Here is a 60,948-nt window from a genome sequence, read left to right as displayed (position 1 = left end):
CAGATTATTCCATGTATAAGGTGCACTGTAAGAGAGTGACATTCTTCCTACTTCAGTTCTGATTAAGGAAATGTGAAGCAACAACCTGTTCTGTGAGTGTGCACAAGGGTTATGTGAAGTCAGATTTAAAAGGGTTGACATATAGGGTGGAAGCATCTGCATCAAAGCTTTATAAATGAACAGATACCAATGCTGTTCCTGCTGCACAGCCAAATGTGGCCAGCCAACCTTTCAGTAAAGGTGGCAGTGATAGGTGCTGTACGAGTGGTAGACAACATCCAGAGATTTCAGTATAGAGGCAGCAGCTTTTCCATGTAGAACATCGCCATAATCCACAACAGACAAAATTCTACAATTATTTATACAAAAGGAAAACAGTTATTTCTGTACAGAAAGCCAAGTATTGTTCTCAATTTGGCAGTCAGAATGTCAACGCGGTACTTACAACTAAGATTGTCGTCCAGCCAGATACCAAGATGAACATGTGTTGTTGGACTCTATGGATGTGCCATTTGCAGAATAAATATTGAAAGATACAGTATGAGTAGCCTTGGTGAACAGCATACAGTTGTTCTTTTATGAGTTTAGTACTAACTTATAGTTATGTAATTGAAATTGAATTTGGAGTTTAAGTTTAGTGTAGGAGGAAAATAAATCCTAAAAACAACAATGAAGCACATTTTTAGCCCACAGTGCAATGGTAGTTTTTAAATGGTAAAACAGCGCCTCTCAGTGGAAATATACAGAGTTGCAGCTTCAGTAAGTTTTGGGACGCCATTTCTGATAAAGTGGAAAACACGTGGGCTCTTTATCAGTTTCTTCAGCACTGTATTTATATTTGCATGGTTTGTGTATTTAGTAATGTAGGCCTACACGTGCATAGTGGTTACAACACAGAGATTTGAACAAAGCATGTGCCTTAATTAAGCCTTAACTCATAATGTTAGGGATTATAATAAAAATATGAATATTATTATATTCATTTTTTTCTGTCAAATATTAATATGTCAAGTTAACTGTTACTAAGAGAGAGATATATGTTGGTGATGTGTTTGTAGTGGCTCATCAGTGACAGTGACAGCATATCAAAAGTCATCGGATATCCTCTGATGCTGCTCATATGGTCCAATAACACACCGGCCTCTCTCAGCAGACATCTTCCGGGTCGACACAGAGTTCGCCTGTGCCGCACAGAGCACAGAGGACTATTTGCAAAGGTCAGTCGACTTGTGTGCTGATAACCTTCCCACTCTCACTTTTCACCGTGCATTTGTTTCGGTTTGCATGTCTTTGCGTGTGTGGGGAGTTTTTTGACTCATACATCGCCCCGGTGCACGAGACAGATGTGTATTAGCTACCAGCTAAAGCGCGAGCTAGCTCATGTTAGCTTTCATCCCCGGCTAGATTTGCAGACAAAAAAGAGAAGTGGCAGGATGCAGCTGGCTGCAAAATAATTATGTGAAATCCATTAGTTTGTACCCAGTAAATTGTCTGGATAAGACAATTGTGAGCGCGTGTTGTGATGTGGCAGCCGGTGATTTCAACGGTTTTATTGGTGCCTTTATGGGTCATAAACGTTAAAAGATGCCGTTAGCCAGAGGTTTATGAGAGCCGCTCCACTCCTGACCCGGGTTTAATCCGGTACATACAGGACAAAGATGCAAACGTTTGCTATATGATGCCGTGTCCATCTCCGTTCAATGAAATAACGTTATGTTGTTTACAGAATGTCAACTGAAACTGTATGAGTCATATCTTATAACCGCGATGTTTTTTTGCTGACGTGGTGGTTTCAGTTTTTCTGACATTAAACAAGAGTCCTGAACTCATCACACCCAGCCTGCACTGTGTGAGGAATCAATGATGTCTGCTCTGCTCCACGCTTGTTTTGGGGTTTAAATAGTCTCTCTTTCATATCGTATATGCTCATATCAGTTATCAAAATAATCTATTCTCAGATCAGATTATCAAGTGGAAAGATTTGCTGCTTTTCTTTGATGGTAACTTTAAAATATTTTGGTTTTGGATTGTTAGTAGGACAAAACGTAAAACGTAATTTTACCATGTCAACCCCACAGACTAAATGACTGATAGACAAAGCAGAATAGTAATTGACAATCTGCTTTCAAACAACAGAACAGACCCACTGCATGGTTTGATGTGCGTATGCTTTGCACTTGAATTATAAAACATTGATTAGATGATGATATATTGATCCTTTGACTCAGCTGCATTTAAGTCTACCATTAAGGTCAGTTCTCCTGCCAAGGCTTCACAGGCTGCATAAGGGACACAGTTGATTCACATAGATTTTTATAGTGAACCTAAGATTTTATTACAACTTGGTGCTAATTTGCAAAGTCGTAAATGCCTTCTGGGACTGCAGCTGACAGTTATTATTATTTGTTTCAATCATCAATGGATTAGACTGTTTGGGCAACTACTCGATTGAATATTTAGTTATTAAAGTGTCAGAAAATAGTGCAAAATGGTAAAGTTTCTAACAGACTAGCTATATAACCCAGATATTATAAATTTCCAACTGTAAAGAAAAGCAGCAAATTTTTATATTACAGAAGCTGTAACTAGTAAATGACACAAATATTTCCTTGATAAATGACTGAAATGAGTAATTGATTAGAAAAAGTTGTTACACTACATTTTCAGTTAATTGACAAATCATTCCCACTCCACTTTCAGCACTAATGTGTCGTGGTGTTGATTGGTTTCACTTCTAGTTTGGGTTTCCCTCTCAAATCAATAGTCTGTTTTTGACCTTTTAACTAAATCGGTCTCTTTACTTTGTGCACTCTGTGGAATTTATTGCCAGTCTATTCTAGTTTAAACCCTTCTACACCAGACTAGCTCTCCCAGTCTATCCCAGTTCCATTATCTCCCTTTAAAGTAAACATGCTGTCCCTCATGCTGTTTCCTGCCCCAGAGTCATTTGGAAGGCTGCAGCTTAAAGAAGTGTTTGTGGTGGTCTGTGATTTTATTTACGTACACATGTGTAAATGACATGACAAAATGTGCATATGCCTGTGGGAGAGCAAATAGATTCATAATGTGGCTCCAACAGGCAATTGGATTTGAGTACACAGACATGTAGGAAAGTGTGTGACCTGTTGCATAAACATAGTGTGTGTTTGATCTACACAGGAACAGGGTAGGACGTGTTTCTGTGGAACGTGTGTGCACAACTTACAGTACATACTTTCTCAAATGTGACAGTATGTGCAATTGAATTAAAGCTAATAGTAGTGGAGTCATTGAGACTCACAGATCTTTGACCTCTCTTGTTCACATACTTTCATCCTCCTGTTATTCCTCTTCACCCCCCTCCCCTCTCTTCCTGCTCTTATCTCTCACTTGTCTCTTCCACAGGAGGGGTGCCGTCTGTCCTTTTGAGCTCCTCCTGGTGTGTGAGTGTCGGGTGTGTGTGCACCATGGCGAGCCTCCTGCGTGTCGTGGCAGCCAGCTGCTCAGCCCCTGTGTTCAGTGGTGTATCTTGCGTGAAGCTGCAGAGCAGCAGTGGTATCAAATCAACATGCCTTCGCTTTTTCAGGACCCATCAAGCTCTGGGAAGATGTGCCAGCCCAGGTAAGACACCGGCACACACACACACACACACACACACACACAGTGATTTGGCATTAGAACACATAATACTTCACAAAAAGCATTTAACGTTTTTATCAACAAATGGTCAAGAAATAGGTTCTTTAAATGTCTACATTAATGAAATAATCGTTAGTGTTTTGGTGCAGACTAGCAAGAGCAGCAAGCAGCAAGAAGGCAACACAATATTGTTGCACAGATCTCCACTGAGGTTGCATGATCTTGCAAACTACGCTGTGACAAAAGGTCATCCTTAAGAAGCAAAGAGGTTGTGATGGTACATTTAAATCTTTACCAGTCAGCCTTGAGCAAATGAAGCATCTACAAACAAAAATATTAGATTAGATAGATAGATTAGCATCAGCGACTAGCTCGTACAGCTGCTGTGTATGTACGTGGTTAGTGTGATACTGTAGATTGGAAATTTTCCTGCTTGATTGTTCATATGGCTGAAAATTAAAACTATTGTTGAGTTTGCACACATTAGATGACTGATGCAAGCAAAGATTGCCCTGAGAGCTGAAATGATTAGTCAAATAATTGATTAGTTTTGACAACAAATTAACCATTCATCTTTTTTAAAAAAAATCCAAAATGCCAAACATTCTTTGGTTCCAGCTTTTTAGTTATGATGATTTGCACCTCTTGTCCATTTCATATCATTGTGCCGTTAATCTCCTTGAGGATCTGGCTGTTGATCGAACAAAGCAAGCAATTTGATCACCTTGGGCTTTGAGAAAAAGCAAATGGCATTTTCACAATTTTCTAGACCAAACAATTATTAATCAACAAAGAAAATCTGTAGTTTAATCAGTCATTAAAAGAAGCATTAGCTGCAGCCCTAATCACCTCTCTGGTTAATTGGTTAATGGGATTTTCCATAGTGGCTTAAAGGGGATGATGGTGGCACCAGTAGGTCTAAAAGCAGCCATGTTGAGCAGATTTTTCTAACTTTGGAGAGAAAATGCTCAGGTACAAAGTCATGTATGTTTGAGCAGTTACATAATCACATTTCTCATGACATAGCTCCTTTTTTATCGGTACACGTCACACCAGCGGAGGTGAATGGTACAGACTTGTCTGTATTCACAGTCGTGTGTATCTGAAAAGGAAGCAAGATAATAAAGGGATGGGTTAATTCATGGATATCTGGCTGGTTTTCTTCTTGTGGACTCTAAATTTAAAACACCTGTTACGCAGCAGTTGAGGTTACACGTGGTACTACTGATAGCAACATGAAAACACCAGCTGTGTGCATTCTCATGTGCTTGTCTATCAGGTGCAACATTGCAGGTGGCAGCATACTCATAGTGTAGTAGCTACTGCTCAGCATTAGAGTGGACAGACAAGTATGCTTATTCATGCCATTGTCCTTTGTTGGCCCTGGCAACTGGTGAAACAAATCTGTCATTAAGAGTAGAGCACTACCCATTCATATCTGGATTTACATGCTTATTCCTTTTTAACTCCTCTGTCATCTTATTTGTTATGAAGAATGTAATCGCCTGTGTAGGTGAAGTAGATAAATATAAAACTAAACAGAGGACATCTTTCCTGTTCATCTTGTTAAAAGTTGATTGTAGAGGTCATTGCTGCTACCTGCATTTTCTTTCAGTCCTAAGGTCCCATTTAGGACGCTGCAGTCCTCAGGCATTAATTATCCATTCCCCATGCCCACACTCTGTACTGCGTAACCTAGAACATGTGCGTGTGTGTGCTTTGAAAGCTAGCACCAGCTGGTTGCAGGTGCTTCATGTCTGTGTGTGCCAGTGTTTCTCTGTATGTGTAGGTGGGTGTTTAAGGGGAACTTGTGACCTGGTTCATGCTGGCATTCCTGCAGTTCAGCAAGCACCAGTAACAACTGGCAGCGTCTATTCTGGACACACATGTATCAGCTTACAGGCTCGTAGAGGAAGGAAAACACACCACACACTCCGTATAGATGTGGTCATGGTCTGACCTCTGGGTAGTCTATAGGCGCACAGTATAGACTCTCAGGCAGTGTGTCGATATGAGGCCAGGGCTGTCCCGAACATCATTTTACGGGCGTTGAAGACTCAGTGAGAGATATCTGCAGTTAATCAAAGCTTTGATTGGGGGCGACATAAGTTAATGAGTCAGTGCAATAAAATAAATAAAAAGAATATATAGCCAGACTGCTGTTACGTGCAGTTTCCAGGTGATTTGCCAAGCTTGTTGTAGATTTGTGATATACCAGTTACCTTTGGCATGTCTGGCACTCGACTTTTCAGGGGTCAACTTTTGAAACTATTCCAGATGCTTGACTTTTTCTTGCTAATGTATGTGTAAGCCTGCCAAGTGTGTTTAAATTGTCCCAGTTTTAGCAGACTGTTGCAGGCACTCCCAACTTAGATGTACTGGAGATGTTTGTATGTGGAACTAGTGTTGTGACATGATTACAGTAATTATGCTCTTGGTCAGCAGTTGCTACTTAAGTAGGTCTGTCTGTTTTCACTGTTGAAATTGTGACGCGGCACCCTTACAGGGCGTTTAAACTGAAAACAGGGTGCCACCAGTGTACTTACGGGAGAGTGCATGGTGAGAATCATGTGTACCTGTCTGTGTACAGAATCCTCATTGAAATAAACAAGGGGAGGTGTTTAATGGTCTAATAGTCACACAGTGGATTTTACTTTAGGTGTTTCCTACCTAAACACATCCCGTGTATCATTGGGTTAACAAAAGCGTTGAATGCATTTCCTTATGTAGCATCAGGTGACTCTTGCTGTATAGAAATGTAAATGCTGTCTTGTGCTGTGGAGCTTTTTCTATAACAAGTTGTCTGAGGACGGGTCTTCACAGCAGGGTGAGAGGAAAGGCAGCATGTCATAGGCTCATGTGTTTATGTATAGACAAGGAGACTGAGGGGGAAAAGCTGTGGTGGAATTTTCCATAGGAGCTGACACAACATGTCACCTGCTCAGACACTAAAAAAAGAATAGTAATAGTTTGGTGTCTTTGTATCTCTACTGTCCCACCTTCTTGACTCTGTTTCAGTCTTTTTGTAGTCCCATTAACAATTTCATGCTCATCATTAAATTCCCCTTTATTCTCAGACATGTTGAGTTAGGTCTGTTTTTAAATGGCTAAAGTCCAAAACAACATATGAAAGCTTTCTACCCATATATTGCAAACAACAATGCAGTTTGTTGTTTTGTGTCTGTACCTTACACTCTAACTTTAAGGATCCCCTCCACAAAAAATGCGTTTTCCTTCTGTGCATGTCCCCTTAAATGTCTGACCTTTACTCCACTGACTTGAGTCTGTGCAAAGTTGGTCACTAGAGAGGTGTTTTAACATTCCTGTACTGAAGGGGGCAATGTCTGAGTGCTTCCCTAAAATCTGAGATTCAGATATAGGCTGGGTAGCCAGATAGGTACATCACTAATACATGTAATGCGTATCAACAGGAAACAGATTCAACACAACTCCAGTAAATAAAAAACAAATACAATGACACAGTGAGAGTTAATTTTCCAAATAATTTAAGTATTTTCAGGACGAAGGGCTCACAGTGTTACATAACAATTCCATCGTGTGAAGACACAGGTTTTTAGATACATTCAGTCAGACATCCTAAATACACTCACACAAGTGCAAGATAATACAAAAATATACCAAATAAAAAGGACATTTGATACAACACGATATACAGTGGTTAAATATGGCTGAAATATTATAGGGTTCAAAGAAAAAGACAGTGATATTATTTCAAAGTAAAGTGAAGAAGTTTTCACAACAAACATAGAATGTGCTGTTTTTGGATGTAAACTGGACCCTGGAGCTTCTTTCCACTAACTACCATAACCCCCATCATATCAAGTATTCTCATATGTTTCACAACCATTAAGACTGTGAACCACGGCCAGTTAGCCAACAAGCTAACAAACAACTTAAACAAAAAAAGATGCTAACTACACTTACCATACTGATTTGTCTACCAGTTGCCAATTGTGGTTCACAACATACTCCTCATCTGAGTCAGTGTCTGGCTGAATTTCAAACATGTTTGACTGAAACTCTCTGAGGTTTCCTGTAATGCTAACATTGGCCATCTTGATGCAAACTGCTCTTTCACAGGTCAAACTTGCATGAGCAGTAGGGATATCACAATTATAGATTTTCTTGGTACGATTATTGTCAGAGAAATAATCACGGTTTTACAATTATCACGATTATTATGCATTAATTAATTTCACACTATAAATGTGTAAAATCACATGAACACTCCTTATAGATCTTTAAGTTTCATTTATTTCCATGTGCTCCTGCTTTTTCTTTTATCTCTCAACACAACAATGATGGTTAAAAGTATCTGTGGCGACTATTTTGTTCATGTATGAAAATATAGTAGCCGTACAACCAGGCTTGGTAAAATGTTTTTAAGTTGATGTAAAAAATAAACGACGAGCATTTGTGAAATCCTGCACTTGTGTGGATGTGAGTTTCTGCCTGTTGTCTCACTCCAAAGAGCTACACGGACCCAAAACCATTCCAACCTCACGCTGTGTGCACACAAACTGCAAAACTATCCATCAGAAAAAGTTTTTGAGACGTGCCTCAGCTTGTCAAGTTGCACTGTAAGCCCAAATCGTATCATACCACTATGCCATTAATTGCAAATGACACGCTAACATGTAATTTTTAATTCAATGTTACATTAGATAAATTGAGATTGACGTATTTTAATCCAGTTATTGTGCATTTACCTTTACTTGTGCATGTAAAGCCAGGCGGTTGTCCCGCAGGTGTTGTATCATGTTGCTCGAGTTTGATCCTTTGGCTGCGACTTTTTTTGCGGCATGTTTTACAAACTGAAAAGCCATCGTCAACAATGACCCCTTGGTCATTTTTGCGATAGTCATTTTGCCATAGCCAGTATGTTCGCACACAGCTCACTTTATCCGTTTTTTGGGGGGGGGATAAGTCTTCTTCATCCATACTTCATCACTCGGCGATGCCGCTTGTGTAACTTTGTTTTCGTTCCGTGCGAGTTGCGCTGACCTACTGTATATGGTTCCGCGTCCCGGCATAATCTTTGGAGAGTGACGGTGTTGAGGAATCTTTACGAATAATTAACCGTGCCGTTTAAAATCGCGGTTAATAGTGAAATCAAGTAATCATGACATCCCTAATGAGCAGTACTGGAGAAAGAGGAAAGCGAGAGTAGAGGCCAGATCCAGAATTTCTTAAAGAGTAGATCTGCTTTTGGCCCCAGTTTGGAGGGCTTTTTTATAACTATTATGTGGGTAAATAATGTAAAACAAAATATTTGGATAAGTACATACATTAAATCTGAAAGGGAGGCTTTAAATATAGACAGGCTGGCTGTTACGGATTTTTTTTGTTGTTGTTCTTATACGCCATGTAATATCTTAAATTGCTGTAGGATGGATTGGCATGTGATTTTGTACAGACGTTCACGTTCCCCAAGGAAAAAACTTAATTTATCTCTCTTTGGTTTATCACTAAATACCTGCAAAACTCTTGGCATTCCCATCTGCCTCAGCTGCACTGTGTGTGCAGTGCTAAACAGCAAATGTTTGCATGCTAACACATTAAATTAAGTGCAGCCTCACAGAGCCACTAACATGGCTGTAGTCTCTTACTGTTGTTGCTGGACACTGACCTTGTCTGCCTACCAAGGCCATTGCATATAGAGCACAGTATGTATGGTAAACACAGTTTTTACTTTGCTCATGGCTGTTTCGTGAAGAGATTCTCCTTAAAGCTGCAGAGGTATCTGCCTGAAAGAGTATTTTCCTCTGTGCTGTTGTGATATTTATCATGAAACATTTTTTTTTAAATAATCTCCCATGTCTTAAATCATGAGTTCTGACTTGTGAAAGAGAAAAGCTGCATTAACTGCTATGATTAACTAAATTAATAGTTAGTTATATAGTTATATTAATAGTATCCTGTGTATTGTTAGTGCTGTTTTGAATAATGAATTAACAGCTATCACTTATCTCACATGCTGCTCTATTGTTTCTCTTTGCCTGCAGGTATTCCATACAAACAAATCACAGTCGGTGTTCCCAAAGAAATCTTCCAGAACGAACGTCGTGTAGCACTTTCTCCTGCTGGTGTCCAGGCGCTCATTAAACAGGGCTTCAATGTCATCGTCGAGTCTGGAGCAGGAGAGCCTTCCAAGTTTGCTGATGAACATTACACCCAGGCTGGAGCAGCAATTAAAGACGTTAAGGATGTCTTGGCGTCTGATGTGCTGGTTAAGGTAGGATTTAAGTGGGGGGTGGAGTATTAGATAATTCACCAAGTCATAAGGGTGGGAGGAAAAGGTTAATGAGGTCAGGGTTAGTGGATTTGTTGCAGCCATCCTATCACACACTCTTCTGTCCTGACCTTTGTTAACCAGTATCTCTGCTCCCAGGTTCGTGCTCCTGTTTTCAACCCTGACCTGGGTGTCCATGAGGTGGAGCTGATGAAGGACGCAGCCACTTTAATCAGCTTTATCTACCCGGCTCAGAACCCAGAGCTGATGGACATGCTATCCCAGAAGAAGGCCACCGTCCTGGCCATGGATCAGGTGCCTCGAGTCACCATAGCCCAGGGTTACGATGCACTGAGCTCCATGGCAAACATTGCAGGGTATGTACATGGTGCCTTCAAGGGAGGTCATGTTTACTGTGTTTGAGAGGTGTTTGCTTGAATGACTCACTGATGTGATTTTACTGTCTGTCTAAGAGAGACATTGCACTTTCATGTGTTCAGATATTAAAAAATATATCTGTTCAAGTAGTTTCTACTGTCATAATTTAACTTGTTTAAACACAGTACAGTTCATACCTGTATCCATATTGCATTATGTTTCATTACCTGTGTTGTCATTTCAGGTACAAGGCAGTTGTTCTGGCAGCAAACAACTTTGGTCGCTTTTTCACTGGACAAATCACAGCTGCAGGGAAAGTGCCTCCTGCAAAGGTGAGTGATACAATTATGTGATTCTGTAGTTAGTGATTCTTTTATTGGCAGACAACACAAGTATTATCATACATGTGAATGTGTCAGTTTTAACATGCCAAATCACTGTACTGACCATCCCAAACTATTTCATGTATGTGAATAGGTTCTGATCATTGGAGGTGGTGTTGCTGGATTGGCAGCAGCTGGTTCTGCCCGAGCCATGGGAGCCATTGTCAGAGGATTTGATACCAGGTTGGTTTTTGATGTTATACTGTGTGTCTGAATGCAGATGAAATGAACACTGTCTTTAACAGTCTGTATTTGAGCACAAGTGCAGAATTAGATGAAATTATTATCTGCTAATATGATCAGATTAGGGGTGTAACAGTACATATATTTGTTCCATACCATTCGTTTCGGGATGTGACATCTATTCGGTACCTCTCATGACCCAAACAGTCAAAATAGTCTATTAGTGTGTACTACTGGAAAGTTTTGGCAGCACACAACAATTTTTCAGCTGTAGTTGGGTATATCTGTAGAAACGCTCAAAACATTTCATTTATGACGGCGTCACCTGAACAAGACAAAAACAAGCTGCAAGGCAAAGTCTTTCTCTCCTCAGTGTTCAGGCAGTGTCACACTGCAGATTCAGACTGTGCCGAAGTAATAGTTCATGCCAAGAGTGTAAATTGCTTCCTGTATGCACCCAAATTTGCATATGTTGTATGTTGTGCAGTGCCAAATTTAAAGCATACGGTAAATGTGCTACAGTGTGCCTTCATGTGTATTTTAGGCTCAACATTTTAGTCAGTTGTGCCTGCCCTGTATAAATGTGTGCAAGCTGTAGGTCAGGAATAATCAAGTAAAAGTCTTACGATGGAGCATTACATTTCTAACATATATGTTATTTATTTTTATTTATGTTTTCTTATTGTATTTAAGTCCCTTAACTCTTCAGGAAATAACTCCAGCCAATGAGCCACCATTGAATGTTCACGTTTTCTCAAAAAATAAAATTTTCTGTATTAAAAATGCACAGGACCATGGCCCCAAAACTGAGATACATACAGGAACTTGAATTTTGTGTACCATTACACCCCTGGATCAGATTTGTTTATCTGGATAGGACTGACAACTGCAATGGCAGCATCTGATTTACTGTACATGTAATCATAGTGTATTAGAAGCCTTTGTAGAAAAAAATAGGACACAAATATGGTTTGAAAGAGTGACAACAATATTGCATAATTTCCACATGATTTGATCGCAATAGATTATAATCCTTAAGATTTCATTCCTAGGGGCAACAACACTCCTTGAATGCCAAACAGACTTAGGTTGTTTTTAAAGAAAAGAAGTCCGTCAATTTTTCCGTCATGCCATGAGCATCCAAAGTCTGTGTGTCTGTGCATGAAGGCAAGCAATGCTGTCTGCATTACCAGTCTAGCAGAGATATTTTTCCTTCTGCCTGACTAAAAATCACCTCTTCCCCTCATTTCCCAGAGCTGCAGCTTTGGAGCAGTTTAAATCTCTGGGCGCGGAGCCGCTGGAGGTGGACATTAAGGAGTCAGGAGAGGGTCAGGGAGGCTACGCCAAGGAAATGTCAAAGGAGTTCATCGAGGCAGAGATGAAGCTGTTTGCCAAACAGTGTCTGGATGTGGACATCATCATCACCACTGCTCTCATCCCTGGTATGCACAGAAGCATGAACTCATACACAGTTAACACCAACTGCAAATGTCAAAATTGCAGAGGGAAGCAAACAAAGGTTTTGGTATGAGACGTGTATTCTGGGCTGGTAGTCAGAGAATTTAGAAATAAAAAGGACCAATAACAAAATGTGAAACAATAAAAATAACTTTAACGGGAACATATTTTACAACAGTTTCTCATTTGTTCCATTACATTGTGTGGCCATGTATCCACAGCAGCTGTTGTGAATATGTTTCATTTCTTGGGAATGTGTGTGTAAAGCCTTGATGTCCGTCTCCATTGTAACATTATAGGCAGGCGTGCACCCATCCTCATCACCAAACCAATGATAGAGAGCATGAAAGATGGCTCAGTGGTGGTAGACTTGGCTGCTGAGGCTGGAGGAAACATTGAGACCACGGTACCTGGAGAACTGTCAATACACAAGGTCAGTGTACATCACACCCATACGAAAAAGACAAAGGTGTTTGGGTTTATCTTAATTGTCATTGTGTTAAAAGGGGTATTTTTTATTTTATTTATTTTTTAGGGAGTGACCCATATCGGCTACACAGACTTGCCCAGCCGTTTGCCGACACAGTCCAGCACTCTGTACTCCAACAACATTACCAAGTTAATTCGGGCCATCAGCCCGGACAAGGACAACTTCTACCTCGACGTCAAGGAAGTGTTCGACTACGGGACCATGGATCACGTTGTGAGGGGATCCATTGTCATGCAGGTAGGAGGTCTAATGTGGTCAGCAGTCAAACAAACATGTACGTATGTGTACAGCTGGGATGTCAGACAAATTTCTCAGCTGATAAACAGGTTGCAGCACAGAAGAAAACAGAGTCCATGCAGTCATATGGAAAGTCATTCAAAATGCCCTGCAGGTCCCTCTCATGGTCACTAGATGTCACCCTAACAACACTTTCTACTGAGAGCATTTCCACAGTTGTTAATGTAGTGGTGTCCCCTTGAGCATTTACAGTGAAAAAATGGGTTCTCTGACCTGTTTCTTACTCACTCCTTACTTAAGCAGCTAAAGTATGGAGTGCCAAAGTTGAGCTTGATTGGTGCAACTATTTAGTCAATTAGAAATGAAAATATTCAGGTAATTATACCCAAATGTCCCTACATTGTAACAATACAATTTAATTTCTTTTTTTTTCTTTTCTTTTTCTTTAGATATTTTTTGGGGCATTTTTAGCCTTTATTTGATAGGATAGACAAGTGTGAGAGGGAGAGAGAGAGAGAGAGAGGGAGTGACATGCAGCAATTGGCCACAGGCTGGAGTCGAACCCGGGCCGCTGCGGCAACAGCCTTGTACATGGGGCGCCTGCTCTACCACTAAGCCACCGACGCCCCGCAACAATACAATTTCATACTAAATGACTATTCTTCAATACTGCTCTGCCCATTAATAGCATTTGCATGATTTTGTTATCACTGTTGATAAAGCTTTGATATTTTTAATGACTTAATTGTAAGTTCATCAGTCCCACACGTTACCCAAAAAAAGGTCTCTAAAAAGTACTTGTTAGTTCATTACAATTAAAATTTTACTTTTGATATGGCATCAAATAAACCTCAAGCTTTTGTATGTTATATACAGCTCTATATTAAGATCTGCCTTCTAAAATGAGTGTTCATGCTGTTGTAATATTACAGTCTAAAATGCTCAAATTTAAGATAATTAAATTTTAGTAAGAGTCTGCTGATAATTTGCCCCCATTGGCTTGTTAAAAATAGAGTGGTGTATCAGTGCATATGTCGTCCAATTAGTAATAACACGACATCTGATGGTGCCTGAGGAAGAACAAGCTTAAAAGACATTGCAATCCAGAGCAGCTGCCTGTCCCGTTCCCTTTTTGTGTTCTGTGTGCTTTTAAGTACCTGCAGTTGAGCACATGCTGAGCAAATTAAATTTCCTCACTTTTTTATATTTAAAGGCTTCCTTTGTTCCTCTGTTTCCTCTTTTCCACCAAATTAGCTCTGGTTCTTGAACTGGTTACGTTCAGGATTCTTTGAACTCTGATGCTATCGAGCACACGAGCCTGCGTTTCCACTAGTCTTGAACGAAACAATTGTCATCAAGGATGCGTCATCAGCGGAAGGAGTTGCGCAATGCACAACAGGAGTAATTAGTAGCAGCAAGATGGCGGATCGCATGATTATCTTTGAGCTTTTTTCTGTTATTACAGATGTTTGTTTTTAATCAAAATTTAAAAATCAAGCATTGACCAACTATCAGTGATGAGATGATTATTTTTTGCTTAACTTCTCAAATGTTGCCTTTTACATCCTTTCTTTCCAACCTGTAGAATATGACACGTCCACTGATGTCTTCGTGGTTCACATTAGGTCAAGAAAAACCTGCTATTTTTTGGTTCCAGCAGGGAACCAACTTTTTGGGTTCTGAACCAATTTATATTTGGTCAAATGCTCTGAACGGTTCAAAATTAGGAGCATGAATGGGAACAGAATCCATACATACTGGTGGAAAATGAAACAGTAAATGCCCTGATAACTATCTGGGTCACAGTTCTGCAAATGTGAGGGACCCTTATAAAAATGTTTGCTTTTATAGTATGTGTTAATGTTAAAAAAAAGTATTTTGTTATTCACTGTTTTTCATTTATTAACTCTCTAATGTGGATATCAGTGCTGGCCTTTCTTTAATATCAGTGTTCTCTTAGTAAGGTGGACCCAAATCATTTAAATCAGTTTGAAGTCATAGATTTTGGGCCATTATTTTTGCTTTAATCAATCTAAGTCAAGCTTTGTTCATTTTTTTTGGAGTAAACAAATAGACTTTCCATACCTAATCGCAATAACAGCCACACATCTTATAAATGATGTTGAAATGCAGATATCACTTACTGTGCTTACTGATCATTAGTTTGCTCACTTTGATCTTGACAGCACAGTCTAATGTTTCACAGATTTACTAATGCACCAGAGGTCATTGTACACCACCAGGTGATGAGATCAGGGAATAAAGTGCAGATAACTACAAGCCGAGCCATTAATATGGTGGTTAGGAAAGACTGATTGAACTTTCTGTTTGTTCTTTTTTCCCCCGTCTTTCTCCTTTTTCACATCATACCACTCTCTGTCTAATTATCGTCCCCTCCAGAATGGAAAGAACCTGTTCCCCGCTCCCCAGCCCAACAATGTGCCCGTTGCAGCTCCTCCTAAACCTAAGTCCGTCCAGGAAATGGAGAAAGAGAAGGCTGCACAAATCTCCCCCTTCAGGGCTACACTCACCACTGCTGGCGTGTACACTGGAGGTGAGTGGGATGTGCCATTAAATTAAGATTTTCTGGTGAGGCAGAAAAATCAGGACGATGTTATCTCAGAGCTTTTCTCATTTACAGGGTTTGTTTTTGTTAATTGTCTACATTGGGTCTTAAAGGGACAAGTTTATCTTGAGTGACCGGGTCATGGATTGGGGAAAGCAACATTACTGTTAGGTTTTTCAAATTTTTTGGCGTTTTGAGCAACACAAGCCGAGTGCCAACTAGTTCCATTACATTTGAGACAAAGCAATGGCCAATATCACTCAGCAACTCACAACAAAACAATCTAGATTGATAAACAGCACTACAGGTAAGAGGACAAATATGCATTCTTGATTTTGGGGTGAACTGTCCCTTTAAGGTCTGTCAGAAGGTGAAACATAGGTTAATAATCAGCTTTCTAGGTCACTGCTGGAATGTGCACAGGAGGCGAGAAATGACACACACACACAGACGCCCTGTCAGTGTCAGGAAGTGTTCATTGTAAAAAATAGTGTCATGCTGAGTGTGTGTTTGAAGTAGTGCTGCAGTGAGTGGTTCCCATGGTGCCACACAGCAGCGCCCTGTGTAAGTGCGCCACATGCAGTTAATGTGGTTCACACATTGTTCAGGCACTCAAGTAGTTTCCTACTTCACACCACCACACAGCTTCTGGTGTTAGCTGCTCTTTTTTTTTTAAAGAGTGAGAACTTGCTTTGTTCTGGTTATGTGCTTATTAGTGTGGCATGTAATGAAGTAGTTTTGATCATTTTAGATTGATTGTTGTGGACGTTGAGTGTTTGTTATATGCGAGATACCAACAGTCTTGCAAATATAGCGAGACAAATTGCTCTTTCCCTGTCTTGAAGTCAAAAAGAAATAAGGACATCATGGGTGGTCAGGTGCCCACCACATCTACCACAGTCAGAGAAAATATGCTTATGATTAGGGACATGTACTACATCCAAAACTCATTTATACTAATTAAACTGCTACTATAAGCCCAGAGGAGTTGAGCGATAGCAGGATAGGAAAGAGAAAAAGCATTTCTGCAACACAGAATTAAGTTGGTCTGAGACACTCTGTGCTAACCAGGACCATCCATCATGTGAAGCCCTGTGGCCCACAATTTTTTCCCATCAACGTGCATGGTGAAAAAGACGTCTGTAAAATCAGTAGATACATTTTTTTGATCGCCACAACCCCTGCAAAAAGACTCATTTCACTATCAGAAATGGATCCATTTGAAACTTCTAAAAGAGCTGCATGATTTAATCATTCTATTCCTATTTAAGTTAGCGAAGTGCTAAACAGTAAGCTGTCGGCTTGGCTTTTAGAAGTCTCTCGTGGGGTTGCCACACACTACGGGCCACACAGTGCAGAAGCAGTGCTGATCATCTGAGTAGCTTTATGCCCGTCAGCTGAACTTTTTTGGCTCCATGTGCCACCGAGCAGCTTTCAAAGGAATGATGGGAGGTCCTGCTTCCAGTGTGGTATCCAGTTCGCTTTATACATCTCTCAAAGCCCCCCTCTACCGAAAATCCATCTTGGCATCTCTCCACCGTCACTGCAGCTGGAGGAATGATGGTAATGGAGTATAGTGGCACTGTTTCCAGTAAAAGCTTCTAAACCAAAATCTTCACAATTGGACATGTTCCAGCAGGAATATGATCCAAAATCATGCAGAAATTTACAACATCTGCAACCAAGATTACACATTTCCCAGATGTTTGCATTGTGCTACATGTAGCAGTGCAGGCTACACAATGTAAACACTTGTAGTATGTGCCTGGACATATAAAGAAATCTGTCTCGTGCTGACATCATCTTGTCTCGAAAGTAGAAAAAAACAAACAGAATATTCAGAACAGTCTGAAGCTGGAAGATTTTGGCCACATTTAAAATTAACATCCATCATTGTAACACACAGAAAATAAGGAAAAGCATCATAAGTCTCCTTTAACTTTGTCTTTCTTTGTTCCAGGTGCTGCCACTTTGCTGGGTCTGGGTTTGTCGGCTCCTAACGCTGCCTTCACTCAGATCGTCACCACCTTTGGTCTGGCTGGCATCGTGGGATACCACACAGTGTGGGGGGTCACTCCTGCTCTGCACTCTCCACTCATGTCTGTCACCAACGCTATCTCAGGTTAGTTAAGTGTGTCTTTTGCAAAACACCTCTCAGTCCAAAACACCACCACATGGAACATGCAGGAGAAATATAGTAATAAATCACCTTTGAATTCTAACACATTAATAGAAAAATCCGAATACAATATGTAAAACAAAGCACAAAACATTCAAACACAAAGTAAAGACCTAGCTAGAGGATCAAACGTGTCAGTGCAGCAGTCCCCGTCGCCTTGCTGTTGCTTTTCAGAGCCCAAATAAAAACTTTAAAGATTGTGTCCTTATTGTTGGCTGCCGCTTAACACAGAGGGGTTAAGAGGTTACAGAGGTAAGTGCATGTGTGTGTTCTCGTGGCTTTGATCACCCTTGAGACCCACTCTGGGGTAGGAAGTAACACACCGTCGGTGATCTTTGAGGGTCAGGGAAGTCCTTTGCTCGTTTAACTGTGCACACAGTCGGACATGAGAGCTTGGCTGTGGAGCCCAGCAGTGCAACAACCAAGAGACAGTTTTCACTTCCTTTTAAAACTTTATTGCTTACACCTACACCCTAATTTAACATTCCCATCTTCACACCATCTTACTTGTTTATCTAAGTCTGTGCCCTTTTTATTTTCTGCCCTGATATCTCTTCTTCAAGTTCACAAAATGTTACTTTCTCAAATTCGTCAAATTCCATCAAAATCCCTTTTTAAAATTTTATTTTTGTTCGAAACAAAATGCACAAGTTCATGAGATCGTCATGAATATCAGTAGAATACAAGACCGCAAATAAAAGAAATTATTAGATGTTATAGTTCATTTGAAGGTTTTCCTTTCTCCTCTCCAAGTTGACTGTCCTTCTTTTCTCCCTTTCCTCCCTGTTCAGGTATTTTCCCTTCATATTTGGCGTTACTTTATTGCCTTTTTTTCTTTATTTCTGTCACTGACTGACTGTGGTTATGGAAACAGTGAGACCAACAGAATTCTGTTGTTGTGCCAGGCATCGTAAAGACACACACACACACACGCACAATCACTCAGACATGAGGGAATCATATTGGAATTTAGGGTTTGAGTGAGGGACAGTTATATTCTTCATGGGGAGATTATTGTGTTACAACCAATGTTGACTGTGACTGGTGGGTCATCTTAAATCCTTCAGACACTGGTGTCGTATCCAGTGGCTCATTGAGGTGCATCTTTATATCGGGTGTCTGATAGAAATGCTTTTATCTATTTGAGAGCACTGATTCACTGTGACACTCTGCCTGTAGCCTGGTAGCTGATGCTTGTCACAGTGCCACAACTACAGGACAGTAGCCCACCCAGTATATACGTGTGTGTGTGTCTGTGTGTGTCCACTGATGCCTATTGGCTTTCTTTCTGGCCTATCTGTTAGCTGTGGTGACCAAACTTGCCTTTGATCTCCACCAAAATGGTGTAACTGTACCATTTTGTTTTTTAAGATCAAGTAGCCCACAAAAAAATATGGTGTGCCAAATTTAGAAGGCCACAGCTGTTATTTCAGTATGTCAGTTACATATTTAATCAACATTTAGGTAAATATACTGTCTAAGTATCTCATTATCAGACACCCAATTTTAAAGGACTTGGATCAGAGCCCCCCCACCCCCACCCTCACCCCCAAAAAAACCTTGATCAGGACATCCCTATTAATGTAGCTTTTCAATCAGATCGCATTTTGATCTGAACTTCTTAAGTAAACATAAGCTACATATAATGTAGCAAGAGGAGGTTTAAGTAAATATTTTTTTGGCTGTGTACACACATAGGTCTTAACAGTGTACACCTAAATTCTTAAAGGAATATCTCACCCCCCAAATGACCATCTGTGTATCATTTACTCACCTCGTGTTATGTTAATTCATGAAGAAAACTTTGTGTTTCTCACATGCTCTTGGTGAACGAAGAATCCAAAAAATCTGTAAAGTCTTGATGAAGTCATAGGCAACTGCGTTTAACAGCAAAACTATATCAAAACATTTGTTTACAAACTCAAACACAACTCATGCAGTGTAATCCAAGTCTCATTTATCCAGTTGTATGCTCAGCACTTCCCAAACAGACAGTGCCTTCAGATTAGGGCTGTCAAAAGCACCATGAAATTGAGTTTGAATATTTACGAATTAAATTAGTAGAATTCAAATAATATTCAAATTTATTATCATTATTTTACTTTTTTTTTTTTTTTTTTTTTTTACAAAAAAACACACAAAAAAAAAGATGCTTATTGCTGGTGCAATATGAACATGACACTCGGATGAAAACACCCATTCTGACCTCACTGAAGTGCCAGGTATGACCAACTTCTGCCTCGCTATCTGAGCAATGTTTGGATACTTCAGTGCGTAGTTTTCCACCACAAGAGTGGATCCTGGTCGGCTCGTAGTGGTGTCTCATTCTGGTAACGTTTCATCTCTTCTTCAAAGAGGGTAGGCAGGGAGGCAGCAGCTGCAACACTCTCCCTGTATGTCTTCCCGAACAGGTCACGCATCGCTGTTGCTGCGTCCCTCTCTGGCCCGGCTTGTGCGCGAGCCATCTCCGCCCAAACGGGATTTGCCGTGATATACAACATTTTTAATAGTATTAATTAATTATTAACAATATTCGAATTATCAAATTTAGGTTCGAACTTATTAAAAATATATATATATTCGAAATATTTCGAACTTTAAATTTTTTTTGACAGTCCTACTTCAGATGGGGAACTGAACTAAAAGTAAAACCTATCTACTGTTTTACCTTACTGAAGACTGGAGCTGCTGGTCTACCACTGCCTCGATCAGTGAGTGTATCTATATTATCATGTGACTTTGGTGTTTTAAAGAGTTAGTTCAGATTCACCAAAGTCACACAGTAACACAAACAAACTCATCATGGCAGTCGTTTTCAGTGAGGTCAAATTACTGATTTGGGCAGTGGAGACTGGCTTTGAAGGGAGCATAGATGAGTTTCACTTTTAGTTCAGTGTCTGGTTTGGGAAGTACTGAGCATACAGCTGTATTAATGAGAGTTGAAATATACTGCACGAGTTGTGTGAGAGTTTTCCTAAGGGATGTTTAGATAAAATTTTGTTGCTCTTGAACAGGAACCCCATAGCACCAATTTTTTCAATTTTTTTGTTTAGATTTTTCCTTCATCTGAGGCATGTAAAAAAAGAAAAGTTTTGTTCATTAATTAAACGCAGCACAGGGTGAGTAAGTGACATACAAATGATCATTTGAGTGGGGAAGTTTTGCTTTTAAGCAAGCATCATATTCGCCTTGACTGCACACAAAAGCTAAATGCAGAAAAAAAACATGAAAATCCAAATGCATAAGCCCCTAATACTGTGTTTTATGAGGTAATTCAATCGGTTGAGATAAATATCTGATGTATCCAACAGATTTCATGGCTGCATCATCAACATAGGGACTGAGTTACAGACATTAGTTGCATTGAAATCTAAAATCAGCCAAAAAAGGAAGCAATCCAGATAAAAATGTAGGGAGCCTGGTGGCCAACAAATAGTAACAACCCTGGTTGGTGTCCAGCTGGGGAGTGGGGACCTTTGTTGTATGTCATTAGCCATCTAATAAGAGATGAGAAGAGGAGCAACACATCTTTTGAAGATTTAAAGAAGACATGCATTTGAAAACACAGAACTAGATTGCATATGGGATTTGAGCTGTGTGAGTATGCAAGTATGAGTTTACCTCACTGACATTGGCTAGCGTCTGTGCCAAGAGCAAAACATGCTTATCATTCGCCTCTGGAGAAAATTGATGGTGACATCCTGACATACTTTCAGGTGTTTCTGTGCTACAAACCAAATAAACCAAATCCTGTCAATTCTGTCATTTTTAAATACTCATCACAACAACTTTTCATGTTTCCAGCTGTAGTTGTCTCTTTTATAACAGTGGAAATTTTAAATTAGCCTGTATTTACCTAGTAGAAGTTGTGAAATGATGTTTGGCACCATTTGAAACTTGCTTTGTTTACGAGCTGATACACACATGATTAGAAAGTTGACTTTGCTGGAGAGAAAAAAGGAGACTAGTGAGAGAGGGTCAAACGTGCTTTATTTGTGAAATTTATAAACTGTTGACCTCAAGCACCAACATACATACATATACACTCTTTACCTGCTAGTCAAGCTAAATCTCACTCAACCACAATTCCGTGTGAATGCAGGCTCCCGGGGTGCTGTGTGTTGCATCTTACTGCCTGTAAGTCATTACAGGGCTGATGTTATCAAGGTTTCCTGAGCCTCTTTTGGTAAATACTCTCTTTCTCTCTCTCTCTCTCTCTCTGTCTCTCTCTCTCTCTCTCTCTCTCTCTCTCTCTCTCTCTCTCTCTCTCTCTCTCTCTCTCTCTCTCTCTCTCTCTCTCTCTCTCTCTCTCTCTCTCTCTCTCTCTCTCTCTCTCTCTCTCTCTCTCTCTCTCTCTCTCTCTCTCCTTCTTTTTTTATCTCTTAATCTTCCTATTTCTGTCTTTTTCCAATGTGGGAAGCAGACAGAGTATTCTGGACTTAAAGGAATACTTCACCCCCCAGATGGCCATTTGTATATTAGTTACTCTCCCGGGGCATGCTGAAGTCGTGAAGAAAACTTTGTTTTTCTTGCCTGCCTCTGGCGAAAAAAGAATTCAAAAACAGAGAAATTGGAGTCAATGGGGAGCTGTGTTTGCCATCAGCAAAACTACATCAAAACATCCGTTTGCAAACTGTCACAGAACTCATCTGTGCTCTCTTCAAAGCCAGACTCCATTGACGAAAACAGTAGTTTTACCTTGCATAACACAAGGGCTGCTGGTCTGCTGCTGCCTTGATGGGTAGTTTGTGTTATTGTGTAACTTTGGTGACTCAAAACTAACCCTTTAAAACACCAAAGTCACACAATAACACAGACAAACTAACTGATCGAGGCAGTGGTAGACCAGCAGCTCTGGTGTTCGGCAAGGTAAAATTACTGTTTTCATCAATGGAATCTGGCTGTGAAGAGATCAAACCTAAGTTTCACTGGATAAATGTGACTTGGATAACGCTGGTCGAGTTGTGTGAGAGTTTGTAAACAGATGTTTTGATAAAATTTTTCAGTTTTTGGATTGTTCGTTCACCATAAAGGCATGCGAGAAAAACTTTTTTCTTCAGGCATTCAAAGTAACACAGGATGAGTAATTGTTACACAAAAAGTCATTTGAGGGGTGAAGTGTTCTTTTAAGAGGACAACTTTATAGCATCTGCAGATGTTAAACAGTGATACTAGGGATGAACTTTTTTATGCCTGAATTGATGTTCAATTGTTTTTGTAACATCTTCACCAAAGGGTTTGGTGTCCTAGATAATGAACTCTGAAACTGGAGGTTCATGACTCCAAAGTATCCTTGTTCTGCAGGTCTGACGGCTGTGGGTGGTCTGTCCCTGATGGGAGGCAGCTACACCCCAACATCTACTGCTGAGACACTGGCCGTGCTGGCTGCCTTCATCTCCTCGGTCAACATTGCTGGTGAGTCACCCACACATAGACACCTCACAGCGATCCCTGCCAGTTACAGCAACCTTTAGCCAATAAAATATCAACTTAGGCTGAAGATTGAAGTGTTTTATATTGATTGTACAATAACATGCTTTCGAACCAAGTTCTGCAGCTGCCCTCTAACCACCTGCTCAGACCATAGTCGGCAGTGGCTCTGTCTTGGACCACACACATTCATCCCTGCTATTACGCTTAATAATTCCCATTATAATGACAAAGTGTTCCCGGAGTCATTATAATACTCATCACTCTCTAATAGTCCTGGGAAACACAGTGTTCCTCCAGGGCTGAGCCATGAATTTGTTCTAAATCCTCCCGTTAGCTCATAGCTAGACACCAGGGGAGAATTTGACGCAGTGAAAAGTTAACTTGCACAATGGTTTGGTTCAGCCTGTTTGTTAAAATGCACCAAAGCTTCCTTGAGTTTTTATGTGTGAGAGATGCAGGGTACCACAATGTTTTTTAAGTTCAAGGCCAGGCTGTGAATCCTGCCACAAATCTCGGGCCCTCTAGGCTCTGTGGCATTACTGTTCAAACCACCTATTAGTCTTTTAGATTTCCCTCACCGAAAGCATGCTGAAATACCACAGCCTTTATAGACATACCTAGTTTCATTTTTGATCTTCTACATGGGTTTGTTTCCACACGCACATTTCTAAGCGGTTTACCACATTACCCATAAACCCTTGGGAACAGAAAAAAACATTCCATGGAAAGGGACGAAACACAATAGTGAAATTTAGCTCCAATAAAACAGACCCTGAGATTTTTCAGTCTGCGCGTCTGTTTTGAGGAACAGGTCCCTGGCGATAGCTTCTTGTTCCCTTTGTGTCTCCGCAGCAGTATGATGTGGGAATGCATGGAAAACACCTGGGTCTGCTGAATATCTTGAGCTAAATATGTTCAGTTTTTCACAATCTAAATGTCAGTATGTGTTACCAGGTCCCCTCAGATTCCATATTTTCTTTTTATTGCACCAGGCTCAGTCACTGAGCTAAATCTTATCTGGAACTCTGATTTTTTTAAGTGGCTCAAAATATAATTGCATCCATGCTAGAAACAAACCAGCTGAAAGTCTTGTCTTGAAAGTTTTGATACGTAGTGGAATACTAGTTATTTCAGAGGCGCTATAAGTTTTTAGTCACACTAAAAACTAAAGTAAGATGCTTAACATTTGGTGCCTTTTCATGGACCCTAATATTCCACTAATAATCAGAATAAAAATGACCCATGTAGCCATCTCAATCACAAGAGACTGGTTTTAATCCAGCCCAAAAGGATGGAATTTTTTATTTGGATAGAGAGGGGTGGTGTAAACCTTCAATAATCCATTCAATAGGAAAAAATTAGCACCGAATATCCATGTAATAGTGGTGCAGTGCTTAGCATTGTCGCCTCACAGCAAGAGGATTTGCCCTTCTGTGAGAGGTTTGTACTGTATGTTTTCCTCATGTCATTGTGGGTTTTCTCCAGGTACTCTGGCTTCCTCCTACAAACCATGCAACAAAGACATGCATGTTAATTGGTGACTCTAAATTGCCCATAGGTGTGAATGTGAGTATGAATGGTTGTCTATCTTTATGCGTTAGCCCTTGGATAGTCTGGCGATCTGTCCAAGGTGTACCCCGCCTCTCACCCACTGTCAGCTGGGATAGGCTCCAGCACCCCCCTGACCCCCAACAGGTTAAGTGTTTACAGAAAATGAATGAATGAATGAACCATGTAAATGCTTAATCTGATTGTTTCCCTCTGGTTGGAATAAATACATTCTTTGCACATGTTTGCCCCATATGAGGATAACATTTGGTGACACAGGTGGTGTGTGTGTGCAGCGCATGACAGCTGCAATAGCTGTTTCTACGCACCTCCCTGATTGTTCATAAATTCAAAAACTATTTAGCGCTCTGCTGGTGCCACAGTCTTATGTGAGTGCTGTGATTCATTAACATACTCTTAGTAGCCTTATTTAAGGTGGTTGTTACAAGCTAAATTGTGGAGTCTCTGGACATAACAATCATCTATTGCTACCAGTAGCAGTGGCCTGCATATGAGACATTTATGGCACATCGGTAAGATATGACTTCTACCCTTAGTCTCCATGTAAGCTGTTTACATCTGTCATTTGTAGCTATAGACAATTATCTGGATTACACTTAAATTTTTTACTACTAAATTGGATAGGTTACTAAACAGGGGGAACCACTTCTTCTCCTTTTGTATTTTATGTATTGAATTAATTGAATTTTCTCTGTAAAGTTGAAAAAAAACTTCTCTCACTGTTAGATTCCCAGTAGATAGATGCTTTACAGTGCTTCAAGCGAAAAAAGTAATATTCTGATTAAATGTTTTGGAGCCTGTAAATGCACATCATATCGAATCCATTTTTTTCGTGTTTGTGTTATCAGTCCAGTTGTTCTCTCATCATAATGACTTAATTCTGGTTGAAGACATGCCGTCCCTGTCATGGCACACAGTAGCTCAGTGTGTAGACCTCAGTGCACAAAGGCAGTGTCCTTGCCACAGCGGCCACGGGTTCAATTATTGCTCATCCCCCATCTCTCCCCCTTTCGGAATTCGTGCTGTCCTCTCATTAAAGGCATCCATCTAACTGCAGCTTCTGAAATCATTAACCTGCTTGACATCAGTGTATTAGCAGGTCTGTGTACACATGTTAGCACGCCGACGTTAGCATTTAGCGCCAAAGCACTGCTACATCCAGTACAGCCTCACAAAGCTGCATGGCTGCAGATTCTGAGGCCTCATGACCTGGCCAGTGTTGCTGATTTGCTTCTATTCTCATTTTCTTAATATAGTGTCAGCAGATCCCTTCTGGGTATAACTAAATATAGTGGACACTGGCTTTACGTTGTTTTAATACATGAACATTCCTCCATATTTAATATACTGACTTAGATTGGTCAGCAATAATATTAGTCAGATTATGTTACATGTTTTAAGTCGGACAGTCTACGACTGAAAGTACACGAACTGGTAGGAAACAGGTGTTAGCCTCTAATTCACCTTTGTACATATGGGTGTATGTGTGTGCGCGCTGCTACAGTCATGCTAGGGGGAAAAAAGGGAGACATACACACGGTAATGTGATCTCGTCCTGTAAAGCAGTGAGACACCGTCTGGTCCCGCTCTGACACTTTTGAGGTTTTCTACTTGAAATATTTACACTGACATAAAGTAGACTCATTAAATTCCTAACATTGGTTATTGGACTTGGCAACAGTTTTTAGGTATTGGCTTTAAAACACCTGTTGTCTAAAAATAGATATATTTCATGTATTTCAGGTACCTCGACTCCCTGCCTTTATGCCCCCTTTTGCACATTTCTGCTTCTTCTTGTTCTGTAAAGCAGCTTTTAAACTGGATTTTGTGTCACTGTAACTTCAAATGTTGTATTCATTTTCTTTGTCTCTCCCCCCAGGTGGTTTCCTGGTGACGCAGAAGATGTTGGACATGTTCAAACGCCCCACTGATCCTCCAGAGCACAACTACCTGTATCTGCTTCCTGCTGGTGTCTTCGTCGGTGGCTACGCTGCTGCGCTGCAGTCTGGATACAACATTGAACAGGTGCAAGAGGATATTTATGCCATGTCCCCCATGTTTTCCCAGATGTAGTACAGAACCCTCCAAGAAAATCATTTGGCCTTATTTCTCATTCTGTGGTCCTTCAATCCTTGTCTATAACCCGTCTTTTTCCATTCTCTATCTGCTTCTCTCACCAGATGATGTACTTGGGCTCAGGTCTGTGCTGTGTCGGTGCCCTGGCCGGCCTTTCCAATCAGAAAACAGCCCGTCTGGGTAATGCTTTGGGCATGATTGGAGTCGCAGGGGGGGTTGCTGCCACTTTAGGTGCCCTCAAACCAAGTCCTGAGCTCCTAGCACAGATGAGCGCAGCCATGGCTGTAGGCGGCACTACTGGTGAGTCAGTGTGAATTTATGTCAAATGAAGGAGAAGACAGACTTACAGGCAGACTCTAATTCTTGCAGAGTGTTGCAGCAGATGTAAATTAGTGGACACTGGTTTGTATGTGTGCATTTATTCCAAGCTTGGCCAGATTAAGCAGCAGGTGTGCAGAGTGCAGAGAGGTTACATCAAACACAACATGACTAACTCCCCGCCAGACTCAGGATGTCTGTCGAAATGGTCAGCAGCATGTATTACTCACTCTTTCACTCGTTCGGGACAGTTTGATCATTTAAATGCTAATTGTTCCAGTAACAAAGCAGAAACCTAGACTAAACTATCCACACAGACAGTAATGCTCGTTTCCAGATACAGCAATGGTGGAAAGCTTCCTGGAGGACACACAAACACAATGCAAACACACACACATAAAGTGTAGACCCACTCACAAACAAGGAATTTCCCAGAACAGGCCTCATCAGCAACACCTGGTTCCTCAGATGGACCCACTTCCCAGCAGTCCTCTGAGTGTGTGTGCACGTGCTTGTGATTTGCATGTTATTAGCGTGTGGGTCTTTCAGGGCCACTGCTCATTTGTTATCTCTCGCTTTCTTTCTTTCTCCCGCTCTTCCTTTAGGCCTCGCCATTGCTAAGAGGATCCAGATCACTGACCTGCCCCAGCTGGTGGCTGCCTTCCACAGCTTGGTGGGGCTGGCGGCTGTGTTCACCTGTGTGGCAGAATACATGATCGAGTACCCCCACTTCGCCACAGACCCTGCAGCCAACCTCACCAAGATAGTCGCCTACATTGGCACCTACATTGGTGGAATCACTTTCAGTGGCTCCTTGGTGGCATACGGGAAACTGCAAGGTGAGAGAAGCACAATCATATGTATAACCTAAGAGTGTGGGAGGGAGTGTGCCGGTGGATGAGCTCAGACAGGTTTTGGAGAGCTTTGTAAGTGATGATGAGGAGTTTGAAGTGGATACGCTGGGAGATTGGGAGCCAGCGGAGGTTATGAAGGACAGGGATAATGTGGTCACGGGTGTGGGAGTGTGTGAGAAGACAAGTAGCTGAGATCTGGATATACTGTAGTTTCTTGAGTGTTTGCTAGAGACTAGTCATGGATGAATGGAAATAAAATTAATAAAGAATATATACATATAAATTAGTCAAGGACAACATCATTATAAATCCAATTAATACCTAAAATAAGTGGGAAGACTCTATTGATATAATGTTCCCACGGAAAGATGTATTTAATATTATCTATAACACTACCCAAGATATCTCTACATGTATAATACAACTACAGATATCACATACATTTTTACCCACTAACAAGATGCTATCTATTTGGGGTCAAGAACAAACTTGTTTGTGAAGGTTTTGCAGTGATGAAGAGGAATCAACCTTGCATCTAATGTAGTGTTGTCCTGTTGTTGCCTGATTTTGGGATAATGATTTACAATAATTAATATACAATTAACTTACAACCAGAGATGAGTAACATTGTCATATTGTTTTGGTAAAGCTTTTATAATAAAATGATAAATAACCACACAGCTTAATATCTCAGAATTTAAAACGTATCTTAAAACACACTGGATGATAGATGGACTAACATCTAAAACAAACTACAGACCTTGCAGTTCCTAAAGGAATGGTAACAACTAAGCCTCAGGGAAGGATGGGAATACAAAGGGTTGTGGGATGTGGTGTCACCGCTGGCCTTGTGCCCAGTGGATCAGATTCGGCCTAGGCGGGACCACATTATGCTGATGAAGAATATTAATATTACTATTGCTATCATTATAACTACTTATGATGTGATTTATTTACCTAAACTTTATGCTGTTACTTGTTTTTGCACAGTCACCTACCTCTGTACATTATTCTGTTTAATGCACATCTGTGTGTTTGTGTATGCTTGTGAGTTTGTGTGTCAGCATGTGTTGCATGACTACATGACATCCAGATATGTATGTATGTGTATGTGTCCCATGCAGTGTGTTGCTACATGTTGTGTATAATATTCGCCTTGACAAACTTAGAAGAAAAAATTACACTTGCAGTATGCTGATGCACAGGCAGAACTTAATGCTGATATGGTATTCATCAGCACATTCATCACACAGCTGATGACATGGGGAGACAAAGAGAAGGTCTTAACTGCATATTAAATGTGGCCAATTATGTGTTCTGTATTTGCCTTTTTATAGTCGTCACTTCGCATGACACACATCGGAAAACCTTGGATTGGCCCAAGGGTTGTAAAAGGAACATTGCGTTTATTGATGTAAATGAACCTCGCTCAGAACTTAATTTTCGGATTACTGGGGTTTATTTCATGTCAGCTTGGCCATGCTGCAGTTATCAACAAGAGCAGGTCTGATGCTTCAAACCAACTGCTGCCTGCTGTGAGGGGAAAAGAGAGCAGAGAAAAAAAAGTTCATCGGGTTCATGCGCTGGCACCGGTCCTAGCAGCCACACTGTAATTTCCATGTTGACTGCAAGTGTTTCATGAGGGCAAATTATGCATGAACATGACATTCAGTTAATGACAAGTCTCAAGTGGTGGCTGCTGAAGGATTAATCTAACGATATACAAGCCTTTTCCGCTGTAATGAGTTATTCCGTTTTTAAGACAAGTTCGCAGCTGATTGATAATTAATATAAGTGTTTATGTGCAGTCAGTTATTAGTGGTTCTATTAAGTCCCTTTTCTTCCTCTTTTCTCCATGCAGGTATTTTGAACAGCGCTCCCCTGATACTCCCTGCTCGTCACGCTCTGAACGGCACTCTGATGGCAGCCAGCATTGGTGGGATGATTCCCTACATGATGGATCCCAGTTACACCACAGGCATCACCTGTCTCGGATCTGTCTCTGCTCTCTCCGCTGTCATGGTATTGTGTGTGTGTGTGTGTGCGTGCGCGCGTGCGTGTATTTCTGTGTTCTGTGTTTTTGCACTCAGTGAGGCCCATCAATAGAAAAATCTGCATTAAATATTGCAAGTTGGACTTTTCTTACATGCTGACAGACAGAACATTTTAGAGTGTTGTTAAAAGACTTCAGAAAACTCTGGGAATGGGAAAAGCATAAAAGAGTAAAAAATGATGCCAGAAGAGGATGTCGTATGTGAGGAAAAAGACAGCAAAGGGGATTTACTAAAACAACATAGTCAAATAAAAAGCTTCTTACCCAGGTAAGAGAAGCTATGCAGACATTTAGTCAGAGTTGAGCTGTTAGTAGTCTGGCAGCCATTATGGCAAACAGGTTTGACTTTGTAAAACTGCCAGGGACCTGCTTGTATTTTTAAGTAATGCTTAACTTTTATTGTGCTACAGAGTTTGTCAGAGACAAGGATGTCCATGGTCAGCAGTAGGGTTGGGCAATAAGGCCAAACTACTATATCACAGTATATGTATATCTATGTCACAATAATGGTTGTATATCGGAAATAGGGAAATGGCTTAAATGAGATGCATCGTACTTCATCACGTTTGACTATTTCCTTCTTTTATTTGGAACTTGCATACAAATAAAAACAACAGCCTCTCATGAGATGACAGCTGACTTAAAACAAAAACACTCAAAACAAGAAAACTTGAATTCTTAAAAAATGGAAACTTTAAGGTTCCTGGGAACAATAATTTCATGTGTTAAAGGTTTCTGGATTTACAACTTCTCTCATCTCCTCCATGTCTGCCCGAATCACATTGCATTGCAAAGCAGCTGGATTTACAAGATCATGCCAAAATCAAGAATCTCTTGCATGAATGGCAAAACATTTAAGAATAAACAGCAATTAAGATGAGATAAGATAAGACAGACTTTATTGTCCCGGAGGAAATTTGTCTTGGATACATGCCTTACCTGCCGTTAACAGATACAAAAAGTGTACACCGTACACAGAGCACAGAGCTGTGGCTATTCACAATCCCACACACTCAGTACCTACAGTGCATGTACAGATTGCCACTAGCCAACAAATTGCACTCTGCCCATTCTGTTTTACATATATGTATATACATATACAAATGTACACAAATACGTACACAGACATACATATTTACAACTAACTACTAACTACACATTCACATTATGAGGTTAAGCTAGTTAGCTCTCATCTAAAGCTTTAATGGACAAAGGGACAAAAGAAATTTTACTTTTACGTTTTGTAATATTTGCACAGGAGGTAATCATAATTGACACCTGTGGGAAAACATTTTAAGAAGCTTATTTTTTAAAGGACTTCGAGAAAAAAAGAACATTTCACCCATCTGTTTTTAATGTGTAATCAGAAGAAAAACAAACAAGAATTATATATAATCAAATATTCTTTAGTGCTGCTGTAGTCTTGGTAGGCTGTGGTAGTTTATCTCCGCTGATTCTTATTGCACTTTGAGTTTTACAGCATCTGAAAATCAATTCTAATCATGTTAATCCAGGCGGAGCAGACAGAGACGGAGAGCACACACTAATGCAACTACTGTTAAAAGGAAAAACAAGTATACACAGTGACATGTTACAGTTAGAGTATTTTTGCGTGCTTTGCATATTTATGTGTTGCTCGGGAAAAACAGCACCTGGAGTCAGTCCCAGATAAAAATGATCAGTGCTTCCCGGGAGAATATAGATGGATATTATTTCAGTTTCAGTTTTACGTGAACAGCTGATGTCTAATCAGCCTTTAAAGTGCAGTGTAATGTATCATCTTATGTGCGTGCATGTGTTCCTTCACTCCTTGATCTCGCCGCTGCTCTGATAACTATAGTTGGCCCTTGTTAAAGAAAACCTGCACAGATGATAGAGGGACGGAGAACAAGTGAATTTGATTGTGAAAAATGTGAGTGAAGCTGGAAAGGCTGTTTCCTCCGTGTGGAAGAGAAATGGTTGTGTGTTTTCAAGGAGATCCTAGCGGGGTTCAGGCAGTGCATCACTGAGGTAGCAGTGGATAAAGCTCCTCTCCTGTTTTCTTTTTCTTATGTTCTTCAGGGTGTCACATTGACAGCTGCTATCGGAGGCGCTGACATGCCAGTGGTGATCACTGTACTGAACAGTTACTCAGGCTGGGCCCTGTGTGCCGAGGGCTTCCTGCTCAATAACAACCTGCTGACCATCGTCGGAGCTCTCATCGGGTCGTCTGGAGCCATTCTGTCATATATTATGTGTGTGGTGAGTGAAACACAGTCTCAGCATGGTTGTTCCTTTCCTGTCCACCAGGAGGGACTCTAACTTTACCATAGCAGAGTTTCTGATGTGAATATGAGTCTCAGGTCACAAATGTGTGTTTTTGAGGAAGTTTTCTTTTTAAATTTTCTCTGATTGCTGTATTTAGTTGTACTCATTCAATAAAGTAAAAGCAAAAACTAATGTAATCATAAAAAAGTAACAGAAACACAAAATATCTTCCTCCCCTCACAGGCCATGAATCGTTCACTGGCTAACGTGATCCTGGGAGGTTACGGCACATCCTCCACCGGCACAGGAAAGCCCATGGAGATCGTAGGGACACACACAGAGGTCAACGTGGATCAGACCGTCGACATGATTAAAGAAGCCCAGAGCATAATCATCACTCCAGGTAAGGCGCACACACAAACACAAGCACACATACACACACTTCAGAGGTCTCGTACTTGAGTGGAAAAACATGGTACTTTGACTTTGCCAGCCACTTTTTTTTTTTCAGCATTAGTAAAGTGTGTTCTGTTTATTTAACCTTTTCTTGACCCGTGTTACATCACCATCTTGCTAGGCTAATTGACAAGTCATGGTGGAGTGGCCACACACACACACACACACACACACACACACACACACACACACGGGTTTCTGTGTGGTCGTCAGTCCCGCGTAAATAGACATTCTACAGTGCAGCATATATATATATGCAAGGTCAAGGGAAAATTGGATGGAAATGAGGGTATGCTGGGTTTATGTTGACAATTCAAATGCTACATTCAAAATTGGCTTCTTGTTCCTTTTTCGGGGTGAGAGCTCGGGGTCCAACCTTTGTTCCAGCTGCATTCTTTTTGTTGTTTTTCCGTTTCACGTTTTCAATATTTGACACCTGAATACGTATTTGAACCTCCCACTCGCACTATTTTGATCGTCCTTGGTGCTGCTGTCCTTAAGCCATCATTGTGTGGCCTGATGACATCTCAGCCATCTCGCCAGACTGTTCCAAAGAGTTGTTTTGCTCACGTGGGTACACATAAACACAGACTAAAGGCATCCAGCCTGCAAATTGGTGATTCCAGTCACAGTGCTGAGTGCCTATATACAAAAACTAACTCTTCAGAGGAAACCTCTACAATTTACAAGAATTAAAGTGGTCGAACAGAATACAAGTAGAGAAGAAGTGATCCTCGTAGCTGCGTCCAATGTAGATGAAACCAATTTCTTTTTTAGTTTTTGAGACGACAAAGAGGGACACGTCTGACAGCTGAAACCAAAAACAGGCCCAAGACATTTTTGTTGGAAGCAGTGGGAGAAATAAGCGGAAATGAAATTTTTTATTTTTTTAAGCCTTTTCTTTAAAATGGTCTGCAAACAATACCACACCAAGACGAGACGAATAATAAAATGCCAGACGTGTCTCAGGAGGATTATAGACGAGCATAAACCAGCGAAATGTGAGGAATAGAACAAGTAGAAACAAAACATAATAAACGAGTTAAAGTAATTTTATGAATTGAGTCATTTGAAAGATATCCATCAGTCACCCAGTGAGTATGGTGATATTTCTCTCTGTAGTTGCAACGTTTTTATGAGTCGTCAGTGCAAAGTTTATATATAAGATGACGAAGTTAATACATCACATCAGTCGATCTGCGCAGGTAATCAAATGACTTCAGCTGCAGAACATGCACAGTCCTAATGCATAACTCTCCTCTTTGCCCTAATAGTGAGCACTCAGACTAGTATTGTTACTCAGCGCCGCCTTTCAGTCAGTCCCCTTGTTTCCATTTTGACCAGTCTCCCTAATTGGAGCCGTCACAGTCACTTTCCCTGATTGACATCTGTGGAAACGGTTAAGACTCTGCCTGATAAACATAAGTGTTTTCCTGGCTTTGTCTGGCCCATCTCTCTGTGGCCTGGGTCCACTTGTTTTTCTTGTAGGAGAAACTCCAGGGAGAATATTAGAAGCACAAGGAACGAACCAACTGCGATGGAGAGGAAAAAACCCCCAGTAAAAACCATTATATTGTTGAGCTAGAATGCAGACAGTCAACCATGCTTCTTTTAGTTTTTTTACCTTTCTCTAGTCTATGCTGAATTTGAAACCTTGTCATTTTGATGGGTGTGATGTACCCAGACAGATTCTAACTGTTTGTTGTGACAAGGCTAGTAAACACCACTAGACCGTTTGACGTGTGTTTGTGTGTGTGACGGTGTGATAAAAATCAAGTCCCACACACCAGCAATATTGAACATGAAAGGAGTCTGAAGCTTGGGGGAGAAAAACATATACTGTGTATAGAGCTCAGTGCCAGCTCTGTACAAACAGGCAGGTAACATGGTGTTATATATACGCTGTATAATCTGAATGTTTAATGTTGGGCTGCACAGTGTATCTTTTTTTATCCTCATTGAGACTGCGATATTGCACTCTGGGATTTTATATGCAAGGTCATTGCATGTTGTCCTCATATCATGCAGCTCTAGTTTATTAATAAATACAGCAAATCATTTAAACTTTTGCACATTTCTGCACAAAACTACTGTTCAGCTCTTTCACTTTAAAATTGATAAATTAGTTAGTTGTTTTTTCTTATTTTATTGTGATTTTTTTTTTCAGTTCTATATTTTTGTTTCTTGACTTTTATTTTATGTTTGTTGATCTGCACCAAGGCAAGATCCTTGTTTGTGATTATAATAAACATAATTATGATTGTGTTTCTAAAGTTTCACAGTTACAGACAATGCCCAAATAAAATGTATATACGAGAGGTACTTTTTTGCTTTATTTAACTCATCATCTGTACCTGGAATCCTCATAGCAGCGACAGTATCATCCTTAAACCATATTAAAGTTTCAGGGAGTGAGTCCACAGTGCAGTGTGTGTGTGTAAGGTTTTATTCGAGAGCACCTCAGCTGGGAAAATCTTTACTAAAATCTAAAATTATCACATAGAGTGCACTTTTTTCCAGGTTGGGATGTTAACTTTTCCCTAAAGCAACTTGTAATTATGCTTATTTTATGTGCTCGCTCTGTGTGGACTTACTGGAGACCAATTAGTCTCCATATTATTTTTCTTAATCGGTTATTTGTTTTGTCGGCGAATTGCTGGAGTAGCAAAAATGCCCATCAAAATTTCCCAGAGCTGAAGATGACAGATTTAAGAGGAAACAAAATCAGAAAATGTACATCAACCGGTAAGCGAAGCTTTCGATTTACTGGTCCATCTATGTCCCAACCCTCACCTGTGGTCATGAGCTCTGGGTAGTGACCAAAAGAATGAGATTGCATATATAATTGGCAGAAAGAAAGGAGAGGCTTTTGTCCCAGATCTTAAAAATTTGTTTTGGACCAGTACATTATGGCACAAGATGTGTTGTCCACATCAGCTTGTTCTTATCTGTTGTTGTTTTGAACTCCTCAGGTTATGGACTCTGTGCTGCAAAGGCTCAGTACCCCATTGCTGAGTTGGTGAAGATGCTTAAAGAGGCTGGCAAGGATGTCAGGTAAAGGCTGATAAAACTAACTCTTTAACATTAAGTGTGCAGCAACTAGTGTGGTAGGTCAGATAAATAGCTGTGGGGAAAAAGTAGTATGAAATTAACAAAAATTATTACAGGTTGGTGGATCAATAGATGTAGGCAGTATGGATGGATTTATGAAGATGTAGACATGTAGTTTAAGGAGGGAACAAAATTGGAAACAAAAGATGAGTACTGAACCACTGAGGACAGAAAAAAAGAGTTGGGGTTTTGGGCTTGATGACGAGAAGATGGGACAGGGCATATAGGAAGAGATCTGTGTGTGTGAAGAAAGAATGAGAAAAAGGAAATACGAAAGAGAAGAGAGGAAGGACAAGGTACAGCGGAAGCGTGTGTAATTGTCCTGCCTCAGTCGTTTGATCCTGGCTGTTGCAGCTGCTGCTACTTAGAGCATTTGTACTTGATTAGAGGAAAGTGGGTGGTCAGAAAAAAAAAAAACCTTCACCCTGATCTCTTACTCTTTCTCTCCTATTTTGCTCTCCTCTATATTCTTATGCATTCTCTTGTCTTCTTACTCTTCATATGGGCCTGCCTCTTTCTACACCTCTTCCTCAGTGTGAATGAAAGAACCATGTGCTGTTTTACTCCTCTTCATCATGCACACTACAGCACATTGACAGTATGGAGTTTGGAAGCACAGCACACTTTCGTTTCCCCCTCCAACACGAAAGGTTTTGCATCATACCACCTTCCTCTAATGCATGTAGACTGTATGGAAGGAAACTGACTTGTCCAATCGGCAGCCAGATCCCAGAAACCGACGGGCCATCTGCACCGTGAATCCGCCTAAACTCACCCAACAAACAGAAAATAAATCTCTAAACGGTGGTTGGTCCGAGAGAGCCAGCCACCAGAATTCAGTGGCTGGTGTTAATTTCCGACCCTGATGACATGACATGGCTAATTGAGTTTGAGAGCTCTGTATACCCAGTCACACACAGGCGTACCCACTCAACAAATAATAACGTAGTGGAGGAGTGCAGTGGGAAGTGTGTGTGTAACCAGACTATAATCACAAACGCCTCTCAACTCCACTTGTCCAAAATCTCCATCTTATTGTCTCTGACTCAGCCCGAGTCCATTCATTTTGATCCTGTCTGTCCTCTCCTTGACTTAAGAAAGTCAAGAAAGACATTACTTAATCTATAGAGGAGAGACTATATTTAAGTGCTCATTAAAGTCTTTGTTCACAGGTTCGGTATTCACCCTGTGGCCGGCCGTATGCCTGGTCAGCTCAACGTGCTGTTGGCTGAAGCTGGTGTCCCATATGATATTGTCCTGGAAATGGAAGAGATTAATGAAGACTTCCCTGGTAAGATCCAGTCCTGTCTGTCTTTTACATATCGTACCTGCCATGACTTTCTTAAAACTATTTATTGTGTCCCAACATGTTTGATTTTGCTGCAGCTTCTTTCTGAGAATTAACAGGGAACGCTGTTGATCTTTGAAAATATTAAGTTAAAGGAGAAGTTTGACATTTTAGGACTCTGACTAGGCTCGGGCGATAACTTTTTTTTCATACCTACCTGACATTTCACAGGGGTGTATGGTAAAAAAGAAAAAGGAAAGGTCGAGCAGCTGGTAATAGAAGTCATTGTAGCATAGAGGTGGCCGTAGGGGTGGCCGATGTATCAGTTATACTCAGTGTATCACAGCTAGCTTTTTCCATGTGGAAAGTATAAAATGACTTGCAAATATCAAGTATAATTTTTCACTTTTTGTTTGTTAAAGCCACTGGCATATGACTTGCTTTGGTGTTTCAACTCTCTTGCTCTCTCCCTCCTAAGGACACAAAAAATTAAAAAAGACTCAAAAACATGTAGGTCTGTACTTAGCCCAGATGTTCTATATGAATATTTGACTATTGGTTCCTTTTTTCCAAATAGAATTCGAGAGTTTGAAGGGGGGTCAGCGGGACGTTCAGTGTGAGAGTGACATTTACATAATATACTAAACAAGCTAACTACGTTAACGACGGATTCAAAAATGTGCAACATCATTTTTTGCCGATACTAGACATCAGGCAAACCCCAGAGACTGTATTGTATTAACGACTACTTGACTTAAAGGAATCTCAGTCAACTGAGGCGTCTCCAGTGGATGATTTGAATCTCCAACTTTCAGGGGCAGCCCTACAAACATGATTTGCTACATGCACTCCTCTGCCCATCCAGACCACTCTCCTGGGAGATGGTGTGTGAGCAGCCGAGGCGTGTTTTGTTTTCGCAGAGCTCCAGACCATGACTATTCAGTCACATTTTGTGACCATGGAGCACCAGTGTGACTTGTAAATATTATTAATGTATGAACTAGAGAGCTGTAAGTTTGTTTCCCGCTCACAGTGAATAAATCTGGTTTCTAACAGTTTAACTCTGTAGTAACTGCTAACAGCTAACTGTTGACCTGAAGCTTTAAGTTCACACCAAAAACAAAAACACTTCCAGCCCAAGATGAGGCGGATGCTTCAGAATAGTCAGTGGTTTCTTTGATTTATTTCATTATAACAATACTTTGATCATTTTTATTGTAACAGTAGTTAATTTTGTAATTTAGGTTTTAGTAGTAGTCTCCTTAGTTTAGGGGAGATTCTGAAATATTGAGATGAATATATCTTGTATAGCAATATAGTCTAAAAATATTGCGGTATCATTTGCAGGCCATATCTCCCAGCCCTAGTTGGGCAATGTATTAAAATTTTCCAACTGGCCACCGTGAGCCTAGTCTGTAACGTTATCCCCACCATTTGCAATCACCATCTTTCTCAGCTCAGCTGCCTGTTCAGCTGAGCTGTCCACCAGAGGTCAGTAGACACTGTGCACTACAGCACATTGCCTCAATACAGCATCTTCGTATCAGTTTGTAATAATAAGAGGAGCATCTGTGTTTTTGACGGTATTGAAAATCATAATATTGAGATTTCAAAATAGCCTGGGGAACAGTAATACTGTGATACCATCCAAGCTTAATATAGAAGAATAAGTTTGCTTTTTTACGAAGAGTTGGATGAGAAGATCAACGCCATTCTCCTGTTTGTATGCTACATAGGAAGCGAAAGCCAAGAGACGGTTAGTTTGATGTAAGTCCAAATAAATAAATCTGCTCACAGCACCTCTAAAGCTCAAAAGTTAATATGTAAAATCTTGTTTGTTCAATCTCTACACAAATGTGTTAAATAGACACTTGGCCAGGACTTGCTGTTCTCTCTGCTGGTTGCCTGGCAACCTCACAGTGACAACAAGCCAACACTGATACAATTTAATAACTTGAGTTATTGAGCAAAAGACTGGATGGGATATATAATGTCATGGAGTCAAAGGCTGAAACAAATAAATCCAGTAAACATGAGGTCGAAGGATTAAGAGCTGTTCTCTAATTTTAATTTGTTGGATGTCCAATCAGAAACGGACCTGGTCCTGGTGATCGGTGCCAATGACACAGTAAACTCAGCAGCCCAGGAAGATCCCAACTCCATCATTGCTGGCATGCCTGTGCTGGAGGTCTGGAAGTCTAAGCAGGTGAGACATCTGGTACATGCATGTGCGATAATGAGGTTGTCCTGAAGCCTAAAAAGATAAAGAGAAATGGAAGATTTTACAGCAACTGGGCTGCTTTTTATCGCCACAACTGAATGTTGCAGTCCACACCCGTAGAGGGGCCTCCAACTTGGAGACACGTGCACACACACACACAAACCCAAAGAAATGCATACTCACATTCACACACACACACACACACACACACACACACACACACACACACATGCGCTGAGGCTCACATACATAGCCACAGATTGTTACAGTTCCAGGTGCAGTCCCATCCTGATCCCATTAGTGGTGACTGTGTCGCTGTGGAATGACGACATTCGGAGCATCCCGCTGGCACTGCTCCGAGATCTGGGATTTATACTGCGCTCCCACTTGTTTCCACACACACACACACACACACACACACACTGTCCCCTGGGGAAATCATAGAGGACATTCTACCTAACCACACGCGCTCATGTGGATGCACACAAAGACACATGTACAGGTGCACAGATTAAATACATAGACAAAAATATGGGTGTACAAAAACCACACTTTAAAAAGTCAGTCATAAGTGCCCAATTGTGCATGCATGAGTCATGTGAGAACACACACGGACAAACTACTTACATACGTTACTCTTGGACTGTTTTTGAAGTCAAAGTCAAGTCTTCACTGAATTCATGTTTTCCAGAACACGCTACACAGCATTTTTTTAAAAATGAAATTAATATTAAGTGTGTTAAAGGAACAGTTCAACCAAAAATCAAAAACACATTCCTGTTACCTGTTGTGCTATGTAACAGTCTAGTCTGTTTTGGTGAGATATTGGGTGTAGATCACGACCCAGTTACTCAAGATAATCCATAGACCTTGAAGAAAGAGACAGTAGTGTGCAAGAGGACCGTCTTTGTCATATGATACTCAAGAAAAAACGCAGGTGCTCTTGAAGAAAAAAGGTTTAGCACATGGAAAGAAAAAATGAACTTCAGTCACTTGTGCGTGGAGCAGGAACAGATGCATTTGAATTAACTGAAAAAGCCTTTAATTCAAAACATGGCTGCTTACATTAAAACACCGACTAGTTTCGACCCTAAGGTCAGGACAGGAGTAAAGCAAACATAAAGGCTTTTTACCTTAATTCCAATGCATCTGTTCCTGCTCCACGCATGAGTGCCTGAAGTTAATTTTTTCTTCCCATATGCTGATCCTTAGACCTTGTTGTGAGCAGTTTAATGCAGGAACTATTTTCTTCCTACCCAACTTGCCAGCTGTATTACAGCGCAGAAGGAAGTGTGCATCTACTCATAGACGATAGGCTTGTGACAGCACGAGATATAATCATTAATGACATCCTCTTCAGGTAAGCTGTAACATCAGCTAGCTCAGTGGTGCTAGGTGAGCTAGCAGTAGAGGCATGCTTCCTTCTGCACAATGATACAGTTGATGGGTGTAGTTTGGTAGAAAGGAAACAGTTCCTACATGAAACTGCTCTCAACAAGGTCTGTGGATTATCTAGGGTAACTGGCTCATGAGCTCTGGAAAAAGACTTTTGAGATTTTTGAGTTTTTCAAATGTTTTTTGTTTGGTGCTTTGAGCAACACAAGCCGAGTGCCATCTAGTTCCATTATATTGGAGAGAAGGCAGACATCTCTGTGGTCCATAAATAGTCTAGATTTATTAATAGCACTACCGATAAAAGGAAAAATTCTGATTTTTGATCTTTGGGTTAACTATCCCCAGCAGCTGTTGCTGACTTTGGACTTTAAAAAAATTCCAGCTGTATTTTTTAACCCAAAGTCAGTGAAAAGAGGTTGTTGAGGAGAGAAGGCAGGGACCAGGGGAAATTTCTGGTTTTACTTTAGAAAAGTTGGCATGGTCTGCACAGAATTTTCATCCCCCCAAAATTCTTTTTAAAATCTTCCTCTCCAGTATTGTCACAGCTAATCGTCCAATTACAACCTAACGAGTATGTGTGTGTGTGTGTGTGTGTGTGTGTGTGTGTCTGTCTGTCTGTCTGTCTGTCTGTCTGTCTGTCTGTCTGTCTGTCTGTCTGTGTGTGTGTGTGTGTGTGTGTGCACATGTTTGTGACTGGATCTCCTCCCTCTCTAGGTGGTTGTGATGAAACGTTCCCTGGGTGTGGGATACGCAGCTGTCGACAACCCCATCTTCTACAAGCCCAACACTGCGATGTTGCTAGGCGACGCCAAGAAGACTTGCGATGCCCTGCAAGCCAAGGTCCGCGAGTCCCAGAGCCAGTAAGGCGGACACCCTCACTCAGAGCACTCATGAAGCGAGGAAGTTTGAAGACAACAAGTCAAAGTTTTTTTCCAAAACGATCTCCACATTAAGATGATCTTTGTCCGATTGTGACTCGGCCAATTGAGCAAAGATGGTTTAAAAGTTTTTGACACACCCTTCCTGTCATCTAGAAGTTGCAAATTTTGTTGTGATAGATACAGATAGTTTTTCTATTAGTGCTCGCACTGCGGTGATGAACTTAGACACAGATTTACAGGCACATCTTTTATTTCTAGACGCAAAAGGAAGGGTGTGGCAAAAATTAGCATGTGGTCTGGGGAGCAGCCGGCAGTGTCATCTTCATTTTAGACACCTGTATTAATGTAAAACAATCAGAAAAGTAGATACGTTAAGAAGTTAGTAGGTCAAATTTCACTGTTAAGATATTTTAGGAAATAGTTGAAGGAAAATTTTAGATGAATCGGATTTAAAAAGGAACAAAAGCAGCAGAGATATAAAGATGAAACCCCAAGAGAAAGAAGTATAAGAGCATTTAGCACTAATTTTCCACACTGTTAAGAGTTTTCTCCTGCTTCCTTTTATTAGGTAATTTACTGTCCCTGTTAATAGATCTATTTATTTCTAACCTCCTTTTTCTGTACAAGCAAAAAGAAAAAAAGCAGAATAGTGCAACATTTTTGTAAAGTTCCTTCAGTTCCAGTTTTATACAGTATTGAGAGATTTTTCTATTTGGTCTAATAATTATCATAAAGCTAGAACATCACATTTTAGAAATCTAGTCATGCTGTTTGCTTTTTTTCTTTTTCACTTCCACGTGTCTTGTGATCTCCACCTATGCCTCTAGTGCAGCAATCACACATGGATCCAAAAACACTTAAGAACCGTTCAAGCCTCGGCTGTCAAGCATTTAACGCAATAAACCAAACCGATCTGAGCCCACAGCTGTCGTGTAACGCTAGTAAAGACTGGACTACTCAGACAAACAAACACTCTTGTAGCTCTCATGGCTGGATGGATTTTATGGTGTTTTTGAGCCAGGTGCGTCCCATCACCCTGTGTGGTACTGATGTTCATGTGATGCTAGCCTTTTCTCTTTACGGTAAAGAAGGGTGTGTCTTTTTTTAAGTGAATGTCCACTCCAGTATGTGTGTCCTCATTTTTTTGTCTAGAGTGAAATGAAGGATCACTGTTTGTAAACTAGGACCAGATGTTAACTTGACTGTTGTGTAAAGAGACTAAAAGCAACATAACACTTATTTCATTCAATTCGTCGCCACATTTCAGAAGACATGAATTGTTCAATGGTATTTTTATGAATTCCTAAAATGAATTTCCCTTTTTTTTTTTCTTAGCCATAAACGTGTCCCGCTTTTACAGTAAATCTGGATTATGTGGCCCAAATATAGATGGATAGCTGTGTAACCAGTTGAGTAATTTGCAAATGATCATTAACGCTACACCAGGACTTATTCCCTCAAGTTTTAATTTTTGACTAAGGTTTGGGTGCTGCCATTCTTATTACTTTTCAGTTTTGATGGTCATGATAGAGTAGATGAATTTGTAAGAAGTTTTCCTGGAACAAGGTTTGAGGAACAATGAGCTAACAGTTCAGCAGTCTTTGTTGTCTTTAAAATACGAGTACTGTACGAAGTTTCATCCTGGGACCTGATACATCGACCATGACAACTCTCCTACCTCTCCATAAAACGACCAATAACTTTCCAGAAAACCCTCGTCTGACCAGTTACCTTGGACTGACTCGACCACGATCAGTCACTCTCCATCCTTATACCTTAACTCAGCCAGTCACTTCTCATTTATCTTAAACCTGACCAATTTGCCTTCTGTTTTGTGTTACATTCTTTAACCATCAGACCTCAGTTTGCCGCTGGCTAGTTTACTGTATGTTCTGCAAGTGTAAAGCTGCCAATGTCATTAGTGCTGATGAGGGGTTATTGTTCTTACATGTCCATTTACACAAACACAGTCTTTAGGGACGATTAGATTGAGATGTTTGCTTGATGTTTGTAGCTTGTTGCCATGTTTGGATCAAATTTTGGGAGATGGAGGATATGAATAGTTTTGCCGATAATGCCCCCTTATTATCTCGTCGTCGTAAGGAGAGTATTTTTGTAAAGAGGCACCGTATTTGTGCAGAGCAACAATGGGGTTTTTGAAGTTGTACAATGTTTCGATGCACCATGCAAATGGAGATGAAATGTACTGTGAATGTTTTGACCCTTTTGTTTATCATGGAACATTTTCATCCCTAATAAACCTGTATTTACACTAGATGTTGCCTTAGGGTGGTGTTTCTTCCTTGACATACTCTTGTAGATGTAACTGAATTCCCTAATAATAAACAAGCTGATCCACAAGGTTTTCCTTGAGGTCTAGCACAGCTTTGACGGTAATGCTACCTGCCCAATTTCGTACAGCGGGTTTGAAAACTCAAATATTTGCAGCAATTAACTGGATGAAGGATCATGAGGGGACGGAGTTGTAACCACATTTGCACACATGCTTCATACGCGAGGACGTCTACAGGTCCTTAAAATGTCTTGAATTCAATTCTATAAATAGTTGGCCTTAAAAGTCATTCATTCATTTTCAGTAACCCCTTATCCTGTTAGAGGTTGCGGGGGGCTGGAGCCTATCCCAGCTGACACAGGGTGATAGGCAGGGTACACCCTGGACAGGTCACCAGACTATCACAGGGCTGACACATAGAGACAGACAACCATTCACACTCACATTCACACCTACAGCAACCTGCATGTCTTTGGACTGTGGGAAGAAGCTGGAGTACCCAGAGAAAACCCACGCTGACACGAGGAGCACATGCAAACTCCCCCAAGGCTCCCCCACCCGGGGTTCGAACCTTCAACCCCTGGTTCAAACCAGGAACCCTCTTTGCTGTGAGGCAACGATGCTGACCACTGCATCACCGCGCAGCACGCCTTGAAAGTCATTAGATACAAATGTGTATTCGTGAGGTCAAATTGCCCTAAACATTTTATCTGACTTCATTCATCCATCTTTTAATTCCTTTCTGTCAAAATGAGTCAAGCTCTAATGTAATAAAGTCATAGACAAACACAAGTATGACGCTGAATGTGTTAAACCGTGTGGACCTTGAACTAATAACTAAGGAGAAATCTGGACTAGTTAGGAACCACTGCTGTGAATGTTTCAGTGAGAGTTTTTCTGTAGGCATTTCAGCAGCGTGCCATGTTGCTGTTTCCAAATTGTTATCACATTGAAATGGAAATTGAATACAGCTGCAGTGCCCACGATAACAGTGTAACTACAACACTTTTTTTCCAAACCTTTTACTTAAAAGCAGTCACGATAAGCCACTGAAACGCAGCTGGGAAGTGGCTTCTTTGAGCCCTCGTGCCACCAGTGTCATGCAATGACCATCCCTCCTATTGTGAAAATGAAGTTATGAAATAAACACAATAGCTGTGCCTTGATGAGAGGATAGTGGGAAGAAGATACACACGCTGGTAAGGAGAGCCACCTCTGCAACCTCAAAGTATCCTCGTGCAACAGGAGGGGATCGCATGAGTCCGTCATGAGGGCTGGGATAATGACTGAAATGTAAATATCAGTTTGTGTGACATTTTCACCTACAAGCGGCACTTGATTGCTATTCATCAGTGGAGAGCGAACTGACGGTACTTAGAAGAGGGAGTGGTGCCTGCAGAGATGGAGCAGATTAGACCATAGATAGATTTATGAGGATGGGGATTGCATGTGTGCGCAATGAGGGTGGCTTCATCCTGTAACAAGTAGCACTCAGACAGGCTGTTATCTGCTCTCAGGGTGGAGGGGATCTGAGGAGAACTGTCAGTCCCATAGCACAGGTGAGATGTAGTGATAAAAGAAAATGTCTTGCACTTATTTTGTGAGCATCATCTGTCCGAATTGTTACCTCCATAAATGTGAGTAAAAGTTATTCCTTTATCTATATAAAATGTACTTTTTGCAGATATTTATTTCTAATGATGGGTGCATGCGGAGGTTGTCAGGTGCTGACTAAGGTCGTGTGTCTTGTGGTGTGTGTGACAGAGAAAGAGTGATAAGTGGGAGAGACAGCATGAAGATCCACGGCCTGATAAGCGCTGAGGTGACAGCCTCCTCAGCTCAAGCTGGTCTTTTGTCACACCGCCAGTATTTACCCCGAGCGCTAAAGGATAGCCAGCATGTTTCAGCCACAATGAGCCTCCATCTCTTCTACCTACAGGGATACTCTGTCCTCCCTGAAAAAAACCAAACACGGTTTGTTTTGCCTGGCCTTGCATGCAATTTGATGTAGAGGGTATTTAATTATTTACGATGATAGGGAATGCTTTTGAATCTATTTGATGATGAGACACACTGTGTAGATTCCATGTGTGATAAGGTCAGTGAACATCTACATGCGTGAGAAGACATTTGCAGCTGTGGATGAGGTGTTCAGATTATGTTATTTAAAAAGTAGAAATATAAATCAGAATGTGAGTTCAGTATAAGCACAGAAGAAGTTTAATCAGTTACATGATACTGTAAGAAAAGTAGTCAGGATGCAGAAACTGTACACACTGATGAGTATGTTACCTCTCAATCACAGCTTACCGGCTCTGAACCATAGTTGGGAACATGCTAGCTTGTTGACATTAATTTTAGCTTGGCTCATTATTAGCTGGTAACTAGCTTCTAGCAGTCTGGACCACTCTGCAGAAGGAAGGGTGGCAAGGCATTCGGGTGCCGTTCACAATCAATGGCTTTATTGCAGTCTTCACCACATAACAACCAACATTACCTTCTCATGAGGTTTAGCAGTAGCCCTGAGCTTATCTAGACACTTAATTCTGCTGACTATCATCACTGTTTGTCGCCTGGTGTCTTCACCATGACACCAAGACAGCTGCTTCCCCTCACATACACTGTGAAGTACACGTCACACCCTCAAAGGTTACCAACAAGGTTATCGCCCTGAAAAGAGAAAAACAGTAAGCCAGTAACAAGTAGATGGATCTATCACAATAAATCCTGTTTTATAAACTGATCACACAGTTTGTACAGAGCATCTTAACCTGGAGTCGAAGTATAGACCATGGTGCTGCTATACGTATGTCTAGCACTGGGGGAGCACTGAATTTTATGGATTTACTGTTTATTAGACAAGAAATAAGATTGAGAGTTAACTAGATAGCACAGCCTGATCACCCTTCACCTCACTCCCTGCCATCAAGACACTACTTCCTTGCAGGAGAGTGACGGCAGCTTGGACCTTAGCTGCTGCAGCACCTCCAATTCAGCAAGTGCAAACCCCAGCCCCAGGGTTTACAGCAGGGTCTCATCTGTGTAACTGCAGCAACAGAGGCTTGCTGATCTGAAGGGGACTCAGGACAGTCAAGAGGGCAGTCAGGGATCAGACCAACTTGACGATGCACATAACATCATGTCCTTTGGATTTTAAAGGAAAATCAAGCCTGAGTCATGTATAGAGGTCAGCCCAAATGCGTTTATAGGCAACATAAATACATACACTGTAGTTCAGGTACCTAAAGCACATGAGTAAATATGTGTCCACCACTTAAAATACATATAGATATGTGCATATGGCAGCCTTCATTTTAAATAGCCTATCAGATTAACTGTGGCCCATGTTGTAACACTCGTCTAATATTGTTAAGACAGCAAAGCATTAGATTTTTTTCCCTTGTAGCTATGGCATGTGGTTTTCTACTAAAGGACAAAACGAGAAACAAACACAATTGTTACGTTGATAAAAAGGAGCCTATAATGAGCTGTAGAGGCAGTATTGTATCTGCTGCAGAGTAAATACCAAACACATCCTGGGCTCTGTCTTAAACCTGGCGCGAGGCCACGCACATCGCTAGTTTCATACCGACATTTTCAAGGCCTGCGCCCGTGGGCGTGTCTTAAAATTAGGTGTGGTCAGCATAGACTGTATAAAATAAGGTGGTCAGGAACATTGGTTGTCTATTGCCACTTTCAGCTGAAACCACATATGCAATGACGACTATCAAAAACCTAGTCCAAAGTCAGACATGCGCAGTCCTTTCCTGCTATATATAGGGTCCATTCTTGTGCTTTTCAAAAGGTTGCAGGCTGGTAAAATACTACATCTGTAATGAGGAAAATATTAAAAGGGATAGTTAGACATTTTGGCAAATTCGCTTATTGCCGTAATCATTATAGTCGTATGGGTAGGTACATTACCTTTAATTATCAGTGCCTGTTGTTCTGAGATCGGTGGGGCCGAGCTGCCTGCTGCTCAGCACACAAAATGGAGGTGAATGGTACAGGTCCCTCTAACTAATCAAATACACCATCAAATGACTCCAAAACGCTCTTGTGGACAACTTGTAGCGTATACATTCACCACGCTATGAAATAATAATGTAATATTACGAGACAAAGTTGTTTTGAAGCCAAATGCACAGCCGGAACTACATTCCAGACATACAGTACTTGCTGGGCGGAGTGATTTCAAACAGCATATTTAGTATTTGCTTCATGTGTCCTAATGTTACTTAATTATGCATTATTAATTCATAGCGTAGGGAATGCGCAAGTCATGTGTTGTCCACTAGAGCGTTTTGGAGTCATTTGATGGTGTATTTAATTAGTTTTGAGGGAGAGAGGGGGCCGTACCATTTACCTCCATTTTGTGCCCCACTGATCTCAGAACAGCAGGCACTGACAATTAAAGGTAATGTACCTACTCATATGACTATAGGGATTAAGGCAATAGGCGAATTTGGCAAAATGTCCAACTACGCCTTTAATTAGATCTACATTCTCTGGAATGTGAGCACAGCTGCAGAATTCAGGCTGTGCGCATTTATCCACAAAAAGAGTAACTTCATTAAATATTACAGACCAGGTAGGTTGTGTTTCTTCTTTCAAGTTTACAACCACACTTTTTAGTTTTGCTGCTTGAATATCCCGCTATATTTGCTCAGAAAACCACAGAGTCCTCCAATCTGCCGAGTCCACCATGTAAACAGCAGCTGGCCAGGTGGAGGCGCACCTGGCTTTTATAGGGGAAATGACACTGATTAGCTGAAGTCTTGTTAGGCACAAACACACCCATGAATAAATGCAACCTATTTGCTCCTTATGCCTTACTTTGCGCACAGATTATGCAGGGCAGATTATTATGTAGACCATTTAAGACTTTTTGTAAAATGGCAGTTAGTTTTAGGTTTTAACATCCGTCATAGCTCCGCCCACTCCCCAGGCGACCAGGTGTTTCCAAACTGGTAATTAAGTCAGCCAGCTAATTACAGTACATGCGTGAAAGTGCAATGTTGCATTTTGTAAAGACTCTAACTCGGTTTTAATCGCTTTATGGCGGCTTTATGGATGCATAATGTGGGTGTCAGGTGTGGGCCTCAAACACCACTTCAAGTCCAAAAGGAGTTTACTACTTTTTATGTCTTGACTGATGCCGAGGACCCTGCTTCAGTCCAACCACCCGAGTGTCTTCTTCTTGTAAGTCATGCTTTAAAATTCTAACATTGTTTTTTGCTCCCTGTCAATGCTGCTATTGTGAATCCATTTGTAGAGGATTGAGTTTTCTTTTGGTTGCTGTTTGATGTGTGATCAGGCCTTGCTCATCATGTTGGAGTATTGTAACAGTTATGGGGTTAAACTGGTTTTAGCATTGAGATTACTGCTGTTGTTTTGGGCGGTTTTTGGCTCAGTGTTATGGAGATTATGGTGACAATAGCATGTTGGCATGTTTGGTGATGTGGTTAAACAAGAGTGTTGTTTTTCCACATAATGCTTCACTGGCACTCTGCATGGCTTTTTTTCCACATTCATATTTTTGTCCACACACTTAATATTCTGCTGAGCATTGGTGAAACCATTAATGTGTGTAACCTATCTGTCAGCTTGCTTTAAGTTACTGATGTTCATATGATGCTGACTTCTAGTTGTGGGGTTTATGGTGCTGCACTCCACTGCTCACAATCCCAACCTTTGACTCACACAGTGTAAGAGCAGTGTTGATAATCTGTTGTGTGTAAAATAATGTTTAAAAGGTTGTCAGTTTTGAGCCAATGTGCCATGCACCTGATTGGTTTTAACCTGTTGCTGTATGTCAGGTGGATTCTTGGATTTAAAATGTTTCCATCTGCATTCGCACAGTTTATTTATATTATATTAATACTGTGATATGAGACGAGATGCCATCTTAGATTTGGGGTATCATACTGTTGTCTTTACCTAGTTTTAGGGGCTGCAAGTGATGTAATTTCCCAAACTCACCAGACTGTTCTAGCTTTATCATTTATTCAGGATCCCCACTAGTTGTTTCCACAGTAACGACCACTCGTCCTGAGGCAAGACAAACATCACATCATCACATTGTAGATAATTTACGACATTGACACATTTGAATAAAACCAAAACACCAGACAGCAGTCATTATCACACATTCACAGTGTCATCACATCAGTAGATCATAAAACCAAACCAATAGAAGCCATGACCCAGTCTCATAGAATTATGTAGAACTGCATGAATTATATGTGACAGCACAAAACATGGTTATACACTAAAGTGAGCACTACTAATCAAAATACCATTCACAAATGTTACATCATATACCAGTAAAACAGGTTTAGTTTTTAATGATTGCTGTTCATAGTTCCTTTTTAAAAGTAATCCTACTAGTAACCTGGGTTAAGTATAGTGGTAGTTTATTCCAGTGTGAATAAAGTACTGGTCTTCAGTACGAGTAGTGTAAAGCTTCCCATGCAGACATGACTGCTTTCAAGATGGTGCTTATCAACTAGGTGACATACTGTATATGCATGCAACCTCCTCCATTTTACGTAGCCTTGATTTAGTGTATGCATCTCTATTTAATTACAAATGCAAAGTCACTTACTCATCACTGCATTTCTTTATGATTTGGTGGGCTGGACATCATTGACCACTCCCACACAACAGCACTGGTATATTTTATCTATAAAGCAATATTTGGGCAAACTTTTGGCCTACCTCTGCACCCTGCTGTGTGTCAGCTCTGGTAGTTACCAGCTACACTCCTCCAGGTGGTTGCTTTTTAATGTACCCGAGGTTTTACCATGGACATGGAACAATCCAAAAAGATCTATAATTAGAAACACTCATAACCATTGATGAATTTAAGGGCATCATAAAGGATGTGGTGACAGAGCCATGTGCTTGATTTTCTTGAGAGGCCACTATGTTTGAATAGTTGAATAGTTGTTTTATTTTGGGTTTTTGCATTACATGTTGTATTTGTTGCATTTTAAATGGGTTTTGATTGGCTGCTACCTCAGCCAGGTCTCTCATATAAAAGAGATTTTCAATCTCAATGGGATTTTCTGGTAAAATAAAGGGTTGTAGGTGTGCAGGCTTCTTAAGGCATCGGTAGTTTTTATGTACTGGATCAGGCTGTACCCACGATACTGATGATTATTTTCAGAAATCTCTGTGTAAATATGTTGTGAATGCACCAATAGTCAACCTTACAGTATCATCATCTCAATACCAGTATTGAGGTATTTGGTCGAACATATTGTGATAGTATAGTGTGTTCCTTGCAGTGCTGTGTTTGGGAACAAGCTGCATGCTAGGGCAAAGCATCCATACCACAGCATCCTCAGTTCTGTGCTCAGCTTGGTGTGTGTTTGCCGGCAGCAAGGATGAGGTCATAGCCTAGACGCCAAATATCACCTCTGTACATATTCTGATTTCACATTAAAAATGTGAATTGGCTGATGTAACTCGCTCCCCAATCCCCTGAAACTATGAGCAAATCGTGTTTGAACGCTGCAGAAACATCTCATCCTCTCTCCCTCACTCACCACTATAGGAGCCGCGCTGGTTCCAGCACTGTTAGTTCAAGGAGCACATTTTAAATCAGTGCTACGCAGACAGGCTCGAGTCTCTGCAGTGTGTTTGATCGTGTGATGAGCGCCAACCTCAGACCCCGCAGCCCTCAAAACTATCTGCAGCTCCAAACCCACAGACCCTAGTTAACTGAGTGTGTGTGTGTCAAAGAGAGAGCGCATAGCCTTGTGTACATGAAGTAATCCTTGTTGAAAGGCGTGCAGATGAAACTATGTGTGATTGGAGAGATTTGTAGCCGGGTTCCCCACCACAGATGAAGTATGTGTGTGATTGTGTGTTCGTGTGTGTGTGTCAAAATCAGGCCAGAGGATGTGGCTGTGCTATGGGATGAAACCTCTCCAACAAGCCTTTATACCAGGATCAACATCTGTTTAACATGTCTTCTTACCAGTTGACAGTCTGAACATGAACTACATACTGTATTTGCATCTTGCAACTGACATGCAGCATGGATATACAGTATACAGCCTGAGCAAACCACAGGCAGCGTTATTTAACATTCATAACTCTGGTCCCAAATCAGAGAAATCTGTTCTCGTAACCCCACGGCACAGTCTCATTAAGCGACATTGTTGCTCGTTACATCCATACTGGACAGAAACATGCCAACGACTGATCTTAACCATACTTTGAAAAGACATTAGATTCAGTCATGCCGCTTCATATTTAAACTTAAGCTCAGCTAAATATGGGGTCTTAGGATAAGGACTGCGGTTTCCCATTTATTCCCTGTTCAGTCTGATCTTGCATAAGAGGTCCAAAAATAAATCTACCATGCAAATAGATTTGTTATAGCTTTGTGTGTTTGTTGTGTTGTTATGCTGCTGTCTGCCAGATTTCCTTGCTTAAGAGGTCTTGGACTTAAGTGGGACTAACCCTTTATTAAATTACAGAGACAGTTCACTCCCAAATCCAAAATACATATTTTTCTTTTACCTTAAAGCTTTAATCAATAGATGATGGTGGTTTACTTAATGACATGAAAACATACTATAAAAGCAAAACAGATTCGTGCTTCAAGCTGTTCATATTGGCAAATAAAGATATACTGTGTATTTATTTTTATTTAACTTTACAGGGACAGTTCACCCCCACATCATAATGCACATATTTCCTCTCACCTATAGTGCTATTTATCAGTCTAGATTGTTTTGATGTGAGTTGCAGAGTGTTGGAGATATCAGCCGTAGAGATGTCTGTCTTCTCTCTGATATAATGGAACTAGATGGCATTCGGCTTGTGATGCTCAAAGCACCAGGAAAACACATTTGGAAAAACTCAACAGCAATGTCTCTTTCCAGAAATCATGACCCGGTTATAATCCACAGGCCTTGTTGTGAGCAGTTTCATGCTGGAACTATTTTCTGTCTACTGAACTACACCGCAAACCGTATCACAATACAGAAGGAAGCGTGCATCAATCTACTCATTAAGTGTAAGAATTGCCAGATTCCCCACAATATGATAATATCGCATACTTCAGTCATGATACAATATTGTTGTGGTTGTGAAAGTTTTGCAATATGCTCAGTATTGCAATAATATATATTACAATATATTGTGATTTATTACCTTTTTGGACTGTACTTAATGTACCAAGGAACCAAGGAAAAAATTGGTTAACAGTTGTTTCAATTTATTAAGATAAAGTTTTAGAAAATGAAGTTCCTCACTTTATTCATTTGTATTCCAGAAAAAATGTAACTAGTGCACTGAAAAAGCAGTTGAGTTTATTATTCTAGCAGGCTACCAAAAGTTTAATTTGCAACATTAATAATTTCTACAAAAAAAAATTGACTTGGCGTCCGTGTATTAATACAATTTTGCAGCACGAAATATTGCAATATATGCTATATCAGTCCCCCCCACCCCAACTACTCATGGACGAGATGCTCATTCTCTTGACAGTGTGAGATGGAAACATTATTGCCGTCCTCCTCAGTTGAGCTGTTACATTAACTAGCTCAGTGGTGCTAGGTGAGCCAGCAGTACATGTACGCTTCCTTCTGCGTGGGTATACAGTTGGCAGGTGTTCTTCGGTAGAAAGAAAATAGTTCCTGCATGAAACTGCTCACAACAAGGTCTGTGGATTATCTTGAATAACTGGGTCATGATTTCTGGAAAGAGACATTGCTGTTGAGTTTTTTCAAATGTATTTTTGGTGCTTTGAGCACTGCAACTCAAGTGCCGTCTAGTTTCATTATATTGAGAGAAGGCAGACATCTCTACAGCCAGTATCTCCAACATTCGGCAACTCACACCAAAACACACTAGACTGATAAATAGCACTACAGGTAAGAAGAAGAATATGTATTCTTGATTTTGGGTGAATTGTCCCTTTTTAATGTTGAGTTAAATTAAAACAGGACATTTGTATTTGCCAACATGTGCAGACTTTAAATGAAGATGTTCTACTTTTATAATATGTTTTATTGTTATTAAGTAAACAGCCATCATCTGTTGAGTAAAGGTTATAAGCTGTATCAAATTGGAGATCCATCATGCTAATCTACCTCTGTAGCACTGGTCTTGTTATATCTACAGGTAGAGTGATGGTGCATCATCTGTCTGTTACAAATGGTGGACCTTTCTACGAGAGGAATCTCTTTCATCCTTGATCTCGAGCATGTTCCCTCCCTTAATGTCTAATCTGATCATCCCCAACAGCTTGTTTGGAGAAACTGTGTTATTGAGCAGTGCCTTAAAAGCCCCCAGACCCAGGCCTCTTGGATACATCGTCTCGTGGACACACACAAACATACACAATGTCTGCCCCAGGCAGCCTCAAGTCGTTTTGACTGTGACAGCCCGAGATAAATGTAGGCACACTAACCTGGCCAGTGAGCAACACAACTGGTCTCTTTACTGTTCAGTTTGATTGCTGCTCAGGCCTGGCTAACATAAACACTGTGGGAGTGTGTCCTTTTAAGCTGCTTTTATTGTCCAGCTGCTTCTCAACCTCTGGATGTAAATTGTTGAGAGGTTGAGATGGAAGGATGAGAGAAGATGGGGGGAATAAGGCGGGGGTGAAAAGAGGTGAGGGGGTGGTTAATGTGGTGGTAAGAAGTAAGGGGATGGGATTTTCTCTGAAGTAAGTGAGGAATCATTTAGAGTTGTTCGTGTGTGTGTGTGTGTGTGTGTGTGTGTGTGTGTGTGTGTGTGTGTGTGTATCTCTGCATCTGTATGTTTGTGCATATGTGTCTTTAAAGCGGAGGCATCACGAAGTTCAGAGAAACAAAATGTTTATTGAAACATCTTCCCAGACCACTTAGCATCAGTTTGTTATTGTCTTGTGGCGAGGCGAGAGTTGTAGGGGCAAAAAGAAACGCAAAAAGAAACAAACTGTATTTACGCTGAACGGTTGGGAAACCCAACCTATGCAAATGAAGGGGGGGGGATCACACTGCGAGGCTTTGAAGCTGATGTAGCCTCACTGCGGCTGTCAGACACAAACACTGCCATGGAAATCCTTGAAAATATGTCTGCTATGCAACTGTGGTGCCTGTAAGTATTTATGTGCTCATAAGTTGTCATCATAGAAGACTGTCCGTCCTGAGAGAGCATATATTTTCCTTATTTTCCCCATGCTTCCAGCTTGAAATGTGTCCACTTAATGTATCGTAACAGTCGACAGCATATTAGGCTTTTCTTCTTCTTCTTCTCTTTTCTATTCGGGTTGAGTATTTATACTCTGCTCTGGTCTTGATCTGTCCACTTTGTCCAGGACGCTGTCTCTCATTGCACTCCCATGGGAACAAAAAAGGAAAAAAAAAGTTGCTTTGCATAGTTTTTACTCAATGTTTAGACTCATGTCTTGTATGAAGATTCCCATTTAGTGACAGTTTAAGTTGATATTTGTATTTTTTGCTCTGTCCGTATATAGGCTAAATCTTGTGTGCAAGCAGAATGCACATGGATCTGTGCAGTGTGATTAAAATGTTTCCAACAGCCTATAGTAGGCCTACTCAATTGGCAGCCCAAGGGTCACATCCGGCCAAGAAGCAACCTTAGAGTGGCCCAACATGCATGTATCTGGTATGTCTGATATATCTGATAAAATATGTAAACTATATATGTTGTTTTAAAGTCACTAATGAGTTCGCCATCTTCCTTTCTATAGAGTAACACATGCATACTACCAATCGAGCAGGATGTACAGATCTGTATAGTGACTCCGCCAATCATATCATTCACAAGTGTTTTTTTCATGTGACACAGTTCTTACCATGCTGAGTAATGTTTCAGAACATCTGGGCTGCAGTTGAATAGTCCTTTTCCTTTTCCTTTTCCTTAACACTTTACCATGACCTTGATGGCGAACATCGTAAAGTGAGGTGTGTGCGTGTGAGTGTGTGGGAGAGGGAGAGAGGTACTGGTAGAGAGAAAGTGTGTCAGTTGTTACTGTTATTTCCACTTGTTATATTTCTATGCATTGAAAGCTCTTTTTTATTTTGCCTCTGTACTTCGTGGTGTGTCTGGGTCAGATATGTGACCAACTTATTTATTTCTGTTTTCATTTCAAAAGCGAAATGATAAACATTGCAATTTCTTTACTACATTCATATGCATTTGTTTAAAATTGTACTTGTACTCGTCATCCTCCGCTATCCGGCAGCAGCCTCAGCAAAGAAGCCCAGACAGTCCTATCCCCAGCCACTTCCGTCAGCTCTTCCGAGGGAACCCCGAGGTGTTCCCAGGTCAGCCAGGCAATGTAATCCCTCCAGCGTGTCCTGGAGGGATTACATTGCTCCTCTCGATGTGGAGGAGCTGCGGCTCTAGAGTAGAGCGTCAGACTGAATTTACAAATGCACCATGTCAGGTCACTCACTCTCCGGGACCGCCAGTGTTACTTGAATAAGGAAACACTGACCAACGGGACCAGACTGGCCGACCTGTATGCTCTCACTCAGTGGATGGATGATTTGACAGGATTGCTGAAGGTGGGACGGCCGACTTTGTGGTTGATTTACTATACCAATCTTTCAAAGGAGGACGACACTTCAACGGTTTCCTTCAGTTTGCTTTGCTATTGAGCTAATGTTAGCTAATGCACTAAAAAGTTAAAGTTACGGAGAAATCCAACATTCCTCTTAATACCTCCCCAATTTCTAATTATGTGGACATGATAACCCTTGATACACATAACGTTATTCATCCCTACAACAGAAAATACTTTCCCCCTAACCTGATATGAAGTGTGTGCTACACATGTGAGCATTTTTGATGATCCATCCAGTCCTTTCGTCTTATCTCATTTACTAATTTAAGTTTCGAGTCATGACTCCTTCTATTCTGGCTCCAAATAACACAACAAGATGACATTTTAAGACTCCTATGTAGCCTACAGCCCTGTGGTGGTGAGTCGTGTTTTGCCTCCAGCTAACAAAATGATGACATTGTGAAGTCGGCCCTAAAAGGGTCTATATGTAGTTGAATAGCTCTGCCCTATAGAGTGATGTAGAACAAAAGCAGCTATTATTGCAGTTTCATACAATAAATATCGTAAAAGCTGTTGCACATGTGCTCACTGTTGCATTAGGTATGCGTTGTAGGTGTCCTGTATGCTGACTTAAGTTAATTATGTAAACCAGAGGACAATAGCAATGCTTTTCGTATTCTGTTAAGAGGCATTCTTTTATATTGTGTACTCAATTTGCTATGTGACTGTTGTGTGACTACTGTTTACTGAGGGGCAGTATTATGTGTTCACCACAGTGAGGCGCAAGTCTACAAGTATGCTGCATCATCACATTTTTTGTTTTAGGCCATGCCCAGTCATGTTCTGTCAGAGGTCGGAGTTCGTTCCCTCCGTGACTGAAGAAAATGTAAGGTCTCCAATAAATATGCTGTACAGGCTAAAGATTATTGTTGCCTCCGTCAGATTATTCCCCGAGTTCAGCGCTGGTGAGGCTGTGGACCTCAACATATTCAATGCTAAATGTGTAATATTTGCCAGACAAATTTACTTGTTTTGTGTTGTGAGAAATCATAAGCTCTTTTATTGTCATTCATTTCATTAAGATCTTAAATGATGCAAAGGCACATATGGTGTGGAGTGGAGTTTGAGACAAGTGGCAAACTGCAGTTCCTCTAATGGCCGCTGGAAGCTGGCTCCAAAAGCAAGTCAGTCCCCATAGACCCCCATTTTAAAATGCCCAACGTTACAGCCGAAATAAACAGGTTTACAGACTGGAACATATAAAAACAAAAAGACTGTTTTCTATAGCTAATTTCCACCTTCATGGCAACTGTACAGAGATGAATTTTTATTTAACTCAGTGTTACGGGGCTAAGCTAATGTAGGCTCGATGTCTAGTACTACCTCCCCCCTTATGCTAGCCCAGCACCTAACAAAAGCCTGCAGGTCCCTACGTGCTGTAGGTAATGTGAAGGTGTAACCTGCTCTTACCTGGGTGAGTGCGATATTTCCCTAACTGGGGGGTTTTGTGGTTTCGGGAACTCACCCAGCCAGTTGCTCGCATTATTCAAGACGGCGAACCCGACCCGACGGTGTCTTTTCTCGTCCCTCGGCCAGCCCGCTCTGAAGTCTTGGTTGTTCAGTTTTATTTTGGTATATTTATATACCGTGAAGAGTGGTGGTGTGTGGTGAGCGTCCGTTTTCAGTCTCCTCTCTTGTCCCTTGTCCTCTCCAGGTGACATCTTTTCTCTTTTCAAACCTCTGGGCTCAAGTCCCGCCCACAAATCCTCCTTAACAGCCCCAGCGGCTGCCAATTTGGGTTGATGACCCCAAAACCCCACGCCCCCCTCATGTGTGTGCTTCAGTAGGTCCCTACCACCTGACCCATAGATGCCCAAGAAGACTGAATCCTAACACTCAGCTTAAAGTTACTCACAATTACTGGGCATGGTCACTTTGAGTGACCTGCTGTCTGCTAGGCATCACCTCGATTCCTCAGTCAGATCCATCCCTCGCTCCTCCAAAGCTCCACCCTCTTGTCCAGATATGGTCAGTTCTGGCATCAGGCTTTAAATCAGGAGTCCACAAACCAGTGGGTGAAGTCACGGTGGCTACATCCATTATTTTTATACAGTCTGTGTTCTGAGGTTGCGTTCAAACCATGTCTGCCTGAACCTGGGCCAGTCTGGTTGTAAAATGGCTCATCTAGTACAGGGTGGTAGTTTGTGACCTAGAACAGCTCTGTGTGTATTTGTGTGTAGAGAGAGAAACATAGTGTCAGTAGTTGCTGCTGTGATCCATCTGGTCCCTTTTGTTCGTTTTTGAAATGGCCCGTCTCATTGGTCTGTTTGAATGTTTATTGATTCTGGATGACCTGATGATGAAGCACCACACAATCACGTACTGTGTCACCTGCTTACACAGATGCACATACACAATCATTGCTGTCCCTGCGGTCAGTGGCAAAATACCTCTGCTCTATCAACATTAGACAGTATATTAAACAGTTAAGTTCTTTTTCTGTTTTTGTCAGGTCCGACATGGGTAACTTATGGAGTTGTCCAGAAATGACCTCAATCATTTGACACTTTGGGAATTGTCACATAATGTTTACTTAGAGGCCTTTTTATGGGCTGTTTTTTGCTGGCTGTGGATTAAATCTAAGCCTACAGTTTTAGTATATGGACTTGGCAACAGAATGCTTTTACATCTGCTGCAAGGCAGTCCAGGACAGTGCACTCTAGAAATGAAAAGGTTCCTCTGGGATCCTTTTAAGGATTCACTAAAATGAAACACTGTTCAAACCTTTGGAAAACCCAGGAAGGGAAAAAATGAATGATGTTCTGATGATGTGTTTATTATGTACAAGAGTTTGGCGGCTGCATGAGTTATGCAAGATGGTGATGAAATCAGTTCCCAGTTGCAGTAATTATCTGTATGACCTGAGGAGACGGATAATGGACTGGCTTGTAATTGTAGGCTTGTAATCCCCTTTACACTGTAAATACTCCATGCTCCAGAAATTAAGCTCATCAAGGCCCTAAGGCATTTTACTACAAATAATATTATGCATATTAATAATACAATGTAATCTGTCTTTTGTGGAAGCCATCTCTAGTCACAGCCTGCATAATGTGAAACAGCTTTATTTACATTGCAGATAACATGAAGTTCTCATCATGTTCAGACTGTTTTGGCAGAGTTGAAACAAACATAAATGTACTCATCTACAGACTTGTAATTGATTTTAACACAGTCATGTTCACAATTTAGTTGTAAAAATCTTCCTGCATGTGTGATATTAAGGCTGTATACCTGGTACACATGAATTAATTATTGTCAGGCTTGGACTTTATTGTGTATTGTTTGTCCACCAAAGGGTTCTTACTGAGGCCAGTGTACCTTTTTGAAATCTTTGCAATGGGAGAGCTGCTTATCCACAGTTTTCTTCAAATGGCAGCAGCATGACCAGAAGCTGAGAATTGCTTCTGTGCTGAGCGCTGCACGTTTGGCATTGTTTTTGGTCACTGAGAGATGAAAAATGTTAAACTGGGTCATAAACTGACATAAAATGTCGTGCTCATCACTGTCACTTTACCCAACTGTACATTCAAAATCGAAGTGAGGCAGGGCAAATACCACAAACACCAACCGTCACTTTAACAACAATCGTGGAAACATTAATACTGCTGGCCTTGGCACTTTTAAGGGTAATGACCAAATTATGGTGGCACTCCTGAGTACTGATTCGCTTTAATTCTATCCAGGCCAGATTTGGGTACCTGAGAGAGCATTTGGGTGAGAATCTTAAACTGTATTTCAACCTACCAAAATAGCATATTAAGGCTTGCAAAAAACATTGTATCAAATGCCAGTCATGTTCTAAAGAAGGAATATGCCCTGTTACCATCACACAGAAGATATGTTGTACCACAGTTTAAGAAAGTTAGACTTCAAAGATCTTTTGTCCACTGGTCAATTCTAAAGTTCAATGAAGATTCACACTGGTTGTGTATTTTTGTAATGTTTCTATGGTGTTATTTTCTGTATGTTTCTCTTTCTCTTGTTTTTGCGATCGGGGCCTGCTGTGCTGTAAGAAAAATTTTTGTACAAGCAGACAATAAAGTATATCGTATTGTAATGCGGAGTTTAGAAGTTTGTCAAAGCACCCCGAAGTCTGGAAGCCAGTCACCAAGCTCCATCAGCCATTTCGCCAGCTGCTCTGTCGGCCAGTCCGTCGTCCGCTCCATCGGTCGCTCCATCAGTTGCTCCATTAGCCACTCTGCCCCAATTCTTTCGGCTTCTGGTCTTCGGCTTCCATAGTATTTCAGTAATAGTCTAACGTAACTGCTAGATGATAGACACCTGTAACGGTTCAACGGTTCAAATGCGAACGGTATGCAACCCTGTTTGCCACATAGACCCTTTTTCCCTTCTCCCTACATGCTTCAGCCTTTTGTTCATCCACAGAAGGGGCTAGAGCAAGTTAAG

The 60,948-nt window shown here is 40.9% G+C and overlaps 1 protein-coding gene across 1 annotated transcript; it reads left to right on the top strand.

Annotated features, from left to right (window-relative positions):
* Positions 1-1,151: 1,151 nt before the first annotated feature.
* nnt (nicotinamide nucleotide transhydrogenase) lies at positions 1,152-43,924 on the top strand. The gene is made up of 22 exons (XM_049604315.1): positions 1,152-1,217; positions 3,385-3,600; positions 9,645-9,874; positions 10,031-10,248; positions 10,494-10,581; positions 10,727-10,815; positions 12,070-12,257; positions 12,573-12,706; positions 12,809-13,000; positions 15,401-15,554; positions 17,527-17,688; positions 23,050-23,160; positions 26,627-26,772; positions 26,928-27,123; positions 27,747-27,980; positions 29,857-30,017; positions 32,110-32,289; positions 32,539-32,698; positions 35,724-35,805; positions 37,035-37,153; positions 39,241-39,356; positions 41,481-43,924. The coding sequence occupies exons 2-22, from the start codon at positions 3,447-3,449 to the stop codon at positions 41,628-41,630; spliced, it is 3,264 nt and encodes a 1,087-aa protein (XP_049460272.1). The 5' UTR covers positions 1,152-1,217; positions 3,385-3,446; the 3' UTR covers positions 41,631-43,924.
* Positions 43,925-60,948: the final 17,024 nt, after the last annotated feature.

Source organism: Epinephelus fuscoguttatus, linkage group LG18 (genome assembly GCF_011397635.1).
Source record: "Epinephelus fuscoguttatus linkage group LG18, E.fuscoguttatus.final_Chr_v1".
Taxonomy (NCBI): domain Eukaryota; kingdom Metazoa; phylum Chordata; class Actinopteri; order Perciformes; family Serranidae; genus Epinephelus; species Epinephelus fuscoguttatus.
The sequence above is the reverse complement of the archived record's forward strand: the minus strand, read 5'-3'. Positions and strand labels throughout refer to the sequence as shown.

What these genes read in the sequence shown, in the direction of transcription:
- nnt (XM_049604315.1), top strand. Translation starts at nt 3,447, where the DNA reads ATGGCGAGCCTCCTGCGTGTCGTGGCAGCCAGCTGCTCAGCCCCTGTG. An exon ending in GTCAGAGGATTTGATACCAG is followed by an intron (nt 10,816 to 12,069) that starts GTTGGTTTTTGA and finishes CTCATTTCCCAG; the next exon opens with AGCTGCAGCTTTGGAGCAGT. An exon ending in AGGTCTGGAAGTCTAAGCAG is followed by an intron (nt 39,357 to 41,480) that starts GTGAGACATCTG and finishes CTCCCTCTCTAG; the next exon opens with GTGGTTGTGATGAAACGTTC.